Consider the following 72089-nt stretch of genomic DNA (forward strand, 5'->3'; position numbering starts at 1 on the left):
ACCCTCAGAAATTAGGCTGCCCACCAAGCTCTTAAAATTCTTCCAATAACCCTACAGGAGTACACACTATTACTGATTCACTTTTTGCATGAAGAAGCGAGGGTTCAGAGACACAGTGCAACTTTCCCAAGGTAACACAGCCTATGGCTATAGGAAAGAGATTTGAGCCTGGAAAACCTTGATGCCAAATCTCCTTTTTTTTCTAAGTGGCCAACAAAGCAGGAAAGCCCTCTCTTTCTTTATTCATTAGTGTGTACTGCATATGTAGACGATGTATGTACATGTATGTTTGTATGCACATTCATATGTTTGTGGGTGTGCACATGCTGTGGCACATATGGAGGCCAGAGGAGCCTCAGGTGCTGGTATTCAGCTTCTACATCATTTGAGGAAGACATCTTTGTTGTTTGTAGCTGGCTACGCTGTATTAGCTGACCCTAGAACTGCTGAGGATCCCCCTGCATTTGGGGCTTTTAAACTTTCTTAATTAAGTGTTTCACTTATTATATATAAATAACACAAAGAGAAATTCCACGTCTGGCACCTACAAGTCAGGTTCATGCTGAGACGTATCAGGAACATACACATGCATTGTCCTGCAGGGCTTTATTTAAGGCCATGAGATGAATTCTGGGGATTCGAACTAGGGCCTTCATACTTTTGTGGTAAGTGTGTCACTCACTGAGCCATCCCTGCAGACTGGGAAGATCTCTTTGTGGAAGAGAAAATTAAGACCCTAAGAGGCGCATTCTCTTCCCAGGGTTCCCTGCCTAGTTCCCTGCAGGAATCGACTATAGCCCTGAGCTTGATTCTGGGCCTTTGTAAACTGCTGTCCCGACCTCTGCCTAACCTGTTCAGCGATCTCAGCATAGTGAGCAACATGATGCTGAAGAAATCATGTGGCTCGCAGAGCCCTTTTGAGACCCCTTGCTATGGAGGTGATGAGCAAATGACAAGGGGCATCTCTACTCCCAAGGGATTCCAGTCACGCGAGCTCTACTAATTAAGGCTGGAACGATGTCATCTCCTGAAATAGCATTTTAATGACTGATGGCTCCAGTATAAATTGTTATCTCCTGATCCCTCGTTAGGGAGCTTAATTAGATCCATCATAAAACATATTGATCAATGACACTGAGCAGGCCCACAGGACATTCACTGTCCCCTGGAACTTTCCTGTCTTTTCTGTGTCAGGGCTAGGTGGAATGAGTCTCTTAGACCCGGGACATCGTTCCCCTGGCTCTTTTTCCCTCCCTTCTATCTGTTCATGTCAACCATGGACCAGGCACTGTACAGACTGCTCATGTCTTAGCTGGCTTTCTCTTTCCCGGTAGTTGCTATTTCCTTATTCTGCGAACAGTCAAATGGCCCGTGGAAGCCCAGCTGTCACTCACTCCCTTGGTGCAGACCCAGCCAATAGAGCTGTCAGTCAGATGCCAGCCAGGTGAGTGACAGACAGAAGAAGAAAGGAACAAGCTAGACTGCATGACCCTCCTAACCTGTGCATGGTGCCACGTGCAGCCGTATAAACCCAACAGTAGAACTTCAGTTTTCTACAGTTGAGGCAGAGTGGCAGGAATCCTTCCTCAAGGTGCTAACCACAGCTAGGACTGCAGCATGGCTTTGAGGCGCTCCAGTCCAGAAAGATGTGGGTTCAAATCCCAGTCATTCTATATGCTCTATATAATTTAAAGCTAATTAACATAGACTTTCTGAAATCACACAGCATCTATCCCATGGATGGTAACAATTGCGCCTTTCTCTTTGAGTTATTGTTAAGGTTTCAATGACATGCCTTTAAGCTAAACAGTTTTGGAACCTCCAAATAGTTCAGCAAATATCATTTCTCATTGAACACCCCACTGTTTCCATTTAGAAGGAGATTGTGCCCTCTTCCTACGACAGTGTAGTAACCTGTACTATGAAATAATTTGTAGGCAGCATATTGTAGAAGGTAATGATTCACGTGACATTTATTGTTCACCTTCTGTGTACCTGGGTGTTGGCCAGAAAGTTTCAGTGACCTCTTCATGGATAAATCTTACTTAAACTTTTAATCATTGTTATAACAATTATTAAAATAATTCATTGGCATAAAATAGTGGTGATGGTGAGGAGGTGGGTAGGGAGGAAATGACAAGGAAGGGCTACTATAGCCTGTACTCACCTCAGAGAAAAGATGGTGTTACTGTGGTAGCCCAGCAAAATGCCCCAGGCATCCAGAGACGAGACTGTGTTGATTCAGTGGTCTGGACTCTACAGGGCATGCTCACATGTGGAGCTCACACCCGTCTGCACTCTGTGTGTCTCTGTGTAAGTGTGTATACCTCTCTCTGCATAGAAGCCACTTTGCAGGAGAGGGTGATTCCTCACCTGTGTGCACTTGAGGGCTTTTCTCTTGCAGTAAATGTAGCTTAAAAGCTGGCGACGGGGCTCTTCCTGAACACGATCACATCACATCATTTTTCTTTCAGAGAAAAATGCTGGAAATTAACCTGCAAGTGGTGAATCTCTCTTTTACTTCCTCTTCCTGCCTTCTCTTCCTCTGTGTGTGTCTCTGTCTCTGAGGTTCTATTTATAGCTTAACGTTTTCATGTTTTCACACTAAGCATATAAACGTCCTGTCTTACATGAGAGAGCATGCACGGAGAGGGTCTGTAATTAGACCAGCGCTCCATCCCAGTGGCACACGCTCAGGCTGGACATTGTTCCCTCCTCCCCTCCTCCCCACAGACATGACCAAGCTTCAGTATCCTGCTCCTAAGGCCTCCTCCCCTTCCCCTTTTGTCCATCCCTGATGTTAGTCCTCCGATGTGGCTGTCCCCTGCTCCCCATGTGGTCTGGTCCTCTTCTGCTGCCCTGAAGGTGATTTCAGAGTTCTCAGCATTCCCCTGCTCAGAACAGCCCAGAGCCTGGCTCTGATCTCTCTGCAGAGTGGGTGGGAGCCATCTCCACTTGGTAAGGTCATCTCAGAATGACAGCACCCAGCACACAAACTGGCCCCACACAAACAAGCACCCCCTCCCCCCAGGGAGACTGAAGGGATAGGTCCCCACTCCCTAAAATAAGAAGACACAATTATAAAAATTTAAATTAAATGAAAAATACAGGAGATAGGAAATCGGGCTTCATTTCCAAGCGCTCTCGATGCACGTTAGCGAATATTGTTGAGAACAATTAGGGCTGTATGAGTGAGGGGTTTTTTCTCACTTGCTTGTCAGGTCAGAAGACAATCTGTTTATTTTCCTGATACAATTTTATTCAATAAACTGAAAGGATGGGAGCCAGGAAAGGGGGTATGAACAGGATGTGTGCCATCAATTTGTCAAATAAATAATCGTGCTTGGAAACAACAGATTTTATTAATTAGACAGGATGGTGTATTATTACCATTAAAGTGTTATATTGCATTAATTTTTATATTTTACTCGGCTACTAATTACTGTAAAAGATTTCGGGAATGAAGCAAAATAAAATCATGCAGCATTATACATAATGTAAAGATAGCGTGAATTAATTTGCCCACTGAGTGAGAGAGGAAGAGGCACTGGGGCTGTCTGTGTGCTTCCTTGGCTGGCCTGCTCCCCACCTCGTGGGGGGTGTGCTGGCAGCAGTAGCACCCCTGTGGCTGCTGAAAGGTGGGGGTGGAGGAGGCCCTGAAGTCCTGGGTTCGAGGCCAGGCACTGGACTACTGACTGTACCCTTTAACAAATTTTCACCCAGAGACCTAGGTGTTCAGTCTCCACTTGTCTTAGGGCAATTGCCAGAGCTTGCCAGCCGCAAGCGGGGGACAGCGTGAGGGGTGGTGCTCAGTGTCGGAGTTCGGTGGGTGGAAGGGAGGCTGGCAGAGTTTGTGCAGGTGGTACTAGACCCGGCCTAGGCAGGCTAATGCCCAGGTCCTGGTAGGGCCAAAAGGCCAGGTCCTGAGGGAACAGGGAGAGAATTCCCAGCTTCTCAGCCCGGCCAGGACACACAAAGCTGGCTGCTGCTAAGGCCACTGCAGCCGCGCAGATCTTTGCTGGTAAGTGCAGACCAGAGGTCTGGCTAGAACAGGTGTCTCTACCAGTAAACCCCACCAGACACTGGTACCATGGGGGAAAAAAGCACACCTCACCTCTGTGCAACCAGGCATGAGCTGTATGGATGCAGCCAAATCCCTTAACCACTCTGAGCAGGAGTTTAATCTTTAGCTTAGAAAAATAAAAAATAAATTTTAGCTCCCCCCATCTCCAAATAACAACAAAAACAGGTTGTCTGACCAGACCGGGGAATCCACGCCTGGCACCAGGTCTGATGGAGGAAGCAGGCTGGGTTGGGCCCTCCTTGGGAACTCCCCATGACTACAAAGCTGCAGGGATGCCAGGAGCCCAAAGAACCCCCGCCCATCAAGGTCCTCGCTGACCTGGGCAGTGCGGCCCACGCCCCACCCCACCCCCGGGGTGTGGGGAGCACTCCCTGGCGCAGCCCAAGCCCAGCCACGTTTTTCTGCAGGCTAGGTCTCAACAGCCGGGACACACGAGAACCCACATTTCTCACGACCTACTGCCACCTACTGTCCGTAGCTGGGAACTGCAAGCCTCCTGGAAGCGGCCTTGGGGGACGCATAGCATCCCTGGGGTGCGCCCGGTCCATTGACCTGAAACCTCAGTTTCCAGAGTGTTCCGGTACATTGTGTGGAAACAACTCAACCAGACCTCTTGAACTCCTGGTGCTCTGACTTATTTGGAGGACTCTTGTGAGATCTGAAAACTCTTTCCCTGGGATTAAAAGACCTTCTGGTGGCTTCTCAGAATGGGTCAGAAATCAAGTTTACAGTAAATATTCCTATTTCTGATTTCCTGAGTGTTAGACCTTCACCTGTGCTGGACATCTGACCTCCCTGAGCAGGGCATGCCTTCAGCTTTTTTCTCCCATCTTTTCCTAATATCACTCCTTTTTACTTTTGTATGTGTTATTTGGGCCCTAGTCCTGTCTGCACAGGCTGGCCAGGAGTTATTTAACCCCTTTATAAATAATATTCCTCACCTTTAAATTCACAATAATCATGCTTTCCATACAGGATGGTCATGAGATTAAATGGATGACTACATATAAAGGGCCTAGAACAAGCCTAGCATTCAGTAGGTGCATTATAAGTGCTTGGCAAGGGGATTTAAAAAGCCTCAGATTATTTGCATACTGTCACAAGATTTCCACTTGATTTTGAGCTCCCCAAGTACTAGAATAATGGAAGCAGTACCACTTATCCATCCATCCAATAAATGTGCTGCTTACTATGCTCTGGGGTTCCAAGAGAGTAAGTGAAGACTGAGGCCTTTCACTCACAGAGCTTATGGGGTTTGGAGAAGACAGAACAAATAAGTCAGGCATGGTGCTACACACCTTCAAGTTTGCATTCAACCATCCACTACCCAGACATCGCTCTCCCAGAACCCTCTGCTGCCTCTACCTGTCTTTCACTCACAGAGCTTATAGGGTTTGGAGAAGACAGAACAAATAAGTCAGGCATGGTGCTACACACCTATAATCTCAACACTTGGGAGACAGAGGCAGGAGGATTGCAGCAAGTTGGGGGGCAGCCTGGTCTACATAAGGAGTTCCAGGCCACATAAGGAATAGCAAGATTCTGTCTCAAAAAACAAACCAAACAAATAGATGTACAAATGAAGTGAGTATGAAAGAGAATATCCAAGGTCTCTGAAAGAAGTGTGCATGAGTAGGGTGGGAGAGCTTCTGCAGGTGGAGGCAGCAGAGGGTTCTGGGAGAGCGATGTCTGGGTAGCAGATGGGTGAATGCAAACTTGAAGGATGAAAGAAGACAAATAGTGGTCGCCTGGGGTATATGGAGGAGACTGGACGTGAAGAGTAGCAGAAATGACCTTGTTCTTGAGGGTGTATATCAGAGGGTGCCATGAGTGTGCGCACATGCAGGTCAAAGTTCATTGATCCGCATTCCCAAAAGGGGTAGATTGTATTGCATGCAAAGAACGGTTCAATAAAGTTGATCATAAAATTAAAAGACGAAAGAAAAACAAATTGGCTAGGCACTGGTATAGTCTGTTAACTCCAGCACTCTGGAGGCTGAGGCAGGAGAATCTGGAGTTCATGGCTGACCTGGGCTACAGGGCAAGACCTTGTCTCAAAGACTAGCAGTTGCTGGAGGAGGGAGAGACAGTTTCTTCAGTGGTATAGTCACTGTTAAGTGCCCATGCTCCTGTAAAATAGCTGCCCACCCATGCTCCTGTAAGCAACCCTAATTAAACTCATTAGTTTACACACACACACACACACACACACACACACACACACACACACACAAATGCACGAAGGTAGATAAGGGTTAGTTGGGAAGTGTGTTAAGAGTGAGGAGACAAGATAAAGTAATGGGGAGTAAAGACAATCAAATGCATTGTCTACATGTATAAAATGTCATAATGAAACTCATTGTATTATATGTAATTAATCTTAAAAACTAACCAATGGAATAACTAAACAAATATAAAAAAAAAGAAGTGGAAAAGACCAAAATGAGATGAGACAAAGCATGGGAAGAAAAAGAGACAAGAAAAAGAAAAGAAAGGGAAAAGGAGATAAGGAATTTAAGGAGCAAAGAGGGCAAAGAAGGGTCCCAGACAATGGCCAGAGCTTGTGTGTAGACCGGGACACAGGGAAGATCTTGTCCCACCGGGGGAACCTGGGAAAGCCCAAATGGACTGGGCCTGGTGAGGAAGAGCCATTAGCAAGAGATGAGGTAGGGCTGTGGCCTTTGGATTTTACCACAAGTGTGGCAGACAGAAGCAGCCTTTGATGTGCTGATGTTCTGAGCTCCATGCAACCCTCTTAACAGCAGCATCTTGGACAAACAGTTATCCTGTCCTGAACATTTTCACAGTCTGTAAATGGAGCAGTCCCAAGGCGCAGAGGGCCATCAGAGAAGGCTGTGAAGGTACCTGATGCCCGCGGGTAATGGACACTGTGTGTGTATACGGGGCGTTCTGAGGGTCCCATTCATTCCCAACACCAGTAATCAGCTGGAACAGAGATGTCAGGACTTTGAATGGCAGGAGATGAGTGAAGGGAAGGAGGAATGGGGAAGTAAGGACTCGAGGACCCCCCCAACACACACACACTACCCAGTTCTGTTTTCCTGATTTACAGATTATTTTTCTTTGTCTCATCGAGCACCTAACAGTTTGTAGTTACATGTTTAAGTTCTGCATGCACTCACTCAGTGTCTAATTTTTTGAGGACTGCATGTTCCGTGAGAGCGGGTTCTGCTCCTTAACCACTGTTTCCCAGGACATGGCACATAGGAGATGCTCCACAATAACTGAATGAGTGAATGAATGAATGAAATGAATGATGAATGAATGTTATGATCTACTTTTCTTAAACCAGAACCCATCCCCTGCCGTTACCAGCAGTGAGTTCATCTTAGCTTTCCTCTCTTGGGCCTCTCCAACATCCTCATCCTAAGCTTAGTCCCGCTCTAACAGTTCTTTTGGTTTTGATGCCCCCCTAAACATCTGCACAAACTTAAGCACCACAGGACTCATTCTGTTGGATAGATGTTATAAAGGACTCTTGTTGAGTCAGTGGAAACCACTGAGAGAGGTTGGGCAGAACTATTGCTCCCGTCCTCCAGATGAGGAGCCAGGCCGCTGAAGGGATGAGCTGATCCATCTGTTGCTCAGCTCTGGTGTGGAGAAGACTCAGTCCAGGGGCTCTTGTGGGTCTAATCCCATGACTGGCCCCAACAGCTGCTCTACTTGGTGATTCTCTCCTACTTCCTGCCTGAGACACTGAAGACCTTAAAACCGTGTGGAGAAGCTTGGGAAGAAAGACAGATTTTCTTTGTCACTGCTGTCCCTAGAGGCTTCTCCTCCACTTCCCAGCTATTCCCAGGGCTCCCAAGTTGGTCTTCTAGGTAACAATAGGCCAGCCTTGCCACTGGCCTTGCCATGGCCCAGAACTCTGACCTTGGGCAGTTTCTATGTCTCCTATGTGTCACGTCCTGGGGAACAGTGGTTAGGGAGCAGAACCTTTTCTCACAGAACACGCAGTCCTCAAAAAGTTGGATACTGAGTGAGTGCATGCAGAACTTAAATGTGTAACTACAAACTGTGAGGTGTTCAATGAGACAAGGAAAAATATTCTACACACACACATACACACGTGTAAAATGCTCAGAACAGTATGGGGCCCAAGGCAAGGGTTCAACTAGTCTGTCTCTCTGTCTCTCTGTCTCTTTCTCTCTCTCTCTCTCTCTCTCTCTCTCTCTCTCTCTCTCTCTCTCCTTTTTCTTTTTCTTTTCTTTTTTTCAAACATCTTTTATTTTATAATATTTAAATTTTGGACTCATATAATATTAACATGACTAATTGCCTTCTTATTCCCTTATTCTATCCCACATCTTTTTTTCTTTTCAATTATTCTTTTTACTTTTCTGTTACTTTTTTGTTTGTTTGTTTCTGTCAGACTTACTCTTTCTAAATTCCTTTCTTCCTCGAATGTGGCATACTTGACTAGTACACCAGGAAATGTTTGCAGAAGCAATAAATAGATAAATAAAAGGAAATGCAATGACTGGAGCCGATGTTTGGGACAGACTGCAAAGCCGTAAGTTTAGAATGAAACAAGCTTATCTCGTGCATTTAATGTTTTGTCGGTGTTTTTTATTTGTTTGTTTTCTTTTTAAATCTCACTTTACAGGCGATGCTGTAGCAAGGAGACCAACACTTCCATTCTCCTGCTGTGTTACCTTGTGTAAGTTGGACAACTCCTCAGGGCCTCCATTCTGCATCTGTGAGAGAGCAGCATTGAACTTGCTCATCCCTCGGCTTTATCTGAGATCCTGTGAGATAACACACAGTTCTATCAAGGTGAAATATGATGCTAGCTATCTGTGATATCTGAGTAAGATTGGGGATGTGTGTGGAGAGAGGCCTCTTGTCTGTTTCCAGATGGAGCCTATTTCATGTGGCACCCACGGTGACACTTTTGCCATGGGACTTCAGGTGAAGGGGTCAACTCCCTGGACCTCCCTTCCCTGTGTGGTTGAGATGATGTATGTAAAATGTTTAGTTCAGTGATTGACAGTAAGTATTCATGAAGAAAAACCTTGAGAAAACTCACTGCAAGACCCCCTGATATGTTTCTTGTTAATACTGTCATGTTGGCTGTATTTTCCATGAAGATGTAGTGGGTGGATGTTAGAATTCAGCCAGGGGATAGTGCTGAGAAGGTGATCTGAGAAGGAATCTTAGCCCAGGAGGGCTGGACCAGGAAGGGTCTTTGTAGAACTGACCTTGGGCTTGCTTTGGCCAACTGACCCACTGCTACAGGAAGAGGGAGTGGCCTGTGCAGAGTCACGGCAGAAGCAAGGCTGAGAAAGAGCAAGGACTCTTGGGGAACTGGTCTATCAACTCCACAAGAAGCAGAGGAGAGTAGATGGATGGTGTCCATGGAGTGGGCCCAAGAGAGAGCTGGCCAGTCAAGTGCTGATTCAAAACACAGTTCTCACCTCAAAGGGAGTAAGAACACGTTTATTCTGAGCCAAATACTATGGCCTAGGAACATGGATTTGGGTTGCCCTGAAAGACAGGTTCTGACATGGCAGCAACTACCTGGAGTTTTATAGTCATAGAATAAAGGAAAGTCATAAGTTAAGGCCTTTTAGCAATACATTATGTGGGCAGCAGGTAGACAGCTATAGCAAAGTGTGAAGTCTCTGCTATAGGCTTCACATACTATCTGGTGCATCCTTAGTCTTTGGATTGGTGGAAGCTACCCATCTCCTGAGAATGTATTACAATGCTTTTACCTGTCAGTTAAAAGAGGGTTAGGTATGCTACAGAGCCGGATAATACATGGCTACTACAGGGACTAAAGATAGTCCCTGACAACTTGACTATGGACCTGCAACATTCTAACTCCTCGAATTCACAACCATCATTTCATTTATCCTTATAGAATCTTCAACGTAAGTGTGAATACTAGTTCACACAAGAGTCCCTGGAGTGGACCTCATTGGGAATGGATGGTGGGCATCAGAGTGCTTTTTGACAGGTGATTAATGTAACTTATGTAATGTAATGTAGATTTTTTTCTATTCTTATTTTGTGTTATTGCATGTGTGTACATTACTTCCTGCTCCCCTCATCATTAGTTCTGTGAACTATCCCCTTGCTAGATGCAAAGATGTCTTTTTTTTAAGCTTTAATTGGTTGTCTGTCAATTCTTTTAATCACCATGTGTCAGATAGTATGCTAAGCATTCTGTTTTATTTTATATTTGCTGCTGTTTATTTTTTAATCACTTTTAGTTAGTGTATGGATCAATGGGTCTCATCATAATATTGGCATTATACAATTACTGTGATCTGTTCACACTCACTCCCATCTTGTCCCCTCCAGTGGTTTTCCTCCTCCCCGGTGACTCATTCCTCTTCTGCTTTGATGTCGTCTTGCTGTGCGTGTTAATTCTCCATCCCACATGTGAGAGCAAATGTGATATTTCTCTCCCTCTCCCACCCCCCCCCCACCCCGGCCACATTGCTCTTTCTTGTCCCTCCCTCTGTTGATCACTCTAACACCACCAGATACACACACACACACACACACACACACATACACACACACACACACACACACACACACACACACATACACACACACACACACACACACACACACACACACACACACACACACACAGATTCTGGAAGGTATATAAAAGGATATCCGTAAACAGAGGAGCAAGGAGATTCAGAGTTTTGCCAAGGCAAGAGAGACAGAATGTAAAAAAGAAAAAAGAAAAAGGGCTGATGGTCTAGAGACCAGACAAATGACAGGGGTGAAGGCTGTTTATGGGTTAATAAAGGAATGTTGAGATAGGAGACTGTCACCAGCGAGAGAGACATTGGAAAGCAGGTGTCAAGGAATTTGAGGGAGGTGGGACCAGTCTGCTGCCAGACAACCCCAGGTCCTCCACTTCTGAAATGGAAAACTCTGCCTTTGGCATCCAGGAGGCATAGAGTCCATCACCTGCTTCCTGCAGCCCAGCTCCATCCTCACTCTCACCCTCACCCCAAGTCAGAGCAGACTTCCAACAGCACAGGCCACAGGACTTTGCAAAGTCTTCCGGGTGACTTCAGTGGATTTGTGGTGGGGTGGGAGAGAAGTGAGTTTTAGGGTTTTAACTGTATTTAAAGTCCATCCCTGCCGGGCAGTGGTGGCGCACGCCTTTAATCCCAGAGCCAGGTGGATCTCTGTGAGTTCGAGGCCAGCCTGGTCTACAGAGTGAGTTCCAAGAAAGGTGCAAAGCTACACAGAGAAACCCTGTCTCAAAAAACAAACAAACAAACAAAACAAAACAAAAGTCCATCCCAATTCATACATTGCCATGAAAACAATGACCTTGAGTTTTAGAATATTCACTGAGATTCTTCCTCATTCCTGGAGGCAAGTGACAAGAGCGAGACTTCCCAGGATACTCTGGGCCTCTAGGAACTTAGAGACTGATAGAAATGGCTGATTTCAGGAATCTGTTCGTGCACTGTGGAGCCTTCTTCCTTCACGATTTGGCCTCTCCTTATTGTCTCCTGTGCTGAGGCCACCTTGCTTCTTAGTTCTCATTGTCAGAGGCAAGGGCAGTCATGACATTTCACACTGTCTATGATGGAGCTTTCTGGACTTGGGAATCTTCACAACAGGATTGGGAGAAGAGCAGCATCGGATCATTATGGTTCGTCTCTGAAAGAAATTCAGAGAGATTCACACAGCTACAAAATTGCGGTGCTGAGACCAGAAGCTAACGTCTGCTGCCTAGAGAGGGACAATTCCAACAGATAGTATTGATAGGTGGCCAATTTGCAGCTAATTAGCCTCCTTGATGACACGTGCCCGCTGGGCTTGTTCTCTCATCTGCTCTCACCAGTTAGTTTTCTCTTCGCAAAGAAAGTGTAAGCAACTTCCACCTCACAGGAAGGAAGCCCCTGTTATCATTCTACTTCCCGCACATTAATAGTCTCTCCTCTAAGTCAAACACAGTCAGAGAAACGATTACAGGAGTTCCGGGGACCATCAATACGAATAAAATAAACACACTCCCTTCTCCTCCGGGAGGTATTGGCCAATAGAATAATAATATTTCATGATGGTTCTTGAGTTTTTGCTGTGTCTTCAGTTTCTTCCATTTCAGCTGGGAGCGGCAACACAGAATGGCAAGAACTTTTTTGAGAACAAGACGGCTGTGACTCTCAGGAATGCCTTCTTAAAGGTGGGTCGGGCTGAGCCGGCACTGTGGAACATAGCAATTTAAGAAGAGGGCACTTGGGGTTGGGGATTTAGCTCAGTGGTAGAGTGCTTGCCTAGCAAGTGCAGGTCCTTGGGTTCGGCCCTCAGCTCTAGGGGGAAAAAAGGGGGAGCACTTGAAGCCTCCGCTAATGACTTTGACAGCTCTTCACCTCTGAACTCAATTTCACATCTGTAAAGCAGGGGTTGATAAGAAACAGCTCCTAGTTGTTACCATGGCTCTGTTGATGCTGTGAAGGTGAGGCTCACGCACATGCCTGACCCAGCCTGAGGGCTCCGAGAGCAGTCGTCTTCCTGAGTGTTGTTATCAGCCGGAAGAGGAGGGAACAGAAAGTGTTTGTGTGCTCCAGTGTGTGATTTCTTGGTGTCTCTAAGTTCCTGACAGTCCATGCCTCCCATCTTCTCCCCCCAATGCTGTACCACTGAGAGCAGGGCCACTCTCAGGAACGGCCACAGAGTCCATCCCTGTGACCAGCGATTCTCTCATCAGAAAGGACAAAAGCAAAACATCAGGACACAGAAGCCACCAATGGGCTTCTGAATGCTGCCAAGCTCTGGTGCCCACTCCAGCAGCCAGGGGAGAGGGTGGGCAACAGTGGCATAAACACAGGTTTCCTCTCATTTGGCTGAGCTGACTGTGTGTTTTGTTGAACGAGTTTAGGTTTGGAAAAGATTATTTTTGGTACACTGCTACATAATTAGATGAATTTTCATGAGTTTATTTTTGAAATAAACTTTGAAATTGTCCATGTTTTACTGTTTTTTAATCATCTGCAGATACTGTTTTTTTTTTTCTGAGACTTCACATGAAAAAAAAAACCTTGTTACATATCAGTTTAATTTAGATTCAAATAAAATAATTTTTTGAATTTGCAGCAACAACAAGTCTGTGAAAGTGGTTGTAACTGGTGTTGAGTTGTTTGAGGATCAAGATAATTACAGTATAAAAGATAAGAGAGAATATAATATCCTGGCATGCAGCGCCTATTCAGCTAATCCCCAGCCCTTGACAGATGTTCAAACACAGTATTTTTAAAAGCTGACTTTAAAAAAAAAAAAAAACAGGGCGATTCACTTATTAAATATAAACATGATAAGAAATTCGTAGTCTGACATCCATGATGCAGGTCCACGCTGAGAAACTCAAGAGACAACGGAAAAGCTTGTGCTCATTAATGGATGCCCAAAGCGCGACTGAGATGGCAGAAACACCAGGCCTTGTTGCCAGGAGCATGGGTTCCATCCATCTGTACCAGTCCCCCAAAGGAACAGAGCCCCTGGGGCAGCTTCGATGAAGTTCCTTCTTTGGTGCTGTATGCCTGTGCATCTCAGCTCTGGCTACTGCTTGAAGCTGAGGCTGCCTGAAGACAATGTGGAAGTGGAGTTTGACTGGCTTTGAACAATGGTCACTTAGTAGTATTAGGTGGCCCAGGCAGGTAGAGGGATTGAGAACAGTATGCCATCTGGCTCAGTGATTGCTCTTGTTGCTGGCTCCCATCTCTCCTGCACTCATTTACCAAACACTCTTCTTCTTTTTTTTCCCTGGATATCATTGGGTTCTAAGGCCACGTGCCTGCCTCAGCAGCTAAGAGATGAGGAGATCACATATGTCACAGCCAGTCATGTCTGTTGACAATACGACTGAGCTTGGTTTATATGTCACGCACTGGTCCAAATTCCCATCTCAACTTCATGAGATGTATAGCCCCATTATGCCCATTTTACAGAAAAGGACATAAATGGGACAACAGAAATGATGCCCAAGCATCACAATACTGGATGAATTTCATCCTCTTTCATCTGATTGGGGTTGGCACTGGGTGTGTTGGAGGAGGGACCAGGGAAGGCTTTGTGGAAAGGGCCGGTGGTGGTTGGGTCTCTCTTGACAGCTGAATGTACAGTGTGCTGATTCAGAAGGTCCTTCCAGGCAGGCAGAACCATACAGGGAGAAGAACAAAAGGCCATTCTGTTAAATCAAGGCGCCATGCTGCACTAACAATAGTATGCAAATATCTCTTTGGCCTTCCTATTTAGATTAAATCATTTATGACAGATTCTCAGCTCCTGGGGACACACAGTCTGGATGCCAATATGGGTGCTTTACGCTCTTTGCCAGATCCTCTATCTGGAGCCCAGGAAAGTGCTCCAGAACCTCTGCCAGATGCCTGCCTCTGAGAGGTGGGGTTGGATGCAGTAAGAGCTGTGAATTGAGTGTGCAGGCAAAGTGAGCCCAGACTATGGACATTTTTCTCCTTCCCAGCAATGTGAAAGACAGATCACATGTTCTGCCAGGTTCTTGGTTTTCAGTGAAGCCTATCAGCTCAGTACCCAGTACTCTCAATCTCCATTTAGTTTTGTCTTAAGAATTCACCTAGCAGCATCTTATTTTAAAGCAATTGTGCAAAGGAGGCTAAACCAGTCTGTATAGTATTTGTCGATCAAGAGTCAGACACGCCCCCTCCCTGCCCATCTGAGCCCCAAGCAGATCAACAAAGCCAAGGTCCATCACTGTAAGTTATTAGGGTGTGGGTGGCACCTGATGCAAGCCTTCCCTAAATGGATTTGTGTTGGCCATTCCTCTAAGCAGCCTGTGGGTCCAGCCAGCCTTAGCCATTGTCTACACAGCTAAACATTTTTACTTGCCTTTAACTCCTCAGTTAGCAAACTTCAGAGGCACACTTTGACCTCCATGGGCATTCTGAGGCCCTAAGCTCTTGTCCAAGGTCACTGAATCAGTTAATCATTGGAGAAATAAAGACTTTAAGCCTGGTCTACGGGGCAGGCTCCAACATTTCAGCTATGATCTGTTCACAGAAGGTTACCAAACTATCTTTAGGACTCCTTTTGGGGCCTCTCTCCACTCCTTTCTTATGAAGGCTGTTTTGCTACCGGTTCTCAAGATGCGGAGTCCAGAAGGGAAGAAAGCCCACACAGACCCCGCACTAATAGTTTCTATTGCTAACTTTGGTGATGTCTAGACAGTCAGTGCTCTAACCCTTCACATGTGTTATCTGGCTGATTGACATCTGAGCATCACCAACTATCCCATGATCACCAGTTCTGCCTTGCAAATATTCAACTCACATGATCACATAGATTAGCAGTTCTCAACCTGTGGGTCTCCACTCCTTTGGGGGTCACATATCAGATATCTTGCATATCAGATATTTACATTATGAGTCATACAGTAGCAAAGTTTTATGGTCGGAGGTGACCATAACATGAAGAACTGTGTCAAAGGGTCACAGTGTTAGGAAGGTTGAGAAGCACTGCCATAGATGAAGACTGAAGATTGAAAGAAGCCTACTGAGTTTGGAGCCCATGCTTGTTCCTGCTGTGCTGTGCTTCCCCTGATATGGTCCAGGGATTAAAAACTGGAACACAGGGATTTAAGTGACAGGTACTTCCTGCCCCCCCCCCAAAAAAAACCCTAGAACCCTGCCAGAATTTGGAAAAATACTGGGGCCAATGCTTTCTTCTCTGTACACAGGTTGTTGGAGGCAACAGAAGACATATGCTTTTCTTCCTACTTTATTTTTTTAAATAAAACGGTCTGTGTATCTTCTATAGACCATGATGCAGAAACTGAGAGAGAACTGGAAGATAAGTCTTGGGTCCCAGAAGCTGCTAAAAGCATCCAAGTGCATCTCAAAGTGACTTCACCATCCTGAGATGCTAGTGTGGTTATCCCCATTTTACAGATCCAAGCAACACATAGTAAGCATCAACAGGGAGCACCCTGGCTACACCAAAGTTTACCGTAATTGGTACTTTTCCAAGGCTGAAAAATCATTGGCCCTCTTTAGTTCGGTTACTGCTTTTCCTCCAATTTTTATTTGCTTCATTCATTTGCTTAGCAAACTTCTTGTCTGCAGAGGGAGAAACCTCACTAAGAGAAAATGCTAAGGACATCCAAATTTTCTTATTGATTGAAATTCTGACAATAATGAGTAAGCAGTTGTGACTACTGTTTCCAGACTATGGGACCCTGGGATATAGACAGGTGACATGCCTAAGGTACAGAGCTCAGCCCCAGTAGGGTGAGAGGACCTTCAGTATCTGCAGTGTACTGCACGGCTTCTCTAACCCCGCCCACAGAGTGTCTTCTTTTTCTTGTTGCCCTTCAAGTTCTGTTGGTTTTGTTCAGATGTTTTTAATGAGTTTGTCCTGCGGCAGCCAGGGAATGGCTAACAAGTCTACTGGGCCCTTGAAAACCCATTAGAATGTTATTTCTTACAAAATGAAAAACTAACCTCGTGCCAGATGCAAATAGAGCTCAAGCCATCAGAAAAAAAAGTTTGATTCTGAAGGAAAATTCCACTGAGACATGAAAGTTCTCCAGCTTGGGAAAACAGTCTTTGATGTTGAGTCCGATGCACAGGCTAATATGAGTTTTAAGAGCACTGGTGTTGCAGAAGTTGGATGGAGGTCAAATCACTCTGTGACTTACCCACTCACTGATCTGGTGGGAGGGGCCTCATTGCACAGTGCCAGTGATCTCACATGAAATGCTGGGGAGTAAGAGTGTATGCAGCCTCATAGGATACTAAAGGATTGTAGTGGTTTGAATGGGAAATGTCCCCCATTAGCTCAGGTGTTTGAAGACTTGTTTCCCAGTTGATGGTGCTGTTTGGGGACCTGGTGCAGCCTTGAAGGAGGAAGTATGTCACTGGGGGAGGGCTTTGAGGGTTTATAGCTTCACTTCACTTCCAATTCTCTCTCTCTCTCTCTCTCTCTCTCTCTCTCTCTCTCTCTCTCTTTCTCTCTGCTTCCTGTTTGCTATTGAAAATGTGATCTCTCAGCTCCTGTTGCCATGCCTTCTAGCCATGATGGACTCATCCCTCTGGAACTATAAGCCAAAATAAACTCTTCCATAAGTTGATTTGGTCGTGGCATTTTATCATAGCAACAGAAAATGAAGTAACAGAAAGATTCAACAGGAAGTTGTAGGGGTGACAGGATGTGTTCAGTTGCAACACTGACATAAAACTTACTGTAGGCTTCCTTCACTCTGTTTGTAAAGATTTAAAAGCTGTCAGTCTGTCACTGGCCGCTTTCCTCAAAGGCTCTGATATGCCAGTTAAGTTTCTGCTGTACTGTCGCTAGTGCTCACTGCCATTTGCAAAGTCATCTCTTGAGCATTGTGGATTATAATGGTGGCCAGATACCAACTCTCAGTACATTTTCTAGACAAGATGTAGGAGGGAATGTGGAGGGAAGGAGACTGTATACTCTTATCTCTCAGGTGACTCAGTAGCTTGGAAATTCCCTAGTAATTCTAGTGTGTGTTCTTAGATCACTTGAGTCTCCTCAGCTGAAAAAACAAAACAAACAAAAAACAAAAACAAAAAACAAAACACTGGGGAATAATTACCTATGACTGGACACATTGATTGGATACTCAGAACAAAACCTTGGGTTTTATCAGTTAAGGAAGAAAACAATAGGATTAATAGCTATCTAATAATCTTTGTTATAACATTTAAAGTACTTTAAAGTGTTGCCTATTAAATAACTTCAAATTTGGTGCCTTAAGTAGGAGAAGGCCTCTTAACAATGGACTTGGATTGGTTCCAGTAGGAACCAATGGGTGGGAGTACTATCTATTACTAGGAAGGATATCTTAAGATGCTCCCTGAATTGATCTGTGTGTGTCTGTCCTTTTTGTGACCAGAAGGTACTGAGCTTTGGAGGGGGATTTCTGGGATAATAAAGTATGAATGAATATTAAAGGGCCAGGGACATTAGGAGCTGTTCAGTAAATGTAAGTCATTCAACCTCTCTCTCTTTCCTTCCCTCCCATCTCTACTCCCCATCTCTACTGTGGTTCAGACTTTTCAATGGACAAGAAGAATAACCATCTCCTTGCCCTGGGAAGTAGTCAGGAATCTCTCAGAAAATAAGGCCATGCTTAGCCTCTAGCCTGCCGCTCCCTCCCTACCTACAAAGTGCTAAAGAGAATGAAGTCAACCCTGTAATCAAACAATACTGGGTACTTTAATTACAGTTTTTTGCCGTGCTCAGAATCACTGTTTTCATGTGCAGTGCTGTGAATTAATCTCTTAACAGTGGTGTTAATTCCTCAATGCATGAAGAGGTGTTTTAGCTATGGAGGTATTTCTCAGAGAAGGGAGCAGAGTCCACATTCCACGGTCTCTTATTTCCTGACAGGTCTTGTGTTAAGTGCTTTCTAGACCTTACCTCAGTTTTTTTTTTTTTTCTTATGGTAATACTGCTCGGTAGATTCTACTTCTATTTTATAAATGTAAAGAAACAGACACATTAATGTGCTCAGCAGCATAATTTGTATAATTCCCAAAGTGAGGATTTGAATCCATAGCTGTTTGATTTCAAGATTCACGATGCAGCCATCATGCCCTGTCATCTCACTGTCCTCTCTGGAGAAGGCACTCCACAGGTGAGTGGACTGCATAGGATAATGCTGCTGTTACCATAGGGAGTGGGGACATCACTCCTTTTCCGAGCTACCTCATCACTGCATGCACATTCCATGTACCCCAACCTTTTCTGTGGGTTCCTTCATTTCACCCACATCTACTAAAGATCACTTTTTAATTTCCAGCTCAGTAAAATTTATAAGCCAATTCATGGGTTTTTTTTTTTTTTAATTTTTAAATCCACCAACAGCTTTAAGAATTGATCAAGTGGGGACAGGAGAGATGTCTCATCGGGTAGTTCATAAACATAAAGACCAAGCTTGGGTTTCCAAAACCCACTTAAAGACAGGTGGGTGTGGTGGCCTGCCTGTAATCCCAATACTCAGGAGGCTGAGACAAGGAATCCCTGAAGCAAGCTGGCAAGCAACACTAGTCAAAGTTCAAGAACCAGGTTCAAGCTCCAGGTTCAGAGACCTTGCCCCAAAATATATAAGGTTGGGAGCTACCAAAGAGGACATCCAACTTTCCATCCTTATTTTCTTATCTGAATGCTTTCCTTTTTGACTTTTGGTTTTCAGAATGAACTTTGGAAAATCTTCACTACTCTTTCTGTATTTTAAAGATGGGGGCCTCACACTGTAGTTCATGCTAGCCCCAGATTCACTGTTTCAGCTGGGATGGCCTTGCAATCCTCATGCCTCAGCCTTACTGAGTGCAAAATATCTCAGCTAACAATGAACTGGTTTATCCCCACTCATGTGAGAATAAGAATGAGTGAGAGATGACCTATCCTGGACATGGACTGAAGCTGTGCTTTGTGTTCAGTTCCACTCGAGGTGCTCCTCCTGCTTGGCTTATTCTGTTCATGGTGACCATAGACACTCAAATTGTTCCCTACACCATGTTCACCAACATCCTATTGGAAACCAAGTAGCAAGCTATGCTGGTTGGTTTCTGTCCACCTGACACAAACCTAGATATATCTGGCAAGAGGGACCTAAATTGAGAAAATGCCTCCATCAGATAGGCCTGTAGGCAAGTCTGTGGTGTCATTATTCTTGATTTATGGTGGGTATGGCAGAGCCCAGTCCACTATGGGTGGTGCCATTCCCAAGCAGGTGGTCCCGGTGTGTATAAGAAAGCAAATTGAGGAATCCAGGAGGAACAAGCTAGTAAGCAGCATTCCTCCATGGCCTCTGCTTCAGTTCCTGCCCCCAGGTTCCTGCCTTGAGTTTCTGCTCTGACTTCCTTGGGTGATGGAGTGTGACCGGAGAGTAAAGCATCCTCCCTCAGTTGCTTTTGATTATATACTTTATCATCTAAGACACAAGCCAAAACTCAGAATTCCTACATGATGAATCATATTTAAAGCACACAGGAAGGGTAGGGGAATGAACATCACATTTCTGGGAGTTTAAAAAAAAATAACTTTGGTGGCAGAAGGGTAGAAGAGAGGAGGAGGTAAGGAGTAGGGGTAACCCAAACTAAAGATATGTGAAATGCCCATGGATACTCATTGTTTTCAAAGCTTATTTTACCTTTAAAAGCCTATTTGGCATACCAGGTGCAGGAGTGGTCTGATGTTGTGGAGGTAACCAATTACTCTCCGTTTGGCTTTAAGGCCTGCCCCACAGAAGGGAATTCATGACTGGTACTATGAATCATTGGCCAAGAGCCCCAGGTGAGGGGCTACTACTGTTGTTTTGTTAAATGGACATGGTGGCAAACTATCTTCTAAATTCTAATGCTGATGGCCATAGATTAATGCTGCTGTCAGCTTCCATAAGGAAAGCTTGTATTTTTTTGCCGTGGAAGGCAGCAAATGCAGAGCCTCATAACTCTTCAAATGCCAAGAATAAGTGACTATTGAGTCACATCAAGCATTGATACCATCTTCTTCAAGGCTCAGAGAACATCGTGGAAGAGGTAAGGGAAAGAACGTAAGAGACAGGAAATGGACAGGAGAGCTGTATCCTTCAGGACATGACATGGCTTTTGCATCCCAGGAATTCATTGCACCTGTGGTTATCTCACACGATTGGACCTATAAACATTTCATCATGGTTGGGGGAGGGACTCATGAGGCCCCACTCACCTCTGAATGGTTGGTGTGGGGAGAAGCCACCGTTTTCTTCAGTGGTGGTAAGTGGCCCTTGCTTCAGTAAATAACCTCAGACCCATGCCCATGTCAGTCACCCCAGTCACATTCAGTAGGTCACACACATACACAAAAGACATGAAAGCAGGAGCAGGGACTTGCTGGGAAGAAGAAAGAGTGCAGTGAGAGAGGGAAGGATAGTAAAGGGGTAACTGGTGGTTGATACAGAATTTGTAATACACATACATGTATGAACTTGTTAAAGAAATCTTACAAACCTGCCAAAATCTCATTACAGTTGTTTGTTTTAAATATATCTTTATTTGTACTGGTGTGTGTGTGTGTGTGTGTGTGTGTGTGTGTGTGTGTGTGTGTTGAATGCACAGACAGTTCCATGGCTAATTTGTTCCCTGTATTAAGCATAAGTGATCTAACACTTCTCATTCATCTGTGGAAATGCCTAACAGCAACCCTTTGTAAACATGCTGGTGTTTTACTGAAATAAGCAATGTGAAGGATTATTTCTAGTTTAGCAACAGCCTATAACTGGAATTGCCGATCTGTTGATTAAGGCACTGCCTTAGTATTCTGTCTCTGGGTTCTATTCCGTTCTTTTCTAGACCCACACTTGTTTGCTTGGTGGAGTATTGGTCAGGATTCTTCTAGTGGCAGGTGACAGAGCCTAATAGTGCCCAGCCTGAGCACAAGAGAGGACTTATGTGGTGTGAGATACACAGGCTCCAGTGGCTGGCTCCCACATCACCTGCCCTCTTCTTACATGTCTGTCTCAATCCTCTCTCCTGGTCCAGTTGGCTTAGCTCCCATTTCTGTGATGTAGTTGGAGTGGTGATACAGTGGTGGCTGACAAGCTGACATGGCTTCAGACGGAGCCAGGCATAGATACTTCCATCCCAGCTCTAGAGGAAGCAAGTGGCATTCTTCTGCTCTCTTGAGTTGAAATATAAAAGTACAGGGAGGTGTCGTAGACTGGCCTGCTGCAGATGGGCTCTGTTCTTTGAATGCTTGGTTCATAGCTCCAGATGTCTTATTTGAGAGGTTTTACAAAGTGCCCATATCTGCACCCTATGCCCAGGGTGGTCTGGGCAGGGCAGGGATTCTTACAGGTAATTCTAGCTGGAAACCAAGATTGAGAACCACTCTCACTTCTCAAACATTGTTGAGCATCCTGTACCAAGTTTTGCAATAGACAGAGACTGAGTAGGGACCAAGAGAAATCAAAGCATTCCCGTTAAGCTCAGACACTGTAGGGTAAACCAGGTGGGATGGTTTGAATCTGAAATTACCCCCACCTCAGGCCCCCAAATGATGGGACTGAAATCTTCTGAAATGTTGAGCCAGCCATGATGGTGCTCATCTTTAATTCCAGCACTTGGGAGGCAGAGACAATAGATATCTGTGAGTTCAAGGGCATCATGATCTATACAGTAAGTTTCAGGCTAGCCAGGGCTAAATATATCCTGTCTAAATATGATTAATAATATAATATAATATAATATAATATAATATAATATAATATAATATAATATAAAGCCTTCTGAAACCATGAGCCAAAATAAATCTTTCTTCCTTTAAGCTGCTTCTGCCAGGTATTGTGATTATAGCACTGCAAGGTTAACTAACACAATAGGCCTCACACCCATAAGGAAATCCACTAATACTGCCCCAAAGTGAATAAGTGCTGTAGAGAAAATAAGAGCAGGTGTGCTGAATGGGTGATGGCAAAGAGCCATCCCTGAGCATCTCATGGGGGAGGGGCTCTGGCAAGACAGAACAATTACCACAAAGGCTCAGATATGGAGATGAAGGGGGCTATTTCTGGACTAGAAAGAAGGCTGATATGTGGTGAATGAAGGGAAAATGTGACATTTTTCTGAGGTCATAGAGACAGGTGTAACCAGCTGCAATGGGGCTTTATAAACAAGGACAAAGCATGTGGATTTTATCTCATAGGCAGGCAATGGGATGTCAACAGATGTGAGGGATTAATTGGGTATAATTGATATATTCTTAATATTTATTCTAGCTGCTATGTGAAGGAAGGATTAGTGGAGGAAAGAGTGGGAATATGCATAATCAAGTGGAAGGGAAATGCAATTTTCTGGGTAAAGAATGCTGTGGGATTGGAATAGGACCATTTGCCAAAGAAATGAATGGACCCAGGCTCAACTTTTGCAAGTTAGTTGAAAAACAGCAGCAGGTGGGCTCTTAGTCCTTTCCCCAGGAGCTAGAGTAAGGAGAGTGGGTAATGCATCTGAACCAGCAGATGTTTAAGACGCTTTTGCAGAATGTCAATGGAGGAATGGAGGAGTGAGATGAGAGAGATGTAAACCATGAAATAACAACTAGTTAGAAACATCAAACTCAGTGACACATGACAACAGATGAGACCTTAGATGTGCTGAATGAAAGCTGCCATCATGAGATCCTCTTTGTCTTCTGAAAAGTTGACCCCAGTGGCATGCTCACACAAATTGTCCATAGGTCAGAGTATGTGTCAGCTGTCATAGGGTTGGGTGCCAGCAAACACAGATATGGAAGTAGAATTCAAGATGGTGAGAGGCATGTTATTGTCTTCCTTCCCCAGATACATTCTCATCCTAATCTCAAGTACCTGCAAACTTGTTACATCTCATGATGATTAGAGGCTTCCGTTTGTAGATCGAGGGAGTTAAGGCTGCTCCCCGGCATATCTAGAGATTAGTTTCTAGACTATTCACCCGAGCACAAAATTATCATAAAGACCTTTCGACATGGAAGAGGACATCAGTTGAAGGAAGATACAACTGCTTAAGGCAAAGGAGGTGCAAGGGACCAGGCCTGAAGCTTCCTAGTTTGGATTTGGAAGGAATGGTCATGAGCTAAGGGAACTGGGGGCCCTTCAAAGCAGGAAAATGCAAAGAGACATTCTTGTCTATAGCAACCATGAAAATGATGCACCCTGTGAGCACCTCCATCTTCTGGCACTAAGATTGAGTCACACTTCACATTTACCAAACCTCGAAAGAATGCATCTATGTTGTATCCTGAGTCATTTTTCTCTCTGTTGTGACCACACACCTGACAAAAATCTACTTAACGAAGGAAGAGTTTACTTTGGTTCTCAATTTGAAGGTGTAGTCCATCGTGGCAGGAGAGACATGGTGGTGGAACAGCTTCTAGCTATGGCAACAGGAGCCTGGGGCTGCTTCTCACTTTTGAGCAGATTAGGAAGTGGGCCAGGCTGTAAAGCTCAAGGCCCTTCCATACTGTAGCTAGGCTCCATCTCCTAAAGGCTTTATAGCCTCCCAACAAGTACCACCAGCTGGGGAGAGAAATCATTCAAACCCTTGAGTCTGCGAGAACAGTTCACATCCAAGCTGTAGCATGCTGGAAATGAGTATTGTAATAAAGGGACTCAGGCGAATTGATTGGTGGTGATGAGCTGAGAAGCCTTGGGGCTCTGTTCCACTTGTTCTGAGGCCAAACCCAACAGCAGCGGCAGAGACAGAAAGGCTAAAGGGAAAGAAAAAGAAAAAGATACCATCTCAGAATCTGAAGCCAGATTCATAGTAGGTCAGAAAATCAGTACTCATCAAAACCCCAAGATTGAGCTGAGAGCTAAACAGGCAGGGTGCTTCTCTGGTTCTCGGAGACTGGGTACTGTGACTGGCCAGTGGCTCACTGATGGAGATGGATGATGATGATGATGGAGGAGAAGGAGGTCTTGGTGGTGGTGGTGGTGGTGAAGATAATGTATCCTATTCCAGGAAGCACACCCACCCTTCATCTTTCCACCTCTAACACCCTAAAGAGAGTTCTTCCCACTCTCTTGGTACCCATCTGCCTCCACTCCATCCCCTCCCCCTATCCAGTGACTATAGTCAGGTCACAAAGCATGATGCCTCACATGGAGCCAAGTCCAACTGATGCTTCTAGAACTTCCTCACTCTTATATTGCCTCACCACATCCCAGAGACTTGGCATGAGCAGGTCCATTCATAAAAGAGCTCTGGGCCTTCCATGAGCCATTTATTCTAAACAAGTCAAAGCAACCCTCAGGGCCCTGGTGGGATGTTTGCATGTCTAATTTCCTTGAACTATTGATAAGAGCCCACTCCAGCCAGCTAGTTGTCAGCCTTGACTCCAAGGGCCTGGAAAATGTACTATTTGCAATTACTTGAAAAGAAACTAATTAGCTTTAAGGAGGAAACCATAGGTAGAAATGACTGAAATCAGCTGTTCAACTGTGCTTGGCAAAAAGAATGCGAAGGAGTAGGCGACTGCATCTCTCATTTGTTTCCTTTGAGGCAAGTATAGAATATGGGTGAACCCCACGGGGCGGGGGGCGGTCTGTGTTGTTTTCTCTGGAGGGAGGGGCCTCTGGCAAAAGCAGTGTCAGCAGACCTGTTGGCAGTGACACTGGGACTTGTTCAGAGGCAGCAATGGAAGGATCTGGAAAGGGGGATGATCAACTCCGGACTTCACAGATGTGTGTTGGTCTTCAACATTTGTCGTAGGCTTCTGCAGATGGCAAATCTTGTGTGTGCTCATTAGTAGTGGCTATCCCAAAATCATTTCCCAAAGCAAGCAGGAAACAATATGTTGAGATTTCTCAGAGCCTAGCACACGCCCATTATGGAGCAGGATGACAGGGGCAATGAAGTAAAGAGTCAGCAACCTGGCCACAGCGGAAATGCCACTTGGGGTATGAGAGGCTGAGAGTAGACAATCCCTGAAATTTACTATTGCAACAATCCAGAGGAGTGACAGGATACAGATGCAGGATAGCAGAGAAAAGATGCCTTTAGGTTCGAGCCCTAGTTTCCCAATGTTACTATCACAGGAGAAATAACAATACTAACAGAATTGCATTAGACCCGAGTGATTGCTGTATTCATATTTTTACATGTTCTTGTTATTCCTGACCCCCTCCTCCCTCTCTCTCTGTGTCTGTGTGTACATTCACTCATGCACATCCATGCAGAGGCCAGAGGAGGATGCTCTACGGCTCTCCACCTTATTCTTTTGAGATAGAGTCTCTCAATGAACCTGGAGCTTGTAACTTTCCACGTGGGCTGGCTGGCCAGCAATCCCCAGGGATCTTCCTGTTTCTACCTATGCACAGTGCTAGGGTTATAGGTGCATGTGAACATGGTCAGCTTTTTATGTGGGTGCTGGTGTCTGAACTTGGGTCTTCATGCTTGCTCAGCAAGGGTTCTTATCCACTGAGCCATCTCCCCAGTCACTCCCTTTTACTCTTAAGAAAACTGACATTTCAAGACAGACCCAAGGTCACATAGCTCATAAATGACTTTTCTGAGCTCAAATATGATGACAAAAGGATAAGTAAAAGGAGCTGTGATGGGAGAGAAGAAAGTGCAAATAGAGTCAACAAGACATGTACATGGTACATAGAGCTCAGCCTTGCAGCAACTCTGGAGATGGAGCACAACGCAGTTTGGTTATTGCTCAGCCCTATAGGCAAGACCACTGGGGGCATTATCTATAGACTCCCTGTCTGTCATCAGTTGATGCTGCTTTGTGGGCAGGAACCTCCACTGGCATGTGTGCTTAGACTAATGGGCTCCGCAGATAATCTGCTGTGAGCAGACCTCGGTACTAGAGGTGACAAGTATAGGAGGTAAACAGGGCCCTAGCAATGTGCCTAACCTGCGCAGCACAGTCCCAGGAAGACAGACACTTTCCCCCTTTCATTGAATCTGCTTTAGCTGATGATTTAAATGGCCACTCCAGTAAGGGAAGGGGCAGAATTCCAAACACTAACACACAGGGCTCTAGCACTTGTTTCCCCTCCCCCTTCCTCTCCTCTGATAGTGCACCTGCAGCTTTCTTCATCAGGGCCTGGCTTCCTGACTGGATGAGGTAGCATCATACAGGAGGGTGCAGGTCCTGGACAGACAGGTCCCATGCACAGCAGAACATGTGGTATCTCTCCAATAAGGTCCCAGGCTACTACCTTAGCTCTGTAATCAATACACATTGACCTGTCCTTTACCTACTGAGTCAGTTTCCATGGCTTGAACCTGGGTATCTGCATGGGGATCCCCATTTCTGATAAATTCTCTCACACAGCAAAACTTGCAATTTTCAGGCCCCAACAAAGACAAGCAATACACATTAGGATTTTTTTGTGGTTCATCATGGGGTCTCTGTGTTGGCTTGCCTGGTTCAAATCCCAGCTCCACTATCCTCGGCTAAATGATCTTGAATGAGGTCGTGAACTTCTGTTTCCTCTTGGAACAACGGAGATAATAATAGCATGTATTTTGTCAGGACTGTTACGAGGATTAGACAAGTTAATCCATATAAAGCCCTGAGAACAGTGCTAGGCACGTAGCAAACACTTGAAAATGTTAGTTAACTCTATCACCGACTCTGAGCATCATGCCAAGGATCTTACCTAGGCTGTAATATTAATCCTCTGAACAACTGCACACGGAAGGTATTATTAAGGATTTGGTACAAATAATTTATCTCAGGCTCAAGGGTTAAGCCTCAGCCTGGGTTTGATTTGGGCAGGATTCGGTTCCAGTTCTGGGACATCTGCCTTTGAAATCCTGCTGCCCTTAGTAGGCTCCTTCCCTGTATCCACTGTCGTCGCACCCTGCTTTGTGCCCAGCTCCTCCCCTGCACGGGAGGAGGGAGGCAGCATGTTGGTAGCCTTGACCCGGTGCCTGCCTCTGCCTTGGCCAGGCTAGAGCGGCTCTCTGGGATCTGGTTAGCAGCTAATGATCAGTGGGCTCTGGCTGTAATGATCGGATTAGCTGCGCTTTAATCACTGTCTATTGTTTCAGCAGCGAGAGAATTTCACAGCTCATTGACTGCTCTGACTCCTAATCTACACGGAGGAAACAATGTCGCAGCTCATCAAAGGCAATCAGCTGCTAATTGAAAGGAAATGGAATTTTACAATTACAGGCCACCTTTCAGTGCTCAGGATTTCTAAGCACTTCTCTCCACCCTCCTCTGCCAGCTCAGCACTGGCAGTAGCAATGACACCCTGCTAGAGACTTCCCTGGGAGCTGCATTTAGGAACCCGGGCTCCATAGGACAGCAAAGGGAAGCAGGCATCCTAGCCAATGCCTGGGCTGTCCTTCAAGGCTGAATGCAAGGAAAAATGCAAGGGGTTGAACATCAGGAGAGCAGAGGGAGATCCTGCTTCGCCTCCCCCACCCCATGCCTGTGTCACTGCCACCTTGAGCATGTCCCCTTTCTTCTCTGTGTGTCTGTCCCCTCTCTTAAATGGAGAAGTTGACTCTGATAACCTCCAAGGTTCTTCTCCACTCTGGTGATTCTGTTTGCTGTCTTTGCTGTTTCTCCCAGGGAGTACAAGACAGCTAAATGGAGTGCTCTTTCTTGCCCAAATATCTGCTTTCCCAAGTGCTTCCAAAGTGACTATCTTAGATGTCCCAAAGGACTAGTCCTAATGAGATTTTAATGGGACAGAAAGCAAATCTGGGAGCTAGCCCACTCGGCCCTCTGATGAGACATCTCTCTCCCCTTCCTGAATCCATTCACTCCCTTGGATGAATATCAATCACGATGAATTCTAAAGACGACAGCCCCGTGAATTGCTCTGGGTTCTATCTTTTTCCCAGAGAGAGTTTGTGCAGACAAGACTGAGGATGAGGGCTGCTGGCCAGGAGGGCCTTGCTGTCTTGACCCTGTCTTCCAGCCCCATTTCCAGCCGGCTTTCTTCTGAGAACAAGACAAACCCGTGTCTGCTTTGAGCTCTGGTCTGCATCATCTTTCAATAGCACTTGTTCTGTCCTCGAGTACAGCCAAGGCTCCATAACCCCGAAGTGCCACGCTCTTAGGGTTCCCATGATCCCTGGGCTCGCCAGATACCCTTATCAGGCAGACACTGGAGTCCTCCCACTTTTTTGCAAACAAGACATGTTATGGAGTATCTCAAAAAACAAAAGCATGATCAAAAATAGTTTCTGTTTGGCCAAGGTTCAATTTCAGTCCCATTTCCTTGCTTTAGGATGACACTGAAGCAGGATCACAGTGTGACCTGTGGCCTAGAGAAATGGACAGTAAATGAGGCAAAGAGAAGTGGCCAAGAGCTGGCTGAATCTCCTTCCCATCAGGCCACAATGAGCTGGGAAGAGGCTGGTCTGGCCTCCTAAGGTCTTTCTAGAACCCAGGCTCAAGAGGAAGGTGGGGGCAAGACAACAAGGGTTAAGGTAAATAGGACAAGAGGGGGGAAGGGAAAGAGTTGCTGAAGCTGGGCTGTATGCTGAGTATGAATAATATAGAAGCCAGAAGGGAGTCCAGATTGGAGGCTGAAATAGACACAAGAGTCCCATCACCCCTGGATAGGTCTGTTAGCTGAAGGTCTAAGTCAAGAGTGCCAGTGTAGAGGGTAGAGTGAAAGCCAGGGGCAAGAGCAAGATGGCCCCAAAGAATCACCAAGGAAATGAGGGACATCAGTGGACAATAATGTTCCATGCTGATACCAGCTAATACCAAATGATACTGTCCCAACAGAAGAGTGTTGGCTACAGTGAAGCCTGGGGTACGTCTGCCCATTGGAGATGGTTAGTGGGAGAAACTGGGGGTGGAGCTTAGGTCATCAGCCTTGGTGACAAGCAACCTATAGAGCTATCTTGACCTGCTTCTTGCCATGCAAAGTGTTTTGATAGCAGAACAAGTAAGAGCCAAGGATACGTTTTTCACACACCTGCTTTTAGATTTGGTGTGTTTCATTCATTTGACCAACACTAGCTAGGTACCTACAATATGTCAGATATACTTATATCAGTGAATAAAACATGCAGGATTTTTTTCCTGGCCATCATGACTAGTCCTAATGAAACATTTATTTAAATTAGCAAATATTTATTTTGTTCTATGTATCAACCCCTTAATGTTTTTCTGTCTTTTCTTAAGAGATAAATATATTTTAACATATATGAAATTGAAAATGTCAATATAGAAATAAGTAAGTGCATAGTTATCAAAATACCTAGATAGAGAAGTTTGAAAATGTTCTTGCAACCAGAAGGTACCAATGGAAACCAGAAAGACCTTTAGTATCTAAGATGGTTCCAAAGACCAGCCCCAGGAGACCAGAGTTGGCTGTGCCTACTATCCAGCATCCACCGGCCATGCTCTCTAGTCTGCTCACTGTGGATGGCGTCCCTGGCAGCTCTCTTTAGTCATAGTGTCTGAGGTCTGTGCTGACCAAGCTGCCTTTACTTCCTGCTTCTACTATTAACTTTTGCTGTATCTCAGATTCAGATTCAGGAATGAGAAGACAATTACCACATGAGTGCTGGCCATCAGAGTACTCCTCAAGGGTGCTGTGCAGGGCACACACTAGCTGGTTCAGGTGAGTGTCCTCCCTATGTGAATCATATCCAAGGGTGATGGTTATGAAAGCAAAACCACATGGAAAGGGCTGTGTGCATGGCAGGCCAATCCAGTGCCTTCTGCAACTCATTTATTTGTTCTTTAAATATTTATCGAGCACATATTTATGTAAAGCAGTAGCAAGGGTGAATACAAAGCTATATACATAAGACATAGTCCTGTGGATTGCGAATTTCACACTGTAATAAGGGAGGTAAATAGCAAATAAATATTGTTCGTGGAGGATAAATGCCATGATAGGGGCCTTTGTGGTGTGCTGTGGGAATGAAGGAGAAGACAGCAATTTTACTTGAAGAAGAGAAAGGACAGCTTCACAGGGATGAAAATGAGCACACAAGGGAAAACTAGAAGGATTTAGGCCAGCAAGACACTGGGGGGGGGGTGCTTGGGGAGGAAGCTGGTTATGCTGTCAATGTCCCTGGAATCCAGTCTGGGACTCTGGGCAGAGAGGATTTCAAAGCAAGCTAGGAGTCAAACAGCTGAGGCCTTTGAAGGTCTCGCTGAAGAGTTTGGCTGTATTTTGGGGAAGAAAAAAAATGTCATAGCAACTTTAGGAGAGAAAGTGTCGGGACCAGATTTATGTTTTGGTGGCAGCAGCAAGTATGGAATAGGGTGGATGGCACCGGAAAATGGAGCCCAATCAGAAAGCTGAGAAAGTTGGGGCTGAGGCAAATAATGGCAAGATCAATGTACCCCCTATTTCTTAACCAAATCCATGGAACATATTGTTAATTGATCACTTCTCCCTAGGACAGATAAAATATCTCAATGTTCCTCAACTTAGTATACAAGGTAGATGTTGCCCCAGCGTCAGTCGATGGAAGCTCTTGGCAACCAATGTCCAGTCTAACTCACATACATAGAAATGGAGAATAGGAGAAAGAGACTAGAAATGTTCATGGGCCCCAAACATTCAAGAGAATTCTCTCAGAGCTATTCTTGTTCTTGCCAGTCACATGTACCATCAGATCCTCCACTACTAGTCACAACTGGATAGTGCTTATGGCTTGCCATAAAATTTCTCTCTCTCTCTCTCTCTCTCTCTCTCTCTCTCTCTCTCTCTCTCTCTCTCTCTCTCTCCTGCATGTATATGGGTATGTAGAGTGCACTCCTGTAAGTGTGTTCACATGTATGTGGGCGTGCCAGTGTGTAGATGCATGTGTTTGTAGGTGAGTGTGGTGGTCTGAAGTGACATTGGGTGTTTTCCTCAGTCACTCGCCACTTTATTTGAGGCAGAGTCTCTCTCACTGAAATTAGAGCTTGGTAATTTTGGCAAGTCTCAATAGCCAGCTTACCTTGGGAGATCCCTTGTTTATGCCTCCTGAGTGCTGGGATTACAGGCAGTCACCATGTCCACCTGGCTATCCTCATCGGTTCTGGGGACCTGAGCTCTACTGTAGCCTTAAGCTTGCCCAAGTCTTCATCATGGAACGGACTCCACAGCCTCAAATTTCCCTCTACTATTTTGCAAGGAAGTACCCCTCTCCTGATTTCTCTTTCCTTGTAGCCGAAGCAAGCAAGCAAGCCAGCAAACAAACAAATAAAAACTGAGGCCTGTCAGTCCCTCAGCAGGTACTGTCTATGAAGCCCCCATCTTTAACTCAGTGCCACACACTGAGGACAGAGCAGAGCAGGACTTGGGCTAAGTGTTCTTTTATTACCCCATATTGGATTCATCTCAGTGTATTTGTTTTATATCTTCTTCCAGATTGTCAGTTCCCTGAGGGCAACATCTCTGGAAAATATTAATGTCCTAATCACTTCCTGGTTGCAGCACACAAGAACAACCCATGGAGAACAGACCAGCAGCCTGGATTTGCCTCACCTTGGCTGGGACATCAGAGCTCAGAGATCCAGCCCCAGATCCTCAGAGGTCTGTGTCTGATCATCCTGGCAGCCATCATTCCTGCCTGCTACTCACTTAACCTGGCAGAGAGAACAGACCTCACCCCCAAATCAAGTGCAAAGCCACAACCACAACCCAAAAGGCCCTGAGACGTGCATTCTGTGAGTATCCGCTGGAGAGCATTGGCAGGCTCTTTCTCATACACCCCTAAGTCTGGCTAAACCAGGTCATGCTGCTCTGGCCCCAGACATACCATGGGATAAGCCATCTTGTCCTGGCGGACACTGACAATTTCTCATCTTTAAGGTTGATTTTGAATCTAAGTGCTTCTCAAGTCTCAAAGCACTTGAGGACTAGGTAAGAAAGAGGCTCCTGGGGGCTGGAAGGATGGCTCAGTTGTGTGTGCTGTGCAAGCATGAAGACTTGGTTCCCATCACCAGAACTCATGGAAAGAGTGGTAGCTATGCTTGTAATCCTAGCACTGGGGAGGGGAGGTAGAGATCCCTGGGGCTCACTTGCCAGTCAGTCTAATCAGAGAGCCCCAGACAATGAGGGACAATGTCTCAAAACACAAAATAGACTTTCTCTGAGTGATGACGTCTATTCGAGGTTGTCCTCTGGCTCTGTGTGCAAACACACACACACACACAAACACACACACACACACACAGGAAAGAGAGGGGAGGGGGAGTTGGCTGGTGCTGATACCATGCCATGCCAGTCTCACCTCCAAATGACTGTTATTTGACTTATATGTGATTCCCTAACATAAACAAAATGACACTCAAAGAAATGTCCTCAGGCTCAGCTTCCCACTGCCACCCCGGCATGCAACAACATTCCAGAAATACACTGCCTATCATGTATCATCACTTAAATTTAGGACGATGCTTCTTTTGGTGACAGCATGATGTGAGTGCTACCTGGGCACCCCTCCTCCTGCACCACCCCAAGGAAGGAGTCAGAACACCATGATCCAATTATCTTCAGAAATCATTCAAAATAAAGCCGCCCATCCTGGTATATTGGGATTGATTGCAACACAGCAAGGGATATGGACTTAGGAGTCTTGCCCTGTGCCCACTCGGCACCCAAGTGTCCGAAGAGTCCACTTGCTATTTGCAGTGTCCTTCTCTGTGGAAAGAGGGACAATGACATAATTAGCTGGGTGGGTTTTTGACAAGATCAAGTGAAGATGCTTTGTAATTAAAAGCTATGTCAATATTATTTAATAATAACTATAACAGTAATGGTAATAATGTAATAATGATCATTCCCTGGCTCCTTCTATGAAGTGTGCATTTTCTATGAAGTAGCATTATCAACACTAAGTCTGTGATATTTACAGTTTTGCAGAAGATGTGAAAATCCACTCTTGCATGCTTTATTATTTCCCATTAATAAAAGAGGAAATGGTTTTCGGACACTTGTAGTGAATGCCTGAGTCACACAGGCAGTGGAGGAGTGAAGATCTGCCAAGCTCAAACCCAAAGCTTCCTCATGTGCTTTCCACAAGTAGAAGAGAGAAAGAGAGCTAGTGTCACAAGGGGACATGAGGGGTGGTAGAAATGAGGCTACCAACCTCACTTCACATGCCAAGTCTCTGTTCCTCCATGCTGAGCAAACTTGGGGCCTTCACCCATTTCCACAGAAGCAATGGAAACTTCTGGTGTTTTCGCCATCTAACTCTACCCCCCACCCCCATCTGGGCTATAGCTACTGTGTGAGCTGCATCCATTCCACTGAGGTAGTCCTGTTCATGGGTTCTGTATTGCTGAAAGCAAACGTGTCAAGCAGACCCTTTGTGCTGAGGTAGTTCTGTCCTCCTGGTCATTCTGTGCTCAGGTAACTAGGTCACCTTGTCCTTCTATGTGAAGGTGTCTCTGGCTTCATTCCCTTTGTCCCTGGAATCCTCCTGTTCCAATCCATCCAAGTCAAAGTGTGGGGGCCTGGGATGTTTTTGTTTTCTTGAGTCCAATTCTTCTAGATGCAGGTAATTTCTGAGTTCCCCTGGAAACAGATCTGCAGCACATGCTGGTGTGTGCAGGTTTCTGAAGGGAATGAACTTGATCTAGGGTTGAGAAAGGGAAATGGTGTAGGCTGGGAAAGCCAAATCAAAAGATGCTAAAGAATGGGCCATTGCCACAAACAATGGATGTCTGAGCCCCAGGGCTGAGCCTGGTGAAATGAGAAGACTTTAACTGCATCTTTAATCTGTCAACTGAAGTGTAAAGTAGGAACAGACAGACTTACATGTTTTTCTCTCGGCCAAAAGTGGTCCTCTGCTATTTCCTTCCTGAATTTCCAGTTGCATATGAATGTGCCCCTCCTCTTCGAATTGAGGATCCAAGGTGGAAAGTGGAAGGGATGTGTTGTGTATCTAGGCAGAGAAAGCATCATCAAGTAACCTTTGGGACAGTCTAGCTGTACTGGTTAGTTCTTTTGTCACTTGACACAAACCACAGTCTTCTGGGAAGAGGGATCCTCAACTGAGAAAAATATCACCATCAACTAACTAACTTGCCTACAGGCAAGTCAGTGGGAGCATTTTCTTGTTTAATGGTTGATGTGGGGAGGTTCAGCCCACTGTGGACAGTGACGCTCCTGGATAGGTGGCCATGAATTCTATAAGAATGGAGCAGAGCAAGCCAAGGAAAAGAAGTAAGCAGCACTCCTCCATGGCCTCTGCTTTAGTTCCTGCCCTGACTTCCTTCATGGCAGACTGTAAGCTGTAAGATGAAACAAATCCTTTCCTCTTCAAGTTGCTTTGGTCATGGTGATTATGGCAGCAACAGAAAGTAAACTAAGACACTGGCACAGATCCAACAGAATTGGTTGTGGGAGCATCAGAAGGAGGACCAGTCAAGAGGATGAGTGGGTCAGGGGTTTCTCAGATAATGATCATGACTGCAGGGTAGGTATTCTGCTGTAGACTGCCAATGGACATCTGTTTTCATTGTTGTTATTTATGTTTTAGACTGATGTAGCCCAGGTTGGCCTTGGATTCCTGATTCTCCTTCCATCACCTTCCAGGTACTGAGGTCTTAGGTGTATACCCCACCCCAGATCTCCTTATCAGCATCTGAACCTGTTGATGTATGTGAGACCACTAAGGGGCAAAGTCCCTCTTGGCTACATACTCCCAAAGCCAAACCTTGGGAACCCATGTAAAAAAAAAAAAAAAAAAAGCTTTTCATTCCAGGTGACCATCTCTGGGACTCTGGACCACTCATGGCAGCAGTATGAGCCATTAAGGTTTTAATGAAGTAATTATAAAAAGGCTACACAGTGTGGGGAACAGGGAGGTACTCTGCTGCCTCAATAGCATGCTCCAAGCCTTACCGAGGGCCACCCTTTCAAATGAAGGGGGGGGGGGTTGCTGAAAACACAGAGCAGAAAGATTGATAATTATTTGAAACAACCTTAAACATTCCAATTCCTCTACTGCCTTAAATCATTCTAACATATTTATACTTCACTGGTGTTCTACATAACAACTTCCAAATCAAAGACTTTTGAAAAACTCAATCACTGTGTTTTGAAGTGATTGAGAGCTTGGGGCGTGAGCAGTGTGGAAATAAGGCATATTAACATTATTAGCGAGACAAATTTCCTGAAGTAGTTACAGTAAGAAAGGATCAAGGCCTTCGCCTCTGTAAAGAATGAGCAGCACGTGGTTTGTGCACTTGGCCCTGGAAGGAGTCTTAACTCCTTTGATGCTGAGAGGAGTTGGTGGCTGGAAAGTGGAGGATTCCAAATGGACAGTGTCTTAGTCGCTTTTCTGTTACTGTGATAATAATGCTCTGATAAAAACAACTTAAGAGCAAAAAGGATTATTCTGGCTAACAGTTCAAGGGTAAAGTCTATCATAGCAAGAACGTCAAGGAGGCAGGAGGAACTTGAAGCAGCTAGTTCTGTCTTATCTGTAATTTGGAACAGAGAATGATGCATGCATGCAGTTACTCTGCTCCCTTTCTCCACTTATGTCCACAATCCCAGCTAGGGAATGGTGCCACCCACGGTGGACAGGTCTTCCCGGAATCAATGTAACACATTTAACCCCTATTCCCAGAGTCCTGTCACTGAGGTGGTTCTAGAGCTATCAGGTTGACAACCATCACTAACCAAGCTAGGGTTAGCAAAAAAGGAAGGAAGGAAACCATAGATGGAATTAAATTATATGTAGTACCTGCTGCAGACCAGGTACTATCTTAAATGCTTTATAATTAGTAACAACAGACACTTATTCAACTCAGAATTAACCAGCCTTTATGTGAAATATCACAATCCTCCAGAAGGTCTTTCTGGTAACTACTCTAGTCAACTTGATGGGACGTAGACTTGCCTAGTGACTCGTGTCTAGGTGTGCCTTTCAGGCTGTATCCAAAGGTCAGTTTCACAGATTGGGAACACAAGAGTTGAGCTGTTCTCAAGCCTTTCATGTAAGTCCCTAACTAAGGTTTACTGGAGGAGGGAAGACCACCCTGAATATGGGAGCCAGCACCTCATTGTCTAGGGTTCTGGATTAAATACAAAGTGGGAAGCAAGCTGAGCACTGTAGCTAGAGTTTTCCTGCCTGGCCCACAGTCAGGACAAATCTTTGTCACCCGCCAGTCCCACAGCCACTCAGACCCAACCAAGTAAACACAGAGACTTATATCGGTTACAAACAGCATGGCCATGGCAGGCTTCTTGCTAACTGTTCTTACAGCTTAAATTAATCCATTTCTATAAATCTATACCTTGCCACATGGCTCGTGGCTTACCAGGATCTTCACATGCTGTTTCTCATCATGGAGGCTGACAGTGTCTCTCTCAGCCTTCCACTTCCCAGAATTCTTCTCCTTGTCCCGCCTATACTTCCTGCCTAGCCAATGGCCAATCAGTGATTTATTTACTGACCAATCAGCAACACACTTGACATACAGACCATCCCACAGCAGAGCACCAGTGTCCATCTCTCTGTTTCCTGAGTGCAGCCACCTCCTGCTCCTGTAGCCATACCTTCCCAGGCCTGAGGGACTATATCCTGGACCCAGGAGCCAAAGTAAGCTTCCTCGTCTTACAGTGGCTCTGTCAAGCATTCTGTCACAACAATGAGAAAAGTAACTAACAAAGCTCCACACTTAGACAGCAAAGTGGTCAAGATGGAAAAACAAACCCACTCCAGTCTCCCGCCCTTGTATGAGGGAAGAAAATCTTAGTTTTGGCTCTGTAACATGCCAGAAACACGTTCCCATTTAAACCTCTGGAGAACCTTCTAGACTTCAGCTCTCATTCAGCACTCGAGGAAACAGAAGCCCAAAGAGATTAGCACAGAGTTCCGGGATTTTAATCCAGCTCCTTTCTGACCATCTGGCTTCTGCTTTGATCTTTGTTAAGTAAGGGTGGGGAATGTTAGACATGCAAAAAGGACCCAGTGATCTTAGCATGAACAGGGTAAGGCTAAAGGCCTCTTTCCTTTCCAGTCTATCAGGCTGGAGCACATAAAAGGTATTCCAGGGAGAGCTCATCACTTAGACTGGGGACCAGGAGGAAGCAGAAAGATTGTGAGTTCTGTGTCACCATCTACTTCTGAATGGAAACATGATCTTGAGCGCACTCAGGTTCTAGGGAATTGAATCCCACGCTTGCCTGGCAGGCACTTTTCCCTCAGTCATGTTACCAGTCCACAAGTAGACTGTTCTGAGCTTCATCTGGTCTCCTTGAGGACTGATGAGAGTGCATATGTACATAACATCCTCCTGAAATTGCATCGTATATGCTAGATGTTGAGTAAATATCAGATCCCAGAAAATGACTAGACCATAAATGCCCCTGTCAATAATATTATCATAATTGCATAATGTGTGTGCATATGGAGGTCAGAAGTCAATACCAGGTGTCTTCTTCAGTGACTCTCCATGTTAATTTTCCTCACTGGACCCAGAGCTTGCTGATTTGGCTAGGCTGACTGGCCAACAAACACCAGGGATGTTCCCATCCCTGCCTTCCCAGTGCTATCCTACAGGGCCCGCCCAGGAGGTGTAGTGGCTCCCCACCTCTAGAGAAAGTGAAATAAAAACAGGAACTACTAACAGCACCCAAGAACTTCTTGCTACAGGCAAGACTCTATGAAGCTGAGGGGTGACCTTGACTCGTAGGACAAATGTTCCATTAACCAAACATTCAGCCCCCTCCCGGCAGTCCTGCCTCCCTTCAGTGCATTCCCAGCATCATTGTCTTCCTAACCAAGTGGCTTTGAGAGACAGGATAAACCTGGCCCTCCAGCCTTGTTCTAAAACATCCTTTCATTCACCACCTGGTATGAAAAGAAAAGCCTCTTTTGATGTCCCCAAAGGGCCATGGCAAGACTTCATAACCAGTCATCACTCTGTTACCTATTTCTTCTTTTTGAGACAAGGTCCCTGTGCTTCTGAGGCTGGCCTGGAATTCATGATGTAGCACAGGCTGGCTTTGGACTCACTGTTACCCTTCTGCCTGGGCCTCTTGTGTGCTGGGTACAGGTTTATAACCATCATGCCCAACTTTAGGTTGTTCACTTCTAACTGATCTCCGTTTCAAAGTTCCCAGAGACAAGACAAGTTCTTTGTCATCCTTGTCTCTGTCTTGCCCAAGGCAGGCTATGGCCTTGTCCAGGGCTGAGTGTTCAACAAAATACTAATGCATTATCTAGATTATATAATTGGAACCTTGGAATAGTCATACAGAGTCAAGATTCCTATCTTGATTTCAAGGGTGAGAAAATAATTGGAATGACATGGGCAGAGAGATTTAATTTACACAAGGAATAGAGACTACTTAATATTATCTTTAGAGTGACTCAAAGATTAATAATTAGACTAATTCCAAATTCTACTACCACTGCCGATCTCACCCCCTACATGGAAGAAGGGAATTGAAAGATTGAAAGAGCCTTCAATTGGAAGGAACAGAGCAAAAGAGTATCTTCTAGACATTGTCAGAAATGTTTCACTCATGAAGTCACAGCAGCTCTGGTTGCCTGCCCAAGACAAGATCAAGCCATTCAACATTCCAGCAGGAAGGGTAAGGGACTCACAATCCTCACTCCTTGCTGAGGCATTATTGGAGGCTGATGGCTTCTGGAGGAGGGAGAGTCCATTTTTTAAGGGTGTAACCCCTAGTAGGTTGACCCATACTTTAGTGGATGTCTGCACACCCATATGTATATGGGCAGTACAGACTGAACTCAGTGGGATACACACACACACACACACACACACACACACACACACACACACACACACGTGTGTGTGTGTGTACATGTATCTGAATGATATGAAGTTGGGAGGACCTGAGAGTGGATCTGGGAAGAGTTAGGAGAGTTAAAAGGGGAAAGAGGAGTTCAAAATGCACGTATTTTGTGGTGGTATTGTGTTCAAAAATTAATTCAAAAATTAATAAAAATATTTTTTAAGGTGCCAAAATTTAGAATAGATAATTTCGAGTTACTTTCCATCTTATTCATAATAGAACAGAACTGCTCTAACCTCCAGCCCAAACTCCATGAGAATGGTCTCCACATCCCCACTGAATACAGCATTCTGCAGACCTCTGTTAAGTGAGTAGCTACTCTTTTCTTCATTTTCAGATGTTTACTGGTGACTCATCAGCTAACTAGTCCTGCTCCAGGCCTACTGATATGGCAGTGGTAGAAACCGATGAATCCCCGCAACCTCAGCACCTACAGTGAGGCAATGGCTGATACATTAAGTTGAAGAGGGTCCTTTAAGGGGTACAGAGAGTTGGAAGTTTGAAATGAGAGGGGCTTAGAAAAGAGAAAGTCGCTGGGCGGTGGTGGCGGACGCCTTTAATCCCAGCACTCGGGAGGCAGAGGCAGGCAGATCTCTGTGAGTTCGAGGCCAGCCTGGTCTACAAAGCCAGTTCCAGGAAAGGCACAAAGTTATACAGAGAAACCCTGTCTCGAAAAACCAAAAAAAAAAAAAAAAAAAAAGAAAAGAAAAGAAAAGAGAAAGTACCGATCTTAACCAGAGGCAGTCATGGCTTCTAACACTGATATCATGTGATCAGTCCAGATTTAATGCCAACAATTGCCCCCAGACCAGCAGGCTCTGTTAGCTTATCCAGGGTGGATACATTCATTGTGGTAGACAGTGTTCTCCAAGAGCACTGTCACAATCATCACCTCTGACTATAATGGCAAGTTAAGTGTTGACTGCCCTGGTGTATTCTAAGCCTGCCAAGGGAAGTGACTGTGTGTTGTTACCCATTGTGAGTGACATCAACCCACCTTGACGATGGATGAACACCTAGTCTGCCACATTTAATGGCTCCAGAACTCATTCTCTCTGGCTAGCCTCTTTTCTGCAGGTTGTGATGGCTCAACAGTAGATCCCACCATGTGGTGTGTTGATGGTGTTCCCCGTGTTGGGTTTCCCCACTGCTGACACACTCTTACTTTGATGCATAGTATTCTTTGGCTAGGATACTTGAGAAGAATGCTAAGGTACAGGGTGGTTACATCCTGATTGGTATTGGCAGGGGGTCAGCACTTTAGAGGTGTATTTGGGCATGGAGAGGACACAAAGGGAGAAATGGCGTGGCAGTAGATAGACAAGACATTTGTGAGCTACAGAGACTCAAGAATGTCTTTGGGACCAAGCATTTGAGTACAGTCCAAGACTCAAGTCACAGGTTTATGGACTATCTTGTCTATGCAACGAGCCTCCCAAAGTAAGATGGTCTCCTTCTGAACCTGGAGACAACACTACTCTATTTGTCAGCTGTGTCTCCTGCCAAAAATCAGCTGGCTGTAGTTCCGCAGCTATCATACTGCCTCTTACAGTAAGTGTGAGTACCATGATGGACAACTTGCTGGGCTTAGATCAAATTGGCCCCTGCATCACTCTAACTGGGATTTGCAGAATGAAAAACAATATGAGGAAGTCATGAGTAATCAGTTCTGAATCCTATAACAAATCAACCCCATTTCGGATCCATTAGATAATGGATAAAAGTGTGCCTTGCTTACAGGTGTGAGGTCTTTGTGGTGACTGTCATGTTTCAAAGGGAAGAAGTGCTAGAGTGATACATCTTCCACAATATTGTCTGGATGGTAAATTCATTCCATGGACTGTGGTTATGTGACTCCTTAATGCATAGAAAACCAAAGACCATAGACTTAGGAGATGCCTCAGTCAGTAAAGTGTTTGCTGTGCAAGCATGAGGACCTGAGTTGGAGCCCCAGAACCCACATAACAAAGCCAGTCATGGTGGCATGCATTTGTAATCCCAGCACTGGGTTTACAATAGCGAAGACAAGAATATCCCTGTAGTTTACTAGTGAGAAGCCTAGCATACTTGGTGAACCTTGGGCCAGTGAGAGGGTCTGTCTCGAACAAACAAACAAACAAACAAACTAGACAAACAAAAACCAACCAACCAACAAACAAACAACACCCCAAGAGTGACAGTGCCTGAGAAACAGCGCCTCAGGATGATTTCTGGCATCCACATGCAAGTCCACATGTACACTTGTACACACACACATGCCAGACCCTTGATCCTTTTATGTGAGTCAAGAAGTACAGAGTATTATGCAGCTTCACCTTTCTTCTTCTTCCTGATGCTGGCTGCTGTAAGAAAGGCTGGCTGTGCTGGGAGCAATGCACAGGAGGGACATTCCAGTAAGGACAACCCAAGGACATGTACATTCCTCTCTGCATCTCCCTCATTGGTCACAGCTTCAGCCCTCTTCTTGGTCCAGCTTTCTCCTTGGCAAGCTTCCTGGGTTGACTTCTGTCGAAGTTGGATGACTATCTGGGTATTGGATTCCGATAGCCCTGGATGGAGCCCAGCGCCTACACTGCTGTTCACGTTTGATCTCCTGTTCAACTTTCTGGAAGAAGTTGGCTGGATTGAGGATCAAAGACTCTTTGCTTGCTTTCTCTTCTCCCCTATGACAGCCGCCATGCTAGCTGTTCAGCACAACTGCAGATTCACTCAAACTGATCATGTGCAGAGTTTCTCACACCCTGGCAGAAAGCATGGCTCAAACAGACCCTGGGTTCCATAGGAGAGGATTTTTATTTCAGCTCCAGCAAACCTGCAGGTAAAAATGAACTCTATTTCCATCCATACTCAGAGACCCCCTGGGGAACTGTTCATTCTTGCCAAGAGATTTTGTTTGCAGAGTAAAATCCTAGTGGGTAGTTTTCCCATGGACATAAAAACTTGGAACATTAAAACCAAAGAATACTAGAGCTTCTAGGCTTCTGAAATGATGGCACTGAAAACTTGAGGCTTCTCGGCAACAACACACTCTTCAGAGAGCAGGTATACTATGACACTGAGAACATAGATATCATCAGGGATCCTTATGTTCTCATGAGAAGAAATTAATTACTCAGCTTCAGCTTCCCAAGTCAGGCCATCATTCAGGAAAAGTAACTACCAACTTCCTACTATGTATCTGGCACTGCCAGAGTGGCCTCTGGGTATCTGAGGTCTGGAGTGAGGCTTTTCAATACTGCATATGTTTATCCCTCACCTGTGGATCTTGTTAGAATATACTCAGTAGGACTGGGGTGGATGCCTGAGGCTCTATGTTTCTGACCAGGAGAGTAGTGCTTTGATTCCTGGCCCTGAAAATGCATCTGGAAGACCAAATGAATTTCTTTTCTACATCAAAAATGTCCAATAGGAAATGATATCCATGTTTTTTATTATCATTCCAAAAATATGTCTCTGTTGTACTTAAGAGATATTAGAAATTATTCATCAGATAACCCAGAGGCAGGGATGGTGAGACTGAATGTTTTTTTTTGGTTTTTTTTTTTTTTTTGGTTTTTCGAGACAGGGTTTCTCTGTGTAGCTTTGCGCCTTTCCTGGAACTCACTTGGTAGCCCAGGCTGGCCTCGAACTCACAGAGATCCGCCTGGCTCTGCCTCCCGAGTGCTTGGATTAAAGGCGTGCGCCACCACCGCCCGGCTGAATGGTTTTTTTTTTTGTTTGTTTGTTTTTTGTTTTTTGTTGTTCTTTATTTTATTTTGGTTTGATTTTTGTTCGGTTTTTGCTTTAAGATTTCTTGGGCCCTTGAATGAATGTCCATCATTATTCCTGAAGAAGGAGATGCTACATACAGCCTTCTCCAAGTACACTTGGTGACAGAAGAGCCTTGAACCTTTCCCAAAGAACTGTTATAATCCCCACTATTTAGAAAATGTTGAACTAGGCCAGAATCACAGGTTTAAAGGACAATGACAATGCTCAGTTCGGGAAGGAGGCTTTGTCCCCAGGTCCAAGGATGACAATGCTTAATCAGGGAAAGAAGCTTGTTCCAGAGCCCAAGGGTGTTAACAGTAAAGCACAGAATACAACCCAGACTACCCATGTTCAGGTCTGGTGTGGTTTCAGGTTGTATTACCACACAGATGAAATTGTCAAAGGATGAATTTTAAAGGTAATTTTTAAAAGATTTGAAGACAAGTATCAGGAGAAAAAAATTGTCCAAATATTTTCCATAATTTCTGAAGGATGCTCTGCCTTTTATATCTTTAAAACAGAATTTAGCACATCTGGCTATCTTAAGGATGAAGTTAAATAAGGCATACAAAATACTTAGCATAGAGCCTAGCACCCAGTAGGCAGCACAACATTTTGTTTAAGCTTGAGCCCCAAATGGTCAAAGAGTTGAGTTTGAAGAAGAATAATTCTGGCGTTCAGTCCATTAAACCAAACTCAAACCATTTTACAGTTGGATTGTTCACCCTGGGTGAAGGGTGACTTCCAGGCATTTGAGAGCTCTGACATACCTTTGGCAAGCCTGGAACATTCTGGAGCCAAGATACTATTGATTTAAGTGTTAATACATCCAGAGATAGGCCATTCAATTTTCCTTTAAATACAGATCACAAGAGAGGGAGGAATATTTGGGTCAAGGTGTGCTGAGGGTTTTTGACGGATGCTGAAGGCTTTGGACCAGCTTTGGAACAACTGACTAGGGCTAGCCACACAGTACAGCTTCTTATTATCCCAACTGTTGGAGAGGACAGAGCTGAGCCTGATGCAACCTATTCTCAACGCTCTGTTCCACTTAGCTAATACTTTTAGCAGTACACCTATTTCCACATTAACCCTCTCCTCAACCTTTCCAAACCTAGCTGACTTAAAAACAGTTAGAACTACTCATGTAGCAGATGTGACAACTGAGGTCCAGAAAGTTAGACAGTTTGTTTAAATTCCCCAAGTGAATTGGCCAGAGAGCCTGGACTACAAATGCCACCTCCTTGTTCCCGGTACTGGAATCAGCCAACTGAGCTTCACCCCACACAGGTGGTCCCAGGTAGCAGGGACATGGCCCCCTGGATGTGGATAGCAGGGAGCAGCCAGTGTGTGGGATACAGTGGATTGGTATGCAAGCTTGGTGGGCTTTGGCTAATCTCACAGGGAACCCTTCAATCTGAATAACAATCAACAAGATTTTAAAGAAATTTGGGCCAATTTCCTGGAAGTCTATGATTAATCTAATTGCTGGGTTTTCCTCTGTTTTTGTCTCCCACTGTTAATTTCATTTATTTTTCTCTTTCTTCCCCGACACAGCCTGCCTTGTCTCTCTGTGTGGTTTTGTCACTGTTGTTATTTGTCCGTACATAGTTTGTCATTGGCGATGTATTCAATGGGATTGTTGTGTTCTCTATGTTTGGGAATGAAAATCTTTCAATAGACAACATACTGCAGCAGGAAGAAAGAGCACTGGGCAGAATTTCAGAGACCCCTTTTCCAAGCCTAGTTCTGTGGGCACCTGCTAAGCTTCTCTGGTTCTCTGGCTTCCTCAGGATTAAAGAGACTCTCCCGCTTTTCCTGTCCCCTCTTGCCATTAAAGAGTAACTAGGACTGTACAAGAAACCTTATGGCCAAAAAAGGTATGTGTTTGGGGGGTTGTACTATTAGCTATTGTGAATAAAAAACATACAGCAGGGCTAAATGTTATTGGGATCCCCTCCTTTTTCATGAAGGGAGCCTGTTTTCTATGGACACCTCAAAAGTTATCAAATAGTGGGAATTTTCAGAGAGTCGAAGACATGTCCGTACTTTATCTTCGTCAAAAGTCCGAGAGATGACAGATGAAGACACCTCACCGCTCAGCTGACAACAGCTTAAGGGGTGAGTTGAGGAGAGGCTGGAACAGTAAAATGTCAACACTCTCCATGGCTGTATGGTCCAGAAAAGCCAGAGATCAGAGACCTGGGTAGGGCTGGAGACTTTCAGAGGATCCACGGGTGCAGTGAAAGAAGCCAAGGGTGCTGTTTCTATTCCCGACAGGTGCTTAGGATGGAAGCCCCCAGATGGAGGTAAATACAGATGAGCAACAGTGAAGAGCATGCACTGCTATTAGACACTGAGGCACTGAGACAGGGGAATGTGACACAGGTTCTGAGGCAGCCTGTCACCCCTGCTCCCTCCTCAGGAATGCCACTCTAGACCGACAGTGTCTTTAGAGAAATGGCTATGTAGCCAGTCTAGGCCTTAGTCTTGGCTCTTCATTTAATCCAAGTTCTAGACAGAGATTAAAGGGGACCCTGCTCATAATCATCTTTGAAGCCTTGAGAAGTCTTTCCTCACCATCCACCTGCCAGGGAGTTGGAGATACAGTAGGTAATTGGTGGGTCACATGGGAGACCATGGTAATAATTCCTCTTAATATTGGTCTGTAACTGTGCATTAGCTATAGCCCTACCTTGCCTCATTTTTTTTCCACCCTGAAGAGGCACCATTCACACAAAATATATAAAAAATATATTTTATAATAAGGACCAACTATGTAATTTGTAGGGCTCATCCGGTGCAAAATGAAAACACGGGGCTCTTTCTTTAACAGGACCACAAAGAATTTCAAGATAGCAAGAGCAAAGCATTAAGACACACAGGGGCTGCTTCTGAGGTCTCATGCCTGAAAGCCTATCCCTGCTTATGCTTATAACTAAGGCATGAGGGTGTTAAGTAATTGTCTAAGATGATAACATTAAGAAGCTGAGGACTTGAGTATGAAACTTGGACTCTTGGCTGCTCTGGTGGACTGACTCAATGCAGGTAGATGGATAAGGGCTAAGTCATCCAGCCTGTATGTGCTCCTTTGGAGAGGGAACCCCAAAAGTTCCTTGATGATCCTCTTAAAGGTCTCGGCCTGCCTGTCATGGGAGCACTCTTTAGGAGATGAGTGTAATGCTAGGGCTCCAGGCTCTGGTGTTCAGATCCAAACATGCACGCTCTTGCTCCAGAAGTGGCCTTTTCTACTGGAGCACGCTTGCCTCATTTAGAAGCAGCAAGAATTGCAGATGCTTAAGCAACAGCAAGGAGCAGGCTTGCACATTGGGAAACACTGCATAGTTTGCCCTCAGTGTTCACCCAGACCTCACCAAGAGAGTCTTCTCTGAGCCGTGTAGCCCAGCCTCCTCTAGGCTGGCCTCCTTGCCTCCAATTGCTGTCTTTGCTATGCAGATGGCGGAAGGCAGCATAGGAAGGCCCTCTAGCCATTTCCCTGTGTCTTCTTGCCCTGATATCCCAGTTCCTCACGTTCACTTTCTTCCAGGGGCTTAGAGCCTCCTGTATCCCCACATCTCAGAGTTGCTGAGAAGTAGAAAGAGAAGAGGCTGTGACCAAACCTCTGTCACTCATGCTCATCTGGGAGCTTCCGCTTTCACCTTCACATGTCCAAAAGTGAAGCTTCCCACAGAATTTTCCTTAGCTAGACTTGGTGTCCTTTGCCCACATGACATGGGCACCAGTAACAAACTCGTCTGGGAAATCAGGAGGCTACCCGCCCATGGTTTTGTTTGTGGTCGTGAGGTGGGGTTGTTGAAAAGATCAACCCTGCGCTGTTTTAGGTATGGAAAACATAGCCATGAATGAGACCAAGTGCTTCCCTACCTGGAGCTTATTATGGTCTAGCAGACAACAGAGAGCAAACAATTTCCTAGGCAGTGACTTAACTGTAATGGTGAAAAGTGGTAGAGAGCCACAAGTCTTGCTGAGAGGCAAGAGTGTCCCTGGGGACAGTGTGATCTGGTCAGAGGCTCGGGAAGAGTCTGGAGAAGAAGCGTTTGGAAAAAATTAGTCAAAGAAGAGGAATTAGACAGGAAATGATGTGACAGAGGTGGTTAGATGCTATTCTATGGGAAGAGTCAGAAAGTGGCCAGTACGTGCCCCAGTTACATTGAGTCATTGTAAAACTGCAGCTAGAACTCCACAAGGCAGAGGGGCTGGGTGGAAAAATCTCACCTTGAATTGTGGAGCTCTTTAGCACTTCTAACTTGCATGGAGAAGACAATGATTTCCTAGGAGTATGATGAGTTTCTGAGGGTGAGAATATGTGTGGGCTACCTATCATGGTGGGTGAAATGGAGCAGTTTCCAGACAGCTTGCTGCTGCTGCTGACACTCTTAGTGAGACAAACACGTTCTGGAGTTAGAATGGTCTAGGTTTGAAGCATACTGGTTTTGCAACTTGAACTTACTACTTATCTTATCTTAGTCTCATTTGCATCAAATCTAAAACAAGGATCACAGGCTTTACTAATGCCAAGTTCTATGACATCTAGTCAATATCACCCCCAGCATTTTGTCAGTCCTTAGTTTCTGAATCCATCTGTAAACTCAACATCTGAGGGAATGAAGAACTATGCACACACAGAATGCTGTGTCTTCTGCAGGCCTTGCATCCAGCTTGAACGTGAAGCACTCCCACATCCACTGCTTGCAATTTTGAAAATATGTTTGTGTGCACCCGCTCCTGAGGCTTGCAGAGAGGAGGCTGCATGTAGGGGTTATCAGCCAGGCCTCCTGGAGAAGAAAACAACATAAGTTCTACAAGGTCTGTGTGCTACTTCGAATTACTGAATTCTGTAGCCAAGTCAATCCTGAGTCCCAGCCTCGCACAGGAGTCTGCACCCCTACCCCAGCTACAATAGAAAAGAAGAAAAGGACATTAGGATTTCTGTGCAGAGAAAAAGTTAAATGGGGTGCCTTGGAAGGAGCTTTCCAGAGAAACCAGTTTGGGGTAGATGCCTACTGGTGGGTGGGGTACTGGGTGGAGCTAACTCATCACACTCAGAAAAAACAAGTTCCAGAGCAGGCTAGAAGGACTCATGCTGCCCGTGGGAGCAGGCAGATCTGGGGAGGAAATGCAGGCTCCTTCCCCCTCCTGCTCTTGGGGGCTCTTAGCCCCTCCTTCCTGGGCTCCATCCAGTCCGCTCTGCTCTTGCCAGGGGCTGGAGTGCTGGTGGCCAGCTCCTCCAGCTCGCCTCCATTGGCCCGACCGACCGTGTCCTAGCCCGCTCTGGATATTAGAGCATTCTCTCCTTTGAAAGACTCCTTTATTTTTAGTGCTAAATCAACAAAGCTGTTACTGTCATTTTCCATCAGACCGTCATCTTCCGCGGATTCAAAATTACACTCAGCTGCAAACTATTGACACTCCTCTTAACAAAAAAATGGTTTTAATAAATCTTTACATTAGCCTATGAGATAAAAAAAATCTTTACCATGAAATATACAAGTGTATAAGTGTTTTATGAAAGTTTTATTAACTTTACAAAAGAAAAATTGGCAGTGGACCACGAACATCCTGTACTCCTAACACGTGGTTATAAATTACATGTTCTTTCCAATAACATCTGAAAAAGAGACTGTAATTTAAATTTCAAAACCACTTGGCATACCTACTATATAGTGCTGACATGAAGTAAAAGGAGGAACTAGAGAGGCCCAGACAAAGGAGGGAAATATAAAGACGTCCTTAGCTAAAAAGCTGCTGATGGGTACAGTCCCCCCTCCAGCTGGACAAGGATCAAGTAGTCGCTTGTCACATCATTCAATGCGCTGTTCAATCTGGGATTCTTCCTTTCAACAAAAAGGAAAGTTAAGTGGTAGTAATCATCGCCTACAGAACTTTATCTCCCAGATACCTTCTTTATGTCAGGATTTCTCAATGACCACGGTGGCTGGCAGAGGGATCAAAGTTGTCATTAAACCCAGATGCAGACTCTAGCCGCCAATGCAGGAGGTGTGAGCTGTGGCATTCCCGCCCCAGGATGCAGTGAGCACACCACTTTCTACCTGGGGAGTTTTCATTTTCTGCCCTGTTCCTGAAGTACCTGCCCAGCTCAGGGGTGCACATCCACTTTTGCTTTGCAAGTGAGCTTGTGCGTGGCAGGACTCTTTTAGGATATTGAGGCCATGGGATGCTTTGCACCTCGGGGAAGTCCTTTGGAAGTGGACCAGGTGGCAGGCTTCTGGGGTCTGGCAGGAACTTGTAGTGCTCAGTCTTGAGGGGGATCAGGTATGTACCTGAGCTTACCTTCTAGGAAATGTCATCACAAAAATAGCCCAAACCAGGATTCAAGAACTCTTCTTTCTAGACATGAGCTGTATGCATAACTCTGAGCAACTCATTTAGGATTCCTCGAATCATAGTGATAGTGTCTGAATGGCTGAAGGAAACTTCTGTGGCTTCCAGTCCAACCCATTCTGACCAAACATTTAGCCAGCATCTGTTAAAAATAGTTAAAGAGGGAGGAGTGGACAGTTCAGTTGGTACAGTATTTGCCATGTAATCAAAAGGACCTGAGTTCAAGTCTCAGAACTTACGTTAAAATGTCAGGTGTGACAATGCATAGCTGTAATACCAACCTGGGGGAGGTGGAGACAGGCAGATCCTGAGACTCATTGACCGGCCTAGCCTCACCAATGAGCAGCAAGTTCCAGTGAGAGACCCTGTCTCAAAGAAACGAGGTAGATGGCTCCTGATGAATGATACCCAAGGTTGTCCTGTGACTTCCACATGTGTGTGCACACACACAAACATGTAACACACACAAATGCATGCAAAGAGTGGGGGGGGGAGGAGGAAGGGAGGAAGAGACACAGAGAGAATAGTTAGTGAGAAGTGGAAAAGAGAGTGGGGTACTCCCTATGGTTCTGCAGGTACCATCACCCAAAGCCCCAGAGTGCCCAGTTTAATTAAGTGGTGAGTAACAGTTCCAGCTTACCAATGCTAGAAATCTCAGCCTCTAAGAAGAGTCCCTAGTTAGAAGTCCCAGGCCAGATAGCCCAGCTAGAATACAAAGCTATGAAGTCCTCTTAGTTGGGTAGCAGATGATGTATCAAGCTCCAGCTGTGTTTCTGAGGATTGGACCAGAGTCTAAATCTCAGAAGGAACCCTTCCAGACATTTATTTCCATAGTCACAGGAGTTTAAATTGGTTTCTGCTTAGCTATGATGCATCTGAGTGTTTTCTACAGACACAATGAAATGGAAACTCCTGGATGTAAATCCTCCTCTGATATTTACCCTGGTATTATGTCTAATTTGTGAATTCATTTTTACTTAGTTGTTTATTCATTAATTGAAACAAAATGAAGAAGGAACCCCAGAACTGGCACGAAGGTGGAGACTGGCCTAGCCAGGGCTCGAAGAGGGCCATCTTTCATTATAAAGAGGAAATATACATGCCCTTAATGGAAAAACACAACAACTTCAGGTCAAATAAATTATTTTCTTCCAGATCAAAATAAGTGATGGCCCTTACAAAGTAGAACTTGCCCTCCTTCCGAATGTGTTGAAGGAAAAATGGCATGTGTCTTGGATGCAGAATTACAAGGCCATCATGTTAATCTGCTGGGATGTATCACCCTGATGAGCAGGCACCAGACGAAGGGGGGGGGGGCGCTCGCAGTGCAATGCCAGAGAACAGCTGTGACTGTGCAGAGGTCACACTTGGGGGCTGTGCAGGAGCTGACAGTGGCCAGCTAGTGCTGCCCAAACTTCATTATATGGGAGAAATGTACTCAGAGGACGACGCAGGCGATCTGAGAATCAGTGAGAAAAGTTCATTTGGACTGACAGGAACTTGATTGATTTTAAGTCTGGTGTGTGGCGAGGGCCTCCCCGGCTGGGTCCTCAGAATATTAATGGGTAGTTTAAGGAAGAGCAGCTGCACAGGAGATGTACCTGGGCATACTGTGTGCCCTTCTTTGTAATGTCAGCGACCATGACAGCAGCACTGACCACTGCCACATAGACGCAACTAAAAGGCTTGTGTTCACTGAGGCCTCACCACCCACTGAGAACTCGGGGGCGGGGGAGGGGACCTCTCTAAATCATCCCTCACAAGAGTCATCTGAAAGTGCTCTAATTCACATATTAAAAGCCTTGTGCACAGAGAGGAACAATGAGTTTCCCAAAGCTACACAGCTCGAGGATGGTAACAACCTATAATCTTCTGTGATCTTGTTAAACTTGTGCATCCACACCATGCATCTACCTGCAGGCCAGGTCTTCACTAGAATGACCGTCAGTCCACCAACTTCAATGCCACCTCCGATGCCTTCTCCTGGCCCATCTTAACATAAAAAAAAGAATTATTTATTTTTGTTTTATGTGTGTGTGTTTGGCTGCGTGTATGTATGTTCACCACATGTATGTCATATCCACAGAGGCCAGAAGAGGACCCTGGAGCTTCCAGAATGAGAGTTACAGGCAGTTGTGAACTACCATGTAGGTGCTGGGAATCGAACTCAGATCTTCTCTCAGAGCAACAAATGCTATTAACCACTGAGCCATCTTTCCATCACACCATCTTAGAATTTGATCAGGCATGACTAGATCTGACTGACCAGCAGGAAGGTCTGGTGCAGTGGGGGCTGTTGTGGGTGCTAGACGTGTGTGTGTGTGTGTGTGTGTGTGTGTGTGTGTGTGTGTGTGTGTGAATCAGGGAAAAGCTGACCAGGGTCTTTTGTGTCAGGTAGAACCTGGTATGTGCTGGTGTAGTCTGTAATAGTGGGTGGGACACAGACGGGGAAGGTGACTGACAGTTGCTTGAGAAGTCTGTCCACGGTCAGTAAGCAGCCCTACCTCCAGCCAGGGTAGCAAGTAGAAGGCTAGGATTTAGGAGAATGAGTGGACTGTATTGCTTTGGACCATGATGGCAAGAGCCATATGGAGCCCAACCTTGATAGAGGCAGGTAAAAAGGCAAAGACTTGAAGCCAAGTTGTAAAGCCAAACTCAGGGTCAGACTCATGTGGGATGTATAGATGGTGCTTTGAGTACAGGGTCCATGTTCCTCATGGAAGTGTGAAGTCAACAATGGGGGAAATATAAGAATGATGCTTCTAAGCATGGCTGTGAAACCAGAACCCACAAAACTGCAAACTCATTCCCCGTTCTCTCTATATTCCTCTGTAAGATAAATTGCTAAACTGTCTTATTAATAAAAAACCTGAATCCAGATACTGAGGAGAAACTGAGAGATCAGATAAGCAGAAAGAAGCCAGCCACATTCTTACCTCTTGAGAATCCTCAGCCAAAGAGAGAGATACTTACTGTATACTCACGCCTATATTCTTTCTGTCCCTGCCTTCTCACTTCCTCTCTCTGCCCAGCTCTACCACTTCCTATCTGTCTGTATAGACCTCCAGACCTCTGTGGTTAACTAGTGCTGGGCTTTAAAGGCATGTACCACCACACCTGGCTCTGTTCCCAGTGTGGCCTTGAACTCACAGACATCTGGATGAATCTCTGCATCCCAAATGCTAGAATTAAAGGTGTGTGCTACCATTACCCAACTTCTATGTTTAATATAGTGGCTGGCTTTTCCCTCTGATCTCCAAGTAAGCTTTATTGGGGTACACAAATAAAATATCACCACATTCCTCCTTCTTTTGCATACTCTTTCTTTGAATTGGATATATTTGGTCCATAAGTATGATCTGAGCAACTCTTCTGAGACAGACAGTGGTATACACATAAAGGAGACGTCTGACAGCGCCTAGTCTCCTAGGAGACAGTCCTGCAATCAAATGCATATACTGGGAAAAGGGGATAGCTATTGCTACAGTTTGAATGTGAAGGTCCCCACAGGCTCATGTGTTTTAACATATGGAAACCCAAGGACTATGGCGTGTTGACAAACTATAGGATCTTTTGGACACATGATATGTGCTGGTTAGTTTTTCTAAAGTTGAAAAAAACTAGAGTCACTTAGGAAAAGGATACCTTAGTTGAAGAATTAACTCCTTCAGATTGGCATGTCGGCATGTTCTCAGGGCATTTTCTTAATTTGGGATTGACATGGGAGGGCCCAGCCCACTGTGGGTGGTACCACCTCTGGGCAGGTATTCCTATGGTATAGAAGAAAGCAAGCTGAGCAAGCCAGTAAGTGGCATACCTCCAAAATCCCTGCTTCACTTATAGCATCTAGGGTCCTGCCTTGAGTTTCTGCCCTGGCTTTCCTTGATGATTGACTGTAACCTGTAAGCCAAATAAACCCTTCCTCCCAGAACTGCTTTTTGATCAGTGTTATATCATATCAACAGAAAAGCAAACTAAAACAGGACCTAACTCCAAATGTAATGCTGTAGGGATGGGGCATTAGGGTTGTAGGCAGGCTCAGCTTCTGACCCCAGCTCTGCCAGCAATGGTGTGAGGAGTCCCAGACACACACTCTCACCACTATGCACTTGGCATGCCTTCCTTTCCATGATGAACTGTATCCTTTCAAACCGTGAGCCAAACAGTTGTTTCTTCTCTTAGGTTGCATCCTGTCGGGGATTTAGTCACAACAGCGAGAAAAGTGACCGTTCACTTGCATGCAGATGTAGGGTTACGGAAGCCTGCAGGAGGTTTAGTGATTATTTTCTCATTACTATGATGAACTACCTGACAAGAAGCAGATTTTAAAAGTGTTGACTTTGGCTCACAGTTGAAGAGGACACCATCCCTCGGGGTGGGGAAGTTGTGGCAGAGGGTGAGGCAGTCCATCACATGGTATCTGCAGCCAGCAAAGAGACAACAATAAATGCTAGCAGTCAGCTTGCTCTGCCCTTTACTCCCCGAATCCAACCTGGATTGTGAGGAGTCAGGATGAGCATTCTCCAGTTAAACCTCTGAAAAGACTGCCAGATGCAGACCCAAAGGTGTGACTTCTGGATGATTCCAGACCCAGTCAAGCTGACAGTGAAGGTTAATCATCACAAGAGGGAGCATTTGATTCCACTTTTGTTCATCCAAGGTTTTCTGGAGTAGATGAGAGGTGAGTGAGTGGAATCTTGGAACTTAATTCTTAACCAGGTAGACAAAGCATGGCCAAGATGGAGGAAACATCTTAGACTAAGGTTCGGATAACAGAATGTGTAGGGCCTACCCAAGACTGACTGTAAAGCCAGATATGTGGGGTGAAGAAAGAAGGGATGTTTCATGTTTCCAGAGGAGGAAAGAGCTCATGTGCTGTGATCCAGTGCTGAGGCAGACTGAGACCCCAGGGCTAATGACCAGCAGTGGTTTCTTTCTCTCCTTGCAGCATGCTGAGAGCTCAGGTTTTCATGAGCAGCAAAGACATCGCTGATCATTCTTGTGGTTAGTCTGCATGTCAGGGTAGAAGCAGTGGAATGGGTGGGAGCTGGCCTTTCACGATTACGGAGCACAAGGGTGGGAGGCATGACCTTGTTTGAGATGCAAAGCTCTGGTGTCAAAGCCTATCGCTTCCCCAACAGAAGTTTCCAATTTTCTATTTTCAACACTTGATCCTGTTCTGGAGTGAAATTCTATGCTGAAGCCCATCATATAAAGAGCATCAAAGAGATGCTGCTTTTATTGAACTACATGGGGATGACTTGAAGGTCTGACCACTGATGTCCCCACCCTTGAACCACAGCCCGAGACCTCAGAGCTTCTTTGAACTCAGAATGAAAGTTATGGACTTGCTCTGTGACCTTGGACCCAGGTTGGCTAGTATTTACTGCAGAAGGAAATAAAAGCCCTCGCTTTGCTAGAATAACCAAGGTGCCTAGCAGAGAGATGTTAACCCTGGACCCTGGACCAAAGTCTTTATTCTTCAAAGGAGGAAGTAAAGAAAAGTTCATTTGTATCTGGTGGGCACTAAGCCCCAGGTGTTTTGTGTTCACAGAAGTTTCACTACAGTCATTTTGTATAAGTTCATCCCACTTCCTCATATCACAGCTAATTTCAACGGTGAAGGGTCAGCTAGCACTGTTCTGGGTCACATATGCAGTGAGTGTGAGGAAAGGAACAGGCTTGACCTCAGTCATATGCTAAGTAGCCTTTTATCTCACATCTTTGGGGCCTCAGGATCTTCCCAGCACCAGAGACACAAAGGGGATGCACTATGAGCACCATAGGCTCACACTGCAAGCACTGGAGTGGGAGCCCATAGGCTGAGATTCTAGCCTTTTCTCTGCCACTTTCTCACCAGACAAGGACACTCCCTCTGCACTCTCAGGGATAAACATCTGAGGAATGAGTGTACAGGCAGGGTGGTGCTTTGGAGCCTTGAAGTTTTGGCAAGCAGGTGAAAACATTCTTTAGGATTGGCTCTGAATAGAACCAACGGCTAATCAGTTCCTAAGGAGCTTGCATCATTCTGTCTCAAAAAGTGTAGAGCATACCACAGGACAATTCCATCATACCCTGCTTCCATCACTGTGGAAGCCAGCAGTAAGGAAAGGTCCAGAGAGCCAGAGCAAGACAAATGGGGTGAAGTCCTGTCTGTAGCATCTGTAGCATCTGCTAGTGGTACCTCTTTGAACAAATTACTCAACTTATCCTTTGGGGTCCTATTTCTTCCCAAGGGAAATTGTATCTTGAGGGGTTACTCTGAGAATTAAACGGGCCAAGTGCTTATGACAGCAACTGCCATAACACAGTACACGGTTGTCCTCCTCTGACTTCTCCTCATTCTCTCAGTGGACAACCACTAAAAGTAAATGATCGCTCCTAAAACTCCTGGTCACACTTCAAGACCTGAACTACTTGATACTTCTCCCAGCGAATCTTCCCCGAGGCTCCCAAACAGAGCTGGGATGACTCCAAGTGTTGGTCTCCCTCGTCTACCTCCACGTAGTAGCAGTCGTAATAGTAGTCATTTCCTGTCCTTGTGCTCATCTCCCCAGGAGCCTGTGAAATCCTTCCTTCCTTGAGACTTGCCATCTAGGAGTTTGCTCTACACACACACGAGGGGAGGGGTTGCATTGACAGCTGATGACCCTCAAGTGACCTCTTCCACCCACTCAGTCAGCATTCCACAGACCACTGGGGAAATGAGCCCCCCACCCCAACACCTGAGAGTTCATTTGACCTCAGCCCAGACAAGTCCTGTGCTATTAGCCATCTTTCTTGAAAAATAATTCTGAAGTGTCCTTAGGAAGAAACTGTGTGTGTGTGTGTGTGTGTGTGTGTGTGTGTGTGTGTGTGTGTGTCTGTCTGTCTGTCTGTCTGTCTGTCTATGTCTGTTTGTAAAGTACACTGGAGACATTTTTGGCATTGAAATTCTTGGGCTCTTAAGGAGCATGAAGATTTTGCTTCTTTTGACAATTATCCCCAATATGATGGAAACATAAGAAAATGTCAAATCCTGCCCCAGACCAGAACCTCCCTCCCAACTTTTAGATCAAGTCCCAGCCCCGTTGGAATAAGAAGATATTTCTTTGGAGTACGGAACACTCCAAAATCCAGGAGTTCTTAATCATATAGTATAAGACTGAATTCAGTAAAATGGGTGCCTGCCTTGCAAGTATGGGCAAGGACAGGAGATCCCATGCATGTTGCATGCTCAGCAGAGTGCTACACATTGACGCTCTTCCCCTGTTCCCAGGCTACCTCATTTAATCCTCACAGCACTTTGCTTTACAGTCATTCACAATTTACAAGTGACTTGTATTAAATTAAAGTAAATTTGGCCTGCAGATGCCTCTGTACCTTGAGTCCCTAGGTAACAAACTGCTGCTAACTTATTATATAAACAAACTGGAAGTCTAATTTGGCAGTCTAATTTTTTGTGACAAGTTGCTGACTCTCAGCCAATCAGAGCAGCGGTGTTTCAGCCAATCATCGACCACCAGCTGATCAGACCATGTCCAAGTGAGACAAATGCCAAGCTGTGCCCCGAGTCTCTGCACCTCATTTCTGTTTCCTGTCTACAAACACCCTCTGTCTATGCTACAGCCCAGAGTTCTTGTGAATCATTCTTTGCTCAGTTAAACTCTATAAGCTTAGTTCACAGAAGTTTGTCTATTAATGCTTGGAAGTGCAGGCAAAGTGCCCCATAAGTAGGCAGTGAGGCTGACCAGAAGATAGGATTGCTGGACTCAAATCCCATTTGAAGTGTGTCTCTCCTTCACACCAGAACACAGGTATTCCTTGTGTGCATCGGTCTTCTCTCCTCACTTACACCTTCCTGGAAAGACCCTCTGCAACAACCTACATGTGACTTCTAGGTTATTCCAAATACAGTCCAGCTGATAAAGGAGGTTAGCATCAATAGAGAGGACATTTTATTTTACCTGGGGCCAACCAGGAAAGCTTTCTAGAGGAGGTAAGAGATGAGCAAGTAGAACCTTATTTTTTTAAAGGAAGAATCAAAATTTTAATTCTTGAATATGAATAATAGAAAATCAGACTAAATCTTTGGGGTTTGTGTTAACTTATTTATGGCAATAACATTAATGATTACAGTTCTGTATTCTTTTTTTAAAGAAAATTGTCCTTTTTGATTTTTAGTTTTAAACATGTTTTTAATTGAAATAGAATTACTATTCTACCTCCCTTTCCCATCCCCAGTCCCTCCCAGGTACCCTTCCCCCACACCTCCCAACTCCTTCTCAAGTTGATAGCCTCTTCCAAATTGAGAATTTAATTTTTTTTTTGGGGGGGGGGAGGTTCAAAACAAGGTTTCTCTGTGTAGTTTTGGTGCCTGTCCTGGATCTCGCTCTGTAGACCAGGCTGGCCTAGAACTCACAGAGATCCACCTGGCTATGCCTCCCAAGTGCTGGGATTAAAGGCGTGCACCACCACTGCCTGGTGAGAATTTAATTTTTAACCCAATAGACAGGCAGCAGTGAATGAGGTGGCCAAGCTGGAAGAAATGTCTTAGACAAAGTTTCAGAGACTTGAGTGCTTGTGGAGCAGACAGGTGGGATACATAAAGAGAATGTTTTTCTTTTCCAGAGAAGGAAACAGGCTCCAGTGCTGTAAGACAATGCTGAGCCAGACTGAACCTCCAGGGCTGTCCTGATAACCAACACTTGCTAGCCAACAAGACATGGAATCCAGCAGTGGCTTCCTCGGCTCTCTGCGGCATGCTGAGAACTCCAGAGCCTTTAAAGCAGCCAAGACCCCAGCTTGTCTTTTCCCTGGGGCTGCTCTCCATGTAGGGCAAAGCAGTGAAATGGGAGGTTCGCAGGGGCTCCCTCTCAGCTGCTTATCCAGAAGCCACCCTTTACCCTGCATCTGTTCCTAGACAGTTAAAGGGAAAGCCCTTGGATCAGAAGACTGCCCCAGGTGCTTGCTGCAGAGGCCAAGTCCGCACTCTCTCTGGTTTATTTTTCCCTTACCATGCAAAGTAGACAGATCATGGGGGGCGGGGGACAAGCAAGCAACAGTGATGTTGAGTATAAAAAATTCCCAGCAACTGTAGGGATGGCTGCATGGGCCAGCAGAGAAGGCAGACTCTCACTGTGAGGACTCCTTCCCAGCCATTTCTGGAAGTTGTGCAGCCAATGAATGCTGGGTGGCACTGCTCTCTTGGACCACCAGGACCTGTAGCCATTGGGAATGCATGGCGTGGTGAACACTGAGTGTGTTGTCCATTTCTCCCTTGAGTACTGTGACAATATATTATGATAAAAATATCTCCAATGTTCTAAGAGGTGAACTTTTTGCTGGACCTCACAGCCAGAGTTAATAAAGCACCTTAAGACTGTGATCCTACTGTGTCCTCAGCCTGTTTGTTGAACGTGTCTTTAAGAAAGCAACATAACCACCAACCTTCCTTACCTTAGATTTCCCATGTAATCACCTGTTACAATCTAGCTGTAATCCTAGGTTATGTACTGTCCCATGCCCCTGACCAAGACCATGCATGTGTATCATCTACTGAAAGCAGCAAATACACAGGTTAAAAGTCATAAAATGAATATCTATATATGGACATTGATTAATAAACAATGATGTTTGCAGTACTGTTTGTGGTCTGTGTCAGTTGGGATCCATTGGATCCAGTGACTTGATTCCTTGTAAAACTCTGTTAGAGTCTTCCATAAAGTATCCCATTCCTTCCTCATGGGATGCTTTCTATGCTGTTCAATAAACACAGAGTTGAGCTCTTTGTTAGAAGTGGACACATACAAACAGAGAACAGACAGATACATGGACAGAGTCACAAGACAGCCTTCAGAAGGGCACAGGTTCATATCTACATAACAGACATGAACAAAAACCAAAACCATAGGGAACATGAAGTACTCCAGCCTGGACTGGATTTTGGTTAAATGACTCCAGAGGAAGATGTGCTTTCACTTCCTTAATAAGACCTAATGTGTTATTGGTGGCTCGGAGTTAACCACTAACACGTTTCATCCACACAGAGCAATGCCTTAGTTTCTTTTCTCATCCCTCTGACATAATACTGATTGAAGCACCTTCAAGGAGGAAGAATATACTTGGGTTCACAGTTTCAGAGACGCAGGGAACCCATAACAGCTGAAGCAGTTCAGTCCTTGGTGGTGGGAGCTAGAGACATCTGGTCATACTGTAACCAGGAAGCAGAAAGCTTGGGCAGGAACCAAAAGTGGCTATCACCCTCAAAGCCAGTGACCCACTTCATCTAACTAAGCTCCAGTCCCAAAGGTTCCAGTACCTCCCAAACACAAGCCATCAACTGGGGACCAAGCATCCACACACTTGACAGACACCTTGCATCCAAACCACAACAAGGACCAAGGCACTTGCTACCTCAGTTTGCATGGCTTCTAAGAGGTCTGGGGATTGTTCTCAAAGACAAGATACAAAGATACTGCCTGATCTGAGGTCACATCTCCTCTTTGGAGCCCCAATACCTAGAACCATTAGTCCTCATTTGGGGAATCTTCAAAGGAACATTCCATCTCTGGGGCTCTGCACGGGGCCCGTTGAGACCACAGTTCCTCTGTAGATGCCCTACTCTCTTCCTCGCAGTAGCTACTCATATCCTGAAGTGGCGAGTCTCAGAGTCTGTTTCTGAAGAACCTAGGATAAGGGAGACAGTGACCTGGGATATCTACGCCATTTTGTTACCAATGACAACCTTAAACACATCCCAGCTTCTGTTTGTGCCTTCCACTGCAGAATGATCACATTCACCCTTAAAGGTCCTTTTAGTCTGAGCCATCCTTCAGTTAGGCTGAGATGTAAACTAATTCCACCATGTCAAGTCTGGTCTGTCCTAACCAGGGAGGCCACACATCCCAGCTTGCTCATGACTATCTGAAGTCTCCCTTGGGTGTTGTTAACTGGATCCTTTTGTTTTCAGGGCTGCCTGGGTTTGATGATAAATTCTTTCTTTGTATATCCTTCACGAGGAGTAGGGACAAGGAAGGTTGGGAGGAAAAAGCATGGAGTAAAGTCAGAGGTCCAAAGTGCTGTCATTTCTGTCACCTGCATGTTCCCCAACTCTATCTTCCTGGGTAGGTTAAGTAGCTCCTCCTGTCGCCTCTGTGATCCCTTTGTTCCCTGGGTCCTATTGATGGAAACAGTCCATTCCGCTTTTATGGGATAAGGAAGAGTTAATATAGTTAGGATACCAGACAGCAGTCTCATAGCAGGCCTTGATTCTGATTAATCTGCTGCACACACAGAGGTATGGGCAATATGTGTGCAAGCCAGGGAATGAGGATGCACAAATGTGGGGGAAGGTGAATTTGTGACTAAACATGTCTGAGAGTACATGGGATATGCTAATGTGTGAGTGTGGTTGAGTACACAGGACCATGTGTGCAGTTGAGTATATGTCCGTGAAATGTGTCCCTGTGATGATGTTTGAGAAGTAAATAATATGTGCGCATAACTAATATGTGTGTGTGTAGAACTATGTGTGCACGTATGTACATCAGCATATGAACATACAATACAGTCTGAGCGTGAGTGCAAAGCTTTTTGAAAATTATATAATGTTTAAAAGTAAGAGTTGTGATTAAAATGTGCAGTGTGGACACAAGTGGGTGGCTATGCATGCACACAGAGATCTGCATGTTGAGAAGAACTGGGCAGACAGTGAGGAAGTCTGGGGCACTGGTGAACAATGGATCCAGCCAAGGCGAGGACAATGCCACAAGTCTGTAGCCACAAGATCACCTCTCAGTCAGATCTCAGCTCCACTCTCCTTTCATGTGCCTTGGGAAGTGTATTGGTTACTTTTCTTGTTACCCTGAACAGGTACCTGACAGAGCAGTTCAAAGGAGGGAGGGGTTACCTTTCTTTTTACAGTTTGCCATGATACAGGCCGTAACGGAGAGGAAAGCATTGCAGCAAGGAGCGCCACAAAAGGCGAGCACCAAGACCCCTGTCCTCCAGCTCCAGGGAGGTGGAAGTACAGCACATAGCTGGGACTGGGAAGCAGGGGGATGGGGAGACAGGAAGAAGGGCACCCACCTCCTCCATCTAAGTCCCTCCTCCTAAAGGTTCTTCAGCGTCCCACAACAACATCAGCAACTGGGTTCCAGTTATTCAAACACATGAATCTATGGAGACAGCAATTGATACCCTAGCCACAACGCAGAGCTGCAGAGTAGTCGGAGCTATGTCTCTGCCCCACTGCTATGGGCTTTGACCACATGTGGTGGTCAATAATGCCAACTCGATAGGCTCTAGAACCATGGAGGAGACAAAGCTCCGGGTATATCAGTGAGGGAGTTTCTAGACTGGGCTAAGTGAGAAAGATCGATCTACCCTAAATAGTGACAGTAACTATTGGACTCTTGGACCAACAAAAGGGAGAAAGTGAGCTGAACACCAGCATCCCTCTCTCCTCTTCCTGACAGCAGATACAGTATGAGTGGCTGTCTTACACTTCTGTGGCTACACCTTCCCAGGTAGACTGCATCCTCACGCTGTGAGCCCAAATAAACCCTTCCTTCCTTCAGTTGCTTTGGTTTGGTATTTTGTCTTAGCAACCAGAAGTATAATTAACACATATACTGCAGGACTTGTTTAGATCCATACAATGTGAGTGGGGTGGAAGGGGCGCAAGCCAGAAGCAAAATGTCAAGGGATGCTTGGGCTTGTATCATTGCCTTGAAAGCTTGTAACAGGAAAAATGTTACTCCCAGGAAGACGAGAGAGCTGTGGACTCTCCAAATGCAAGGAGCAGCTGGAAGCCAAGCCCAGCTGACCTGTAGCCTAATGCAGAGGTACAGCCTGTATACAGACAAATCATAATCCATCAGCAAGGACATGAGAACACAGACACTTGCAAATACACTCTGTGTGACTGGAGCGTGGATATCCCTTACCTCCTAGGGAACAGCATTGAACTCTTGAGATTATGACTGAGTAGTCTCAGTTATGGTCTAGGCCTGAGAATCTCTAAGATAATCCCCAGGCAATTTGAACATAGAGATGAGTTTGGGGGCCACTATGCTATACTTTAAGGGGACCAAGTAATAAGATTTGAGAGGTAAACACAGGCTCCATTAAGCCTTAAGTAGCCAGGGCTTTATTCTGAAAGTCACGAGAGACCCATGGAGGATTTTTAAGGAGATTTAGATTGTGTTTTTAAAAGAATCATCCAGGCATTTCCAGAGATCTCCAAGCCAGGCCTTTACAGGCCTGACTCTGGTTTTCATCTATCTGCAATACAGATTGCACCTGGTCAATTTTCTCCCTCAGAAGCTCTGTCCAGTTGCCCAGAACACATTCACACTCAAGTGATCCCACCACTGCTGCTGACTGTATATGAAGAGGAAAGAGTCAGCTTTTCCCAGCATTCCACAGCTGGTTGCAGAGCCCAAAACCCACCTCTTGCATGGAAAATGACATCATTGTTTGCTCTGCTTCCACATACCCTTCCTCCATTAACATTCTCTTAGTGTCCTGCTGGTGAATCAGCTCAGGGTACCTGTAGTACCAATCCATGCCCTGATTTCTGGGCCCCCCTATTCCAGACTGCATGTCTTTCCAGTGTCCACTGCAACCACATGTCTTTCCAGTGTCCACTGCAACCACATGTCTTTCCAGTGTCCACTGCAACCACATGTCTTTCCAGTGTCCACTGCAACCACATGTCTTTCCAGTGTCCACTGCAACCACATGTCTTTCCAGTGTCCACTGCAACCACATGTCTTTCTAATGCTGATTGCCATCTTTCAAGGGCAGTAACATGGGCCTGAACACATCTGCAGTTATCTTCCACTTTACTTTTTATGTGTCTGTCTAAAATACTTTTCTGGGTTTTTCACCTGTGAAAATCATACTATAGCTCATAGCCCACAAAGGGGCCTCCCTTCCCAAAACAGCCCTAGGAAACCACAGCTTCAGAATGACTGGGATCACCTGACTTTGTCCTCGGAGCCCCACATCCTGTCCCATGTTCCCCTCCTGTTTTCCACACGGGGTACTGATGCCCATGGTCTTTCAGCCTGTGTGTGTGCATACGGTCTGGGACCCAGCTCTCCTACCTCCTCCATTTCTATTGTTAGTAGTGCCAGCAGGCAGAGGAGGGAAGGTAAATGCCTGGGCTTAGGGTTTAACAAGAAGCATAGAACCTCCTCCATCCTCAGGAGTGAGCCTTCTCCCAGAATCTTCTCCTCCTTCTCCACCAAATCCTCTAGTGTGCTCAGCCTTTGCCTTCCCTGAGTGCTCCAAGAAACTTCTCTTGGAAAGCTTTTACCTTCCCTTATCAGAACAAGGACTGGACCATCGGCAATTTTCTGTTCCATAGGTCCAAGTGCCCTAACGGGGTCACAGGCTTTATCTTGCTTATGTCCATGACTTTCCCCAGGCTCCTTACTTCTTGACAGTGTCACAGAGCAGGGCCTGCTGCCTGGGATATGTCTGGAAAGTGGCCGGCTCCTTTGGGGTTTCAAAGAGGAGCCAGCCATTCATGCTTGTGAGGCATTCCAGGCCAGTGCGTGGGTTGTCTGTTTTCTGAATTGAAGGCTGGATCTGATGCTTGAGCTAAGCATGAGTACAAAAAAATGGTATTGTGGGTAAGGTGGAGCAGGACACAGTGAGAATGTTTTTCTAACTCTCTCCTGAAATTTTAGATATTCGGTGTGTATTGAAGTGGGGAGATAAAGGGCAAAGGAAAAGAACAAAGAGCCCCTGTGTAACCTGACACTAGAGACTATCAGGCACAAAGGTCCTGAGGCAGAAGCATACTTAGTGCTTTCTAGGGGCACAAAGAAGCCAGTGTAGGTGCAGTTGGCTGGGCAAGCTGAGGACAGGGAAGTAAGGGGAACAATATTCGTACAAAGCAATGGTAACAATTATGGCCTTTATATTGAATGCTTGACCCGTTGGCCTTCCTAGAGGATCTTCCCATTGCTTTGAGACCCGCAGTCATCCCTATCCTCAGCACACTTTCTTCTGTCTTATTTTCACTAGTTCTCTAGAATCCTATAAAGCAGGCACTCAGTAGCTATTTCTTGACTATGTTGGTCAGAATTCTGTTCCCAACATTCATTTGGGCTCACCATGAGCATTGTGACTGTCATCTAAATGGTCACCTTGCTTAAGAGTTTCTTCTATTGTGGGATGTTTTCCAGATGTTTGATGGCTTAAAACTACCATATGGTATCTTCTACAACTGGCAAAAACACAGCTGGAGGCAATCTTGAGCACATCTGGCACCCATATGTCTAACCTTGGACTTGATAGCCTGCCAGATATCCATGACTCTGCTGTAGGCAAGCAGGCCATAATGGGAAGTCCTAAGCACTAGAAACAGGTAGTGAGGACAAGTGGCTTTCGGCATGGTGTATGGCCATTTTTCTGAAGTGATCTAGATATCTGTATTATGGTCATCCAACAGGGTAGGGTTTCAAGTCCAGGGCATGTCAGTTTCCCCAGACACAAGCTCACATTTACACAGCCAGCAGAATTCTAGGTGCCTGCTTTCCTCAACCACTGAATCTGTGGGACTGGAAGATTCTCCAGGTGGAAGGTGCTGGATGTACGTTAAGTGTGTGCAGAATGTTGGGTGGATCTGACATTTCTCTGAGTCTGGGTTCTCTGTAAAATAAGGATAGTTTCAACCAAAAAACAAAATCTTGTAGCTTTATATGAGGTTCCTGATCCTTCTAAATCATGTGAGCCTATTTTCCATATTTTCTTTATCTGTTCTTCTGTTGACAGACATGTAAGCTGGTTCTAGAACTTGGCTATTGTGTGCAATGTTGCATTAAACATGGGTGTGCAGGTATCTCTGTGACATGATGGCTTCGATCCCTGTGGAGATATTTTGTTTGTTCTCTAACAAATAAAGCTTGTCTGAAGATCAGAGTGCAGAGCTAGCCACCCATTAACCATAGAGGCCAGACAGTGGTGGCACACACCTTTAATCCCAGCACTTGGAAGGAGGAAGCAGGAAGACCAGGAGTGTAGAGGTAACAGTCTTATTAAATGAGAAACACAGAGCCAAATGCAGAGTTAAAAGCCCAAGAGGTCAGAGTAGTAGCTAAGAGCTGATACTAAAAACCCTTTCTTACCCTTCGCTGCCACTGTCATCCTTCTCCTCAGAAAGAGACCTACTTCCTGTGTATCTGTCTTTTTATTGACTTTATGTTCTGCCTTCTCATTGGTTGTAAACCCAGCTACATGACCTCCTTGTCACTGCCTATCTATACAGACCTCCAAGTCTTTTATTGTTGGTATTGAGATTAAAGGTGTGTGTCTCCATGCTGGCTGTATCCTTGAACACACAGAGATCTGCCTGTCATGTGATTGGGATTAAAGGTGTGTGCCACCACTGCCTGGCTTCTGCTATGGCTTGCTATTAGCTCTGATCCCCCCAGGAAACTTTATTTTTAACATACAAATAAAAATCACATTTAAGTACAAATAAAATATCACCATACAGGAGTTCAAGGTCACCCTGAGCACAGGAGATTGATTCAGTTTAAAAGAGAAACAGAACCAGGCAGTGGAGGTTCACACCTTTAATGCCAGCACTAGGAAGGTAAAGAGAGTAATATTAAGGCAGGAGGAGACAGGAGCTCATTCCCCGTTCAGTCTGAGAATTTGGTAGAGGTAAGAAGTCTCTCTAGTGGCTGACTTCTTTACTTCTCTGATCTTTCAGCATTTACCCCTATATCTGACTCTGGTTTTTATTATTAAAACCAATTAGAATTCCCACTACAGATCCCCTCAGCTATACACCCAGGATTGGTAGAGCTGGATCATAAGATGGATCTAGTTTAGTTTTCTGAGGAAGCCCACACTGATTTCCACAATGATTGCACTAATTTACACCCCTATTGGCAGTGTTGGGGTTTTCTCCTCCCCACACCTTCATGGCATCTGTTGTTAATTGGCTTAGTGTCTTAGTTAGGGTTTCTGTTGCTGTTTATTTCGCTCACAGTTCCATATAACAGTCCATCATCAAAAGCAGTGAGGGCAGGAATTCAAGTAGGACAGGAACTTGGAGGCAGGAACTGATGCAGAGGCCATGGAGGGGTGTTGCTTACTGGCTTGCTCCCTATAGTTTTTTGCACAGCCTGCTTTCTTGTAGAACCCAGGACCACCAATCCAGGGATGGCACCTCCCACCATGGGCTGGGCCCTCTCCCATAAATCACTAATTAAGAAAATGTCCTACAGGCTTGCCTAAAGCCTTATCTTATGGAGTTTTCTCAACTGAGGCTCCCTCTTCTCTGATGACTCTAGCTTGTGTCAAGTTGACATAGAACCAGCCAGTATACTTAGTGAGAGTCATTCTAACTGGGGTGAGATGGAGTCTCAGTGTGGTTTCAGATACATTTTCCAGATGGCTAAGGATAGCAAGTATTTTGCCATACAACTTATTGGCTATTTTTAGTTTGTTTTATAACTCTTTGCCATTTATTGGTGGGACTATTTTGGTGTTTGAATTTTCATGTTCTTTATATATTCTACATATGATCCCCCTCTCAGATAGTTGTACATCTGACAAAGATTTTCTTCTATTCTGTAGCATATGTAGGAATTTTTAGAACAGAATGGCGTAACTACGTGTGTTACTCTAGAGGGTTGTGACACACTATATGTCAGTGGGGGTCATTTTCTCTCACTGTTCCTGGCTAACTGGCCTTTCCCTGAACCACCAGCTTCTAATCATGTATGTCAGGGATTTTGAAATCAGTCTCCACCCAAAACCCTTATCAGATTACACTTAGCTCTTGAACCCTGAATTCTGATGTTAGCCTTGAGGGGCTACAGTATACCATATAAAGACTAGACTGGCACCTTCACCAGTGCTGTGCACATCTATGCAGTTTGGCTCTAATTTTCATTTATTTGTATGTATGTATATTTGTGTATGAGTATATACACATGCATGAGGATACCCACAGAGGCAAGGAGAAGTTGCCATCCTCTGGAGCTGGAAGTACAGGTAGTTGTAAGGTACCTGACCTGGATGCTGAGAACTGAACTCTGGTTCTCTGGAAGTATAAGCACTCCTTAATGCCCCCTCTCCCTCTAGGCATCTCTCCAGCTCTGGCTTTTACCTCTTTTTGCAGGGATGGTGAGATGCTGCTGCCTCATAGAGTTTACATTTTTAAAGACAATTGACAAAGTCTTTAGGGTGTTCTAGTAATCCTTAGAAAACTCAGCAGGGTCACCCCACAGTGGAGGCAAGGGCAAATTTATTTTCAAGAGAGAAATTTCTACCTTTGTTGTCAGCAATTAGCAAAAATAAAATAAAATAAAATAAAATCAGGTGGTGTTGGTTCAAGGAAAATCTATATGCCTAGCATCTGTTTTTATCCCCCCGAAGTGTGCATAGATGCAGGCACCTCCTTCCTCACTGTCTTCTCTGTTGTCAAGATCCTTGCTTCAAAGGGTGCTAAGCAAAGTGGGTCTATCGAAGGAGTCTGGTTCCCTTCCTTTAGCAGCAGCAGAGGGCATCTAAATTGGCACAGTCTACACATTTCAGAACTGGTATGCCTGTATGAGTACCACTAATAGGGGTCAGAAACTACTTTGTTCCTATGAATGTGAGAGATGTCAAGAGAGAAATCTGGATTTGGTTTCAAACCTTTGAGCTTTGATGGAATTTGTGGAAAATATCTTTAGTGAGCTTCTTTGAGTGGTAGCCATAAGAAGAAGCATAGACATTTATTTATTCCATAGAAGGTCAGGACTCTCTGTGAGCATCTTTCACACAGAAATGACTTGATGACTCTGTCATTGAGGAGGTTTTGAATACAGAGGAAAGCCAAATATGGATGATGTAAATGTAGGAGATTTATTGGAAGGCTAAGAAGAGCTTAAAGAATCAATGACCAGCATGGCAGAATAACCTTAAAGCCTATAATAATGGCACACATACCTTGGCACACAACAACTCTCTAATTAGACTTAAGATATGATCAGCAAGAGGGAAGTCATGCTGGGTACTGGAAACATAGCCAACTTCCAGAGGTATTGAAGGCATAGATCTTGGAGGAGTACCTCAACTGTCACTTTCCTAAACTAGAATAAACCCTAACCACACTCCAAATATTTACCCTTGTACACATGGGTAAGTGTAGTCCCCTCCCATTGTCAAGAAAACTTATCTTCACTACATTTAGAGACCAACACAGATAACCACATCTAATCAAAATATAAAGCTGTGAAGCCCCGACCCAGTCAATATATCTACAATATAACTCCTGCACCAAAGACTCAGAGGTCATTGTGAAAGAAAGGATGGAAAGATTGAAGAGCCACAGGAACAGGGAGTTTGCTGTGACATTGTTTCTATTAGAAATGTCAGAAGCTACACTCATGTGTACATCAGAAGTATCATCAATGTGGCCGCCTAAACAAGACTTGGACAAGGATGATATCAATAGACTGCTAACATGGAAGGGGGTAAAGCTCAGGAGGCAACAACCCTACACCAAGAACTACAGGCAACTAAGGAATTCTGAGAATGGAATAGTCTTCCCCACAGAAGAGGACACCAATTAGTTATCCAAAAGCAAATGGTCAACCCTGAAAATATGTACATGTAAGTGACATAGGTTGTATTTTTATATTTATATACTTGGTAATACACACACATACAAACACGCACACACACACACACACACACACACACACACACACACACACACCTCACTACCACCACCACCATTAATAATACTGATTATAGAAAGAAAAGGCCAAGAATTAGAGAAAGCAAAGCAGGGTACATGGGGGGGCTAGAGGGAGGAAAGAGTAGGGGAGAAATGATACAATTATTTTATAATCTTAAATTTAAAAAAAAAAACAAGCTGGGAAACTAACTATTGGTCAAGAAAAAGGCTCAGAAATGTCTAGGACCAAAACTGCACAGTTAAAAAGCATAGGGCTATTTCCATGGAAGGGACACGGGTGGTGGGGGGCATCAGGGATTAATGATACTGATCAAGTCATTCATTTTTGTAATATTCTTATAGGAATCAGACTCTCCACAGATCCTGTCAATGGACCATGTTGAGCCACATGTCTGCCATACTCCTGGCAGAGAATCTCTCAGGGAGAGCAGGCAGCTAGAAGGCAAGTGCACAGGCCACCTTGGCTACTGTGCAAGAGACAAAGCCTCCAGAGAAAGTTGCCCTCAGGGCAGGCACCAGGAGGATCAGAAACAGGCAACTCTGAGTGCATGTATATGTTCTGGGGAAACTAAGATAGGCCTGACTACTATGAGCATCAGTGCATGGAGAAAGCACTGTGGAGGCCAGGCAGCATCCCAAAGAGTGGAACCATGGCAGAGGTGGTGTGGGACTCAAGGGAAGCTGCTGGCTGATGGGACGCCTGAGGCAGAATGAGCCCTGGCACAGAGAAAGCAGTGGAGGTTTTGAAATCCTCCCTGCAATGAGAAGAGCAGGATCTAAGTCCCTAGCAGCAGCTGCAAATGGCAGCATGGGAAATGCTGAGGTGAGGCAGAGCCCTGCTCTGGGCTGAATGGCACTGGAACCTAGGCCAGCCTGAGCTCCGAGCAACAGAAGGAGGCAGAGCCAGGCATTCAGCTGTGCAAGCAGGGCAGTGCATGGAAGAGAGACCCCCCAGCAAAGCAGGTAATGGAGCTGGGGGTGCAACAGTTACAACTGGCTGCAGCTGGGTTTCCTCTTGGACCTGGAAGGGCTGCTTAAAAGCTATAGCTCATAGCAGGGTGGCATTCAGCCATGCAACTCAAGGCACGAGAGAGCTCTCAGGGCCTCAGGACACAGGGGTTGTGGGCAGATGTGCCAGTTATAGGAGGCACAGACAGGCTGGGACAGTGAGTGCTAGGAGCCAAAGCTGTTCAGTTTCTGTTTGCTGGCTGCTCAGAGAGTTTTCCAAAAGGAGCTCTGTAGCAGCTTAGTTACCTTGATAACTGCCTTCACCCTAAGGCAAGGTTCCTAGGGGAAGACTGCCATGAAATGCTGCTGTAACTGAGAATTAAAGTTTCAGAGATGCTTGTTTGAACTGAATTGCTGCATTCAAAGGAGCTGCGACAAAAGTTTTGGTAATAGGACTCCTATCTTTGGAGCAATTTGCTTCAGAATCATTATACAAAGACTTCAGGGTGGCTGATGAGCCAGGCCCTGGTCTTGGGCTGTCAGTAAAACTTTAAGACTGGTACCAGAACTGTCTTTTTGAACTTTGAAGACTTAAGAAATGGGATGGATAGGAGTGATTCAATTGCAATTGCAATTTTGATTTCACCTATATACATTATTAACTGTGATGATTTATGAACTGTTTTAGTGAACTGTTTTGTGTATGCATATCTGCTTTATTAACTGTGGTGACTCATGAACTGTTTGTGTTGATATGAAGAAGTTTGTTTTTTTTCTAACCAGGCGCAAAATGCAACTTTAAAAAATTATAAAGAAAAAGGGGAGTTAATATTCCTCAGTATATTTAATTTTTTAAAAAATATTTTCTTGTCCTTTGAGTGGACTGATGTTAACTTGTGTTAATGTACCCTGTGTTTTGTATAGTACTGTTAAGAAATTGCTTTTGAATGTTTGCTAAAGTTTGTAAAGTATAAATAGTCCTACTGAGAGTTTGCTTTTGGATGTAAGTTTGTAAGAATTGTGAATATGTATAGTAATATTCATGCTAGAATTATGTTAACCTGTTGATATTAATGAACCATGGTTTGGTGAAACTAAGAGAGTCTTTAGGTTTGATGTGGTTGCATCAGGAGTTTACTGATTTATTTGATGTGGTTGTATCAAGAGTTTATTGATTTAAAAAGGGGCTTAGTGCAACTAAGGCTGCTATAGACATTTTAGACGTATTTAAAAAGGAAATTCCATCTTGGCCATCCTCTACTCCTTTACTAGGAGGTATGGCAGCCATGGTGAACTGGTATATTGCTGTGGTAATTCCAGCTACTTGCAAGCTCTTAGTGGAAAAGCTGACTCAGAGCTGCATGGAGTTAAGCTCTGTACCCTCATTTGAGATCTATATTATTAAGAAGGAGGAATTTGTAGAGGCCCAAATTATTCAGAGTCAGAGAATCTGAGCTTGCTTTACCCATCAGGGCTGCATAAGGAGATGATTTGATCACAGGCATAGTTACCAGGTGTTTGGAAGGGTCTACACTTGGCTGTGTGGTATGCTTTGTTCTAGCAAGAGGGAGGTCTTTTGCCCTGCCCCTTGGCATTGTTGTAAAAAGCCCTTTTGAAGAGGCAGAAAGGTCTGTTGGGTTTTGATCCAAGTCCTTCTGAAGCTATCCTGTGTTTCTGTCTTTCTCCTCTTCACTATCTTTCTATCTAAAAGTTTCTTATCCCTCTCTCCTCCTCATAGGAATCCTTTTAAAAGGTGGGAGCTGGCCTCTAACAGGAGACTTTTTTTTGCCTTCTACAAAAGTTGCTTTACTGTCATTAACAATACGACCAAAGCAACTTAGAGAAGAGAGTTTATTTGGCTTAAAGTTACAGAGGGATGAGAGTTCATCATGGCAAGGAGGCATGGCAGCAAATGACAGACATGGTGGCAGGAACTAGAAGCTGAAAGAGATCACATATTCAGCCACAACCCTAAAACAGAGAGAGCCAACTGGAAGAGG

This window comes from Peromyscus eremicus, chromosome 1 (genome assembly GCF_949786415.1).
Source record: "Peromyscus eremicus chromosome 1, PerEre_H2_v1, whole genome shotgun sequence".
In the NCBI taxonomy this organism is placed as follows: Eukaryota; Metazoa; Chordata; class Mammalia; order Rodentia; family Cricetidae; genus Peromyscus; species Peromyscus eremicus.